Raw genomic sequence first — 72,089 nt, 5'->3', positions numbered from 1 at the left:
TATCTTAATCACCATTTCCAATATTAAAGAAAAAAGAGCAGTGATTTTTTTTTAATTTCATACTCATCTTTAAAGCTTCAGACCGGATGACTCGTTCTGCCGTATTCAAACAGCAGTTCATTCCATACAGAGAAAGACGTGAGCCGTTCACATGTTAACAGAAATAGAGGGCAAGTCTTCAGCCTGTGGACTAGCTGTTGCCAAAGTAGACCCCAGGGGTCGAGGAGGCGTGGCTAAGAAAAACTCTGAGCTGCCTCCTCATTTCATGCTCCTGCTTGCGTGACCGTCAGATCTAGTTATAATAATCATTCAGCTTTTCTGTGAAATGGTAAGAAAAACTTAAAGAACAAAATGGCACAATGGGAACAGGGGAGAGACTGAAATAACCCTTATTTCATTTCTGAAGCTGAATCCATGAAATTCTAGAGACGGAACAAATGAAAAAGAAGCACGCTGACCTGCCGTGGAGGTAACAGCCCTGACGCTGCCGCAGCTGCTTCTATGAAAGTGTTCAGGGCTCCCTGCCGAGAAAATGAACCAATGGTTCTTGGGACCAGTTTTGTGTGCAATACTGCAATCTGCAAAAATCTAAAAATTAGCATGGGCTAAATTCAGAAAAAAGGGGAGAAGGACTAATCACACAAGCACGTAATGGAAAAATTTCACCATCACTGGGCGTGGACACCGTTTTCCGCTCCAAGGAACAGTCACTATGAAAGCACTGTCACAGCTACGCTACTAGAATCAATGGGCCAACCTTCAGAATGTACACTGCAACCAGACCAAGTGTCCGGAGTGAGATTTTTTTTCTGATAAATGTGATCGATTCGGGCGTTCACTGAAGAGTCTGGTGATCAAAAATTGAAGGCGAGCTTGAGGCAGGATCCTGTCTATGTTATTTATTCCATTATCAACCAAATTACATATTCCTCACAAGGGTAGTTTTAAAAGAGAATAACATTAACCATCAGATGCTCACTATCTTGGCTAAAATAATCTGTAAAAGAATACAAATATCCTGTAGAGACAGAAGCAAAGGGCAAAAAGCAAAGGACAACTTTCCATTTATGAGATCCTTTTTTATAAAAAAAAAAGGTCACATGTGAACAATAGTTCATCTTTCCACATTATGTAATTTCTATTCCAAAGTTAGCGAGCCCCAGCTCTGCGATACCAACCCCCATCCCACGGGAAGCTGGTGGGTGGGGCTGACCTGAGCGGCACCACTCACAGGCACAGAGGCGTGGTCTAGAGCACAGGAAGTTCTGGAAACGTACCATACTAGGTAGGGCAAAAGGAGGTCTATAGTCGTGAGTTCACAGCGCACAGTTTACTCTTGTATTATTATTTGTTAATTATTATACGTTTTGCATAGGAACAACTGTAAGCCTGCTTTTGCCCTGCCCTGTATAAACTACCTTTTCTAAAAGGTTGAGCAAGATAAAGGAAAGACAAGCCAGAGAGAGTTCCTTAGGTCCTTAGTGAGTTCAACGCCATGAGAGATACTTGCTCTCCTAAATGAGTAAAGGCATTAGCTCAGTGGCTGTTATCATGAAGACAGAAGAAACTTCAGGAAACCTAACATCAAAGGACATGGAGATTTTTCTTCCCTTAACTCTGTTTCAACATGAAGTCCCCCCCAACCCCACAATAAACCATCAAAATATACATGCCCAAAGTTTCATATTGTAGTATTTATATTTAATCTAGCTATCTATGTTTTGCTCATGGGTTTTACCTTTGATTAAAAGTCCTATAAAGCTAGGACAATATCTATTTGATTAAAGTTGAACCATAGCCCACTCAGTGCCTCTTGAAGATGCACGTCCATAAAACACACTTGACTGTGACTAAAAATATCATCCTGCGAGGTTTATAGGTCAGACTCGACATACCTGTCCTCCCTGTCCTCAGCCCCCAGTCTAATGACCTAGCTCAGGCCTTCCTTCTCCTTAGCACCTATTTCAACAAACGTTAAATAAATAGGTAACTGGATGAATGAACTGGATGAATTGTGTCCCTATTTTCAAATCCCATTCTACCCAAGCGCTTTTTCTTAGACTATTTATTTCTACGTTTAATCTGATATCCTGAAATAACTTTTGCTCCCAGACCAAGGATATAAAACAGAAGTCTCCTGTCTCTCAAAAGATATTCTGGTCTTCTCTGAGATACCTTGTACTTACCATACCTAAGCTTAGACCACCTCAAGCCATCGCAGCACACTTGACTACATGTTTTAATCTGATTTTAGCTGGTAGGAAATCACAAGCCCATACTACAACTTATTTTTCACACCTTCTAGATCTGAAATATAAAAATTTCATGAGCCCATTGCCTGAAATACTACTAATGAAATTTATTAAACTACTTCAACTCTCCTTAAGAAGGACTGACAACAAATGAAGTTGGGTACACCTCTTTTCAATTCTGTGTTTAGCTGTCAGATCTGCTTAGCTTTCTGTGTCTCTTACTCTTACTTGGTACTACACCATCTTGATTAGGTTCTTACATTTCAGTAGGCTATATTAATTTAGAATGTAAAATAGTTGCCACTATATGAAAGATACAGATAAGAGTAAATATATAATTAGCCTCTTTAAGCCAGGAGGACATCAATTGCCATATTTCTAGGGTGACAGAGCAATTAAAGAATTTCAAAGATAAATGGGAAAACCAACGTTAGCCAATAAATGATATTCACTCATTAGCAAATGGTATTAACAAATCGTTCAAAATATTTCTCTTGCTAAATAAGTCATGGGCTATGTTCTTCTCTCATCTCAGTCTAAGACAAGGTGATGAAATCCAGATAAAGAGTTGCACCAAATCACAGTGATTCAGCACACATCTTTAGAAGGTTGCGAATGAGAAAGATAAAGAGAATTAACACCTGATTTACATATTCTGCTAACAAAGTGACAAGGTCTTATGGAACAAACACACAGCTGCAAATTATGTAATTATGTATCTGTATGCAAATTTGCAGGCATCTCATAAATGCTGGAACATTATTTGCAATGCTGATTAAGTGGCTTTTATTGCCGCTGCATAATTTCTACATGTGATTTGATTCCAGATGTCACTGTAGCTTGTGAAACCTTTATTGCCAGGTTTGCTGAGGTAGCACACATTAACACCTCTCATAAAAACTCTATTTATAATTGAATTACTTGCAGTGACTTAGTGATTTTTCATCTTCCTCCTGCCCAACTCTATTACTCATACAATATGTAGACTGAGTTGCAATTCAAAGCTTGGGCCAAAGGAAATTTTTCTGTATCCACATTCCATACAACTGGCTAATATATTTAATCTCATTCACATAAACCAAGTTCAAGTGTCTAATGAGGATGGGAAAGTTCAGATAGTGGACTAAGCCTCTATGGATTGTTGGCAGATGCCATAAGGTTTTATTTTAGCTTTTACAGCTGTAAGAAATCTGTGCTATACGAGGTCTGTCTGGAAAATGTCTGGCCATCGTTAATATAACAAGAATGGTTTGTGTGGCATTCATGTAACCTGGCAGCCAAGAAGGGAGTGGACTGGAATGCGCATGTATGAACAATGACAACTTCACTGTACTAGTCAGTGTGGCTGGTAGATGCCATTGAGTGGGCATGTGTACTGTGTGGCCACCACATTCAAAATGACCCAATGAGTAGAGCAAGAAATCTTCATCAAATTTCACGTTAAGCTTGAACATTCCTCCGCAGAAACTATTCAGATAATTCAGAAGGCTTTGGGGGATGATGCAGTGAGTGCAGCACAAATGGAAGTGGGGCACAAATGCTGCAAAGATGGCGTACAATCTGTTGAAAGTGGTGCCTGTTCTGGGAGGCCTGCAGCAAGCAGAGCACCTGACCATGTTGAACGTGCAGGCTGCAATCAACAAAGATCGGCGACCGACAGTGTGATAACCGGAAGCTGATCTGGGGATTCCAAAAGCTACCGTGTCTGAGATTGTGGCACAGGATCTTGGCATGAAACGTGTCAAGGCAAAATGCATTACGTGGCTTCTGCTACCTGAGCAGAAGGAACATCGTGCTACAATCTCGAATGACTGGATTCAAACTGCTACCGATGAACCAGATTTCCTCAAGGTCCTAACTCTGAAGGGAACCGAGACATCACTGCCCTATGTACAATGTTTCTTGTATCTTTTATCTCCTTCGATAAATGTCTCTATTGTTCATGTTACATGGCTGGATACTTTCTGGACATACCTTCTGTGTTCTAATATCAGTATTTTAATAACCTGAAGAATTCTTATTCCTTTGTAATAATACAAACATTTTTAAAATCATACAGTAGGGAATTGGTGCTATAAATACAAAGGACAATAAGAAAAGTTGTATTCTGAGCACAAACTATGTGCACAGCATTATAGGAGTTTCACAGAAGCATAATACGTGAACTTTCAAATGTTTCATAAATAGTTGGGAAGGGAAAACATAAAAAGATTTACAATATAGGCCCTGGCTGGCGTAGCTCAGTGGATTGAGCGCAGGCTGCGAACCAAAGTGTCGCAGGTTCGATTCCCAGTCAGGGCACATGCCTGGGTTGCAGGCAATGGCCCCCAGCAACCACACACTGGTGTTTCTCTCTTTCTCTCTTTCTCCCTCCCTTCCCTCTCTAAAAAATGGATAAATAAAATCTTTAAAAATAAAAAAAGATTTACAATAGAATACAAGAATATGAAACTTGATGATTCACCTGGAACTGAAACATATAAATGAAACCAGAGATAATCCTCTTGACTGTTTTGATTTAGCAAAAATTTTTGGCCTTTTTCCCTATCAAAATTTCCAGCAGATAATGTCAGAGAGATAAACTGGTATTTGCAACCGCTCCTTTCTCCTTCTTCTAAGAAGAATCAAAGAAATTGTATAAGCAGCCTCTGATGTTTACAAAGCTTTCTTTCAGATGACGGCACTATGAACATCGTACATTCTGAACTGTTGTAAGCAGAACTACCCTACATGGCAAGGTGCTGAGTGGGAACTTTCCTGGCTCTTGGACATGTGGGTGAGGCTCAAAAATAAAACTAAGACACTAACGAACACCCAACTCTACAGAGGAGTGCCTGATAGGAGTGCCTCATTAGGCAGCAGCAGAACCAGCGGTCCTGCGCTCCACTCTCCCCAGACTACAAAAGGAAATGAGCAGGGGTGACCCTTGGAGAGCAGCGTTCTCATTCTCAGTTTGGAGGAAGGGCTGGAGATCAAGGGAGTGTGCACGCATGGGAATGTGAGGCATCAGTCTTGATACTGCACAGCTGGAGAAGTGCAGGGAGAGCGAAGCTCTAGTTGCAAGAGGCATGAGTTTAACTCATGTGTGAGTATGAGCTTCATGCTCTTTCTAAATGAACCTCGATTAAATCTTTATTTCAATGCACAAAAGTGAACAGACACTTGAATATGTTGTGGGGGGTACAGGAGGGCAGATTTAATACAGGTTGTTGGAAAATATTAATGGAAAAACAATCATTTTATTTTATACTCCAATGATATGAGAATAAAGAGCACCGGACCTCCTAATTTTATACCTTCTGTTTTTTTTCTAAACCTACCTCATCTCTGCCTTTCAAATGATCTGTATTCAAGCATAATCCTGGAGCAGCAGTGCCCCAGGATTAGAAACCAAGAGAAAGCTTTGAAAACCAAAAGGCCAGTATACTTTTCTAAATAAAATTATCTTGATATACTTCACATACCATAAAAATGACTCATTTAAATCTCACCGGTTTCTAGTGGAATTGATGCTGATGGCCTGCGTTCATACCAAGATGTCTACACAGGGCATATCCAGATTTTTCTCTGGCCAGTGTTCCACTTCAACTTCGCCATACGTCACTGGAGAGAGAACAGCCTAGTTTTCCTTTGGCACCAGAAGTGAGTGGTTCATGTAACTACGTCCTTGTCCCTGGATCTGGAAGCTCCCTAGTTGGCAGCACTAGAGAAATACAGAATTCAGTGGTCTTCCTACTCTCACGGAGCTGTACAACCATCAGCACCACAATCAGTTTAGAACATTTTTATCACCCACCAAAAGAAAGCCACACCTATCCACAGTCACTATTTTCCCCAATTCCCCACCCTCCACTTAGGGCTCCAGGCTACCTCTAATGTACTTTCTGTTTCTGTGACTTTGCCCATTCTGCACATTTTATATGAGGGAAGTCATACTCTGTGCCTGCTTTCTCTCCCTTAGTATAATCCTTTCAGTGTTCATACTTACTGTAGCATATATCAATATTTTAAGCTTTCATATTGACAAATAATATTCCACTACACATATAGATCACATTTTATTTATTCATCCACCAGTTAATAGATATTAGAGTTATTGCCACTTTCTGACTCTTCTGAATAATGATACTATGACTGTTCATGTACAAATCTTTGTAGGAATATAAGTTTTCATTGCTCTTGGGTATATACCTAGGAAAAGAATTGCTGGATTACATGGTAAGGGTGCTTAGCATTTTGAGAAACTGTTAAACTGCTTCAGAGTGGCTGTACCGTTATGCGTTTCCATTAGCAATGTATGAGGATTTCAATTTCTCCAAATCTTCACCGATATTTATTGTATATTTTTGGCCATAGCCATCCTACTAGGCATGAGGTGATATCTGATTGCAATTTTAATTTGCATTTCTCTAATGACTGAACATCTTTTCATGCACTTATTTGTGATTTGTGCACCTTCTTATGAAAAACATTTACTAAATATTTGCTCATTTTTAATTGAATTACTTGTCCAATTACTAAATTATCAAGTGCCAAATAAATATCCAATTTATATGAACTTTCATTTCTTTCTTTTCTCGTGGAGTCATATCTAAGAAACTACTGCCTAACTCAAAGTAAACTCAAATAAAATTTCCTCCTCTGTTTTCTCCTATAAGCTTCATAGATTTAGCTCTTAAACTGAAGTCTCTGATTTTTTTTCTTTTTTGTATGGTGTACATTAGGGTCCAATTTCATTTGTTTGCATGTGGATATCTAGTTGTTCCTGCATCATTTGTTAAAATGTTTACTCTTTTCCAACCATCTTAAAACCCTTGTCAAAAATCAATTCACCACCAATGTAAAGAAGTATCTCTGTATTCTCTATTGTATCCTATTCTATTCAACTATTTTTTTATGGCAGCACTATCCTATCTTAAATAATGTAGACTGTGTTGAGTTTCAAAATCAGAAAATGTGAGTAATCAAAATTTCTGTCATTTTTTAAAGATTGCTTTGGTTGAGTCTCTTACATATTCACATGAATTTAAAGATCAGTTTCTTGATTTCTACAAAATAGCCAAATGAGATTTTGACAAAGTTTGCCTTGAGCCTGTAGATAAATTTGGGGATTATGTTCATGTAAGTAATATCATTCTTTAACCCATGAATTTGGAACATCTTTCCATTTATTTAGAAAGTCTTTAATTTTTTGCCCTGGCTGGCATAGCTTAGTGGATTGAGCTCGGGCTGGGAACCAAAGTGTCCCAGGTTCGATTCCCAGCCAGGGTACATTCCTGCGTTGCAGGCCATAACCCCCAGCAACCGCACATTGATCTCTCTCTCTCTCTCTCTCTCTTTCTCTCTCCCACTCTCTCCCTTCCCTCCCTAAAAATAAATAAATAAAATATTAAAAAAAAAAGTCTTTAATTTTTTAACAAAAACTTTTTAGTGTTCAGTGTGCAAGCATTGAACCTCTTTATTAAATTTATTACTGAGTATTTTATCCTTTTAATACTAATATAAATGGATTTATGTTCATTATTTCATTTTCAAACTGTTTGTTGCTAGCGTATAGAAATGCAATTTATTTATTTTATCAATAATGTTAGCATGCATTATCACCATACTCATATATTAGGTCTAATAGCTTTTTAGTGGGTTACTTAGGGTTTTCTATATACAAGACCAAGCCATCTATAACTAAGGATAATTTTAATTTTTCCCTTCTAATGTACTGACTCGATCACTTATTTTCTAAATGTTCTGAACTTAATGTTTCTAAAATACCATATTGTTGAATAGAAATGGCAAGAGCAGATACCCTTGTCTTGCCCTGATTTGGGGGGGGGGGAAGCATCCAATCTTTCACTACACACTTGGTGTTAGTTGTGTGTTTTTCATAAATGCCCTTTATCAGGTTGATATGGCTCACTTTTATTCCTAGTTGTTAAGTATTTTTTATTATGAAAGGGTTTTGGCTTTTATCAAAAGTTTCTTTTTCATCTATTGAGATAATCATGAAGGTTTTATCATTTATTCTATTAATATGGTATATTATAATTGATTTTTGAAAATTAAACCAGCCTAGAATTCCTGGGATAAATTGCCTTTGATCACAGTGTAAAGTCCATTTCATATGGTGCTGGCTTTGGTTTCCTGGTAGTTTGTTGAAGTCTTTGCACCTTAATTCAAAAGATCTACCCACCATGAACTGCCTTAATTTTGGTACATTTTAAAGCAAGTTGAAGACTTCAGTAGATTTCACAATGTGTCATTTCAGAAGTCAGAAAAAAAAACTGAACTGGAGATAGATGATCAAATAAATGTAGTACAATGTTTACAATGATAGAGTCTAGCTGGTAGATATATGGAAATTTTACAGATATATTCACTGTATAATTTTCAAGTTATTTTTATATTTTAAAACATTCATAATAACATGTTGATAGACGAAGAAAACAAAAGTGTATAGCTCTCTTTTCTCATGATGTTTTGTCAGTTTTAGTCTTGGGATAATCCTCGTCTTATACAATGAGTCAGGAAGTTCCCTCCTCTTCTTTTTCGTGAAAGAGTTTGTAAAGTTTGGGGTACTAATTCTTTTTTTCTTCTTTTTTTAAATTTAACCTTAACTGTATTTTTTTTCCATTACCACTTAGTTCCCTTATACTCCTCTCCCCTCAGCAATCACCACACCATTGTCCATGCCCACGAGTCCTTTTTCCTTTCATTCCTTTTAAATGTTTTCTAAACTTCATTGAAGCCATCTAGGCCTGAGCTTTTCTTCATGACAACTTTCTAAAGTATTGACTAAACCACTTTACTTGTTACAAATCTATTTATATTTTTCACTGCTTCGTGAGTTAGTTTCAGCAGTTTATGTCTTTCTAGGATTTTTTTTCATTTTTTTCGAAGCTATATAATATGTTGGCATAAAGTTGTTCAGGGTATTCCCTTATAAACATTTGTATATCTCTAAGGTTGCTAGTCATGTTCCCTCTTAGACTTCTGATTTTATGAAGCTGATTCTTTTTTTTCTTGGTCGATATTTCTTTGTGTGGATTCAAGCAACCATCTAAGTATCCTTTCATTTGTCTGAAATGATGCCTGTATTATAGCTTGTCAGACAAGTCTGATTTCAATGGATTCTCTCAGTGTTTGTTTGAAAATGTCTTAAATTCTCCTTCACTTTTTTCTGTTTCTAGAATTAGAAAGAGAGAGGAAAAGAAAGGGGGAGGGAGGAAGAAGGAAAGAGGAGAGAGAGAGAGATGGATTTGCTATTCCACTTATTTATGCACTCACTGGTTGATTCTTCTGTGTGCCCTGACCAGGGACCAAACCCAGAAACTTGGTGAATCAGAATGAGGCTCTAACCAACTAAGCAACCTGGCCAGGGCAATTCACCTTCATTTTTAAAGGATCATTTTGCTGAATACAGTAGTCTTAGTTGGCAGTTGTTTTTGCCTTCAACATTTTGAATATGCCATCCTATTGTTTTCTATTCTCCATGGTTTCTGGTGAGAAGTCAGGTGTTATTCTCATTAAAGCTTCCTTGCACTTGATGAATCACCCTTGATGTTTTTAAATGTTTTCTTTATCTTTGGCTTTCTATAGTTTAACTATGATATGTTTATGTATGGACTTCCTGAGTTTGTCCTACTCAGGGCTAATTAAGTTATTTGAATATACAGATTAATTTTTCATTAAATTTAATAAGTTTCTGTAATTCTTTAAATATTCTTTCTGTTCCATTTGCTTCCTTCTCTTCTTCTGAAATATTCATTATGCCTATTTTGGTATGCGTGATAAAGTTCCACAGGTCTCTGAAGTTCTGTTCATTTTTCTCTATTCTTTTTTCTATCTCTTCCTCAGGCCAGATATTTTCAATTAAGTTATTTTCCAGTTTTTCCTTCTTCTGCTATTTTATATTAGCTGTTGAGCAACTCTAATAAATTTTTCATCTCAATTATTGAGTTTTTCAGCTCAGAATCTCTATCCTTTAAACAATTTATTTATTTATATTCTTTCCCAGTTGACACATATTTGTCATACTTACTTGTAATCCTCTGGACAAGGTTTTCTTTAATTCTTTAAACATATTTATAGTAGCTATATAAAAGCTTCTTCCTCTAAGTCCAACATTATGACTTTTCAGGGACAGTTTCTATTGATTGCTTTTTTCCCTATTTATGGCCTTTCTTTTTTTTAATGGCTGACAGTTACATTGTTTTTGTGTTGAAAACTGGGTATTTTGGCAAATATAATGTGGAAAATATATAAAGCAGAGACCCTTGCCCAGGTTTACTGTTGTTGTTATTTGACTGTTCTTATTGCTGCTGCTGTGTGTTTAGTGACTTTCCAGGACTAATTCTGTACAGCCTGTATTCCCCATAATGTGAGGCACCTGAGGTCTCTGCTGAATGACTTAATTATTTCTCAGAGATTTCCTTGAATGAGTCAGTCTCCCGAGTGTTCAGAAGTCCTACGTGTGTGTGTTGGAACATGCATTCAACATTCAGACAGTTTACAACTATATCTTAGTCTAGACATTCTGCTTATACAGAGCCTCAAGGTCAGCCAGGGGCAAAAGATTTAGCCCCTCTCAGGTCTCCTTGTCATGCACACATCCAGTACCTGCCCGTGGCCTTTCACGCCTCTGAGAATGTAACAGAACCTTACAAATTTCCCTGTGGGCACCTCAGTCCCCAGATATGTTTTAAAGATTTTAACCAGGCTCTTGTTTGTGCCAAGTGGTATCACAGACTTTGCAGCTACAAGCTAAGCAATTTTGCTGATTGTGTTTTCACAAGTTCCTGGAGGATGTCTATTCCCATAGAGGGAACTCGAAGTCAGGTCAAATAATGAGAGAAGCCTGAAAATGAAGCTTTGCAGAGAGATGCTAGGCAGGTCAAATAGTGACAGTCCTTTGGGAATGAAGCTTTTTGAGAAACTCCAAACCCAGAGTGACCCTTCGACTTACTGCCAGGCTGCTGGTTTTCAAGGTGACTGCAAAGCTGGAAAGAAGAGGACAGGATCAGGTTGCAAAGCCACAAAACTTGCAATTCTCACCAAAACTCCAGTGTGTCTTGAGTAAACACAGTCCACATTGCAAGCCTTTGGTTGATTTCTGCATTTCTGAAAAAGTTGGTGTTGACGATTTTTGCCACCATTTTCATTGCTTTTATACAGGGGCAGGTTCATGGGGATCCTCAGTTTATAAGTTTAAAATTTCTGCAACAGTTAATATATATTTAATTTTGGGTATAAACACCTAAATAGTTTTTCTTTAGATTTCTCAGTTCACCAACTGTGACACCATAATTTTGCATGTAAACTGCTTACAAATAGAATCTTCTGAGAGACAGAAAGTAAAGTTTGTAATTTATAAAGCTAATTAAAATGAGGTTTATATTGGAAGGATATTATATTTTCATTGATTAAAATGACACATAATTATATATAATTTTATTCATTGCAAGGAATTTGAATTTACTGATTATTAACAAATATTGGATGAATAATAAACAAAGACTATTTTATCATAAGATAAATGAAAGACAGTGGATTCACTTACTACTGTATAACTGATTATCCACATATTAAGTAAGATTTTTCTGTCTACATTAGACTTATTATCCTTCAGTAATTTTGATGTATTTGCCCCTCACTTTTGCTGCCTATATATATATATGTATATGTGTGTGTGTGTGTGTGTGTGTGTGTGCGTATGTGTGTGTATGTGTATATATATATATATATATATATATATATATATATATATAGCAAGTTCCTGAAATGTCAGCTGGGATTTTTAGGAATTTATATAAATCACACAGAAGAGGGCACGTCCTTCTCTCCCCTTCAATATAATCTTTGTTTCCACTTTCCAAAAGGTTCACTTAGCTCTAAAGTGGTGAAGAAAAATGATGACATACTTAAAGAAGAAAGAAAATAAGTGACAAATATATTGGTGAATTATAAAAATTGATTTAGTCACCAATTTAAAATAAATGGACAAATATCAGGGAAATTGCCCTTTGATATGGGTAGTTGCATCAGCCTTATCATCCCTGGTTTTGGGATCATGCACAAGTAGCAAATAATTCCTTAATACAAGAAATTAATCCTAGGTAAGGACAAAGTAACACTGACCTGGGTGTACTGCTTCTGTCAAAGGCATTGTGGTATGATCGTGAAAGACCCTCACTGTGGGACTCCATGAGTTTGAGCTCAAAAGATTTTTTCGTGAGCATGCTAAATGGATCTTTAATTATTCCATATAGATCTCATTAATAATTTTATTTAAATTTTTCTTAATTCCATAGATATTTTAACCACTTTATGAAGTAAAATTCAACTGGATTTTCACCTTAAAGTATTCATAACTCTTTTAACACTTCAATGCCAATGTCTCAAATACAGCCCTATATAATCAATAAGGATGCAGGAAGGAATCATTTCTTTAGATCCTGAGTCAAATGCTCAAGGCTCAAGTTTACCCAGAGCCACCAGAGCCATAATAAGGTCACTGAAGCTATATCCCATTGGGACCAGGGAATCACCGGGGTATGCGAGCCTCGTGTTCCAATCTCATTTCTACGCAGGTTCTGTATTATTGCTTCTGTAACCACTGTCTGCCTCTTCCCAGTCCTTTCATGATGAGGACACTTTTGGGTGATGTACTAGATATTCACTTGCTTATTGCTCTAAGACTTCCTTGCAGAGTACCGAGTGGACTCCACCGTTCGTGGTTCTGGTCCAGGAGCAGTATCACTTACCGCTCCAACCTTTTCCTTATGCTGTTTCCAAAGTAACTTCCTCACAGTGGTGCTGGATCTGCTGCGTGCCTGCACAGAAAGCTTCAATGACTCCCCACTTCTTGCTGGACCAATCTGGACGCTCCATGATTTTCAATGATTTCACAGTCATGATTGAACCCAAGTAATCCAAACTAATTGCTTCTACTTCATAACTCACATCACCCAAAGCAGACAAACTGCTCTCCCAGTAGCCACCCCCACTCCCCTTAATGTCATTCTTATTTATGGTCCAAAATAGTTTTCCCTTCATTCCCCCATAAGTACTGCTTTTGACATCATTGCTGGTATGACATATGTTTAGAATTTTATCTACCAGTGGTAGATAAATACAGGGACCAAAAACTTCACTGTCCAAACCAGGACACTTTTGAAAGTGAAGAAAGTGCAATTCATGATACATCTGGATAAGAGGCATAAACCAGGACACTCCAGGCATGCTGGGACTGTCACAAGAAAACGGGTCTCATGGTCACCTTATAAGACAATTTATATATAAATATTTAAGAATAATATTGAACTTCTACAAATTAGAAAATCAATGACCACATTATAACATTACTTTCAACTCATATCTAACTGCCAAGTAAAGAAAAAAGCAGCTACAATCTTAACAACTTATAGAAATGTAAACCTGATTTTCAAAAAGGTATTTCTCAGCTGTAGATGATTCCCGTGTTTGGCTCATCCTAGTAAGCTACAGTCTTTAAAATAGATAAAAGAAGTTTAACAATCAGCAATTTCTACATTAATTTGGACATTTTAAAATATAATTGTAAATTAATTAAAAGAATCTTTATAGAAGTGGGAAATCTGCACTACTTTTAGTCTCATCTCATAAAATCTAGCTGCCCAGAGACATTCTTCAAAGTTCATGTCATGATCAGAGGTGAATCGGCCCAATGTTAAAATAAATTTACAGATTCTTAAAGGTTAATTCAATTAAGTAAAACTAATCTAATTCATTTTGTCTGTTTAAGTTTATAAAACACCAATAGAAATTTCTCCCTAATTAGTATGGAGACATCAGGCTTTGTTACCCTAGACGATTCATTAAAAAAGCAATTAGGTGGAGTGACATGAAAGACGCCTACATAGCTCTTTACTTCCAAGCCATTCATACCAGAGAACTGAGAAAACAGAAGGAAAGACCCTGGCTGGTGAGGCTCAGTGGACTGAGCAGCGGCCTGTGAACCGAAGAATCACCAGTTTGATTCCCAGTGAGGGCACATGCCTGGATTTTGGACCAGGTGCCCAGTAGGGGGCGCTCGAAGGGCAACCAACACTGATGTTTCGCTCCCTCTCTTTCTCCATCCCTTCCCCTCTGTCTAAAAATAAATGAATAAAATTCAAAAAAATAGAAGAAGAAGGCGGAAGACGAGGAGGAGTGGGGGGGAGGGGGAGGAGGGGAGGAGGAGGAGGGGACTTCTCCAGGGCCACCCACCAGAGTGTTTCTGTGAAAAGGGCACATTCAGGGGACACAGTGCTCCCCAGCTGGTGACAGACTGCACCAAGGAGAAAGGTTTCGCCTCTTTCAAGGACAACATCCAGAAGAAACCCAGCTCTCAGAGAGAAGGTTTGGCCTCAGTTGTGGCTCCAATAAACCTGCTAGTAAAAACAATACCACCAATAATAACTATTTAACATTTATTAAGTAACTACTACACATCACTCAATGCTCACCCTTCAGGGCTTCTGTTCATGACACCTAATTATCATCTGAATTCTTGCTTTATTACTTCATACGTGGAGACCCTGTGATCAACTGTTTTAACAGGTGAATGGAAACGAGTTACTGAGAACACCTGTTTGCACAGCTATTTAAACGGTGTACGAGATTCCATGCCCTTAGGTTTACTAGTCCCTGTCCGGTAGAGATGTGTTTTATAGGAACTACGACCGTGATGTAGAAGCAGTCTGAGACGCATTACAAAGAGCCTGGGAGCCCCTTTCGTTGTCACGCCGGCCTGTGCCGTGTCTGCGTTTCTCTGTTGAGCTCCGCTCTTACCGGCTTTCATGTTCCAGCAGCGCACCAGTTTTCCCTGTTGTGGGAGAAATGACCAGGTGGGAAACACTGGTAACTCTTCATGAAAAGGAATTTTTGTTAAGGTTCAGCTTTTAAAAGTCAGCGCTTTATGTCCCCTGGCCCATCACACAAGTTCTCGACCTCCCCAGGGAAGAGGCGTGTTTACTGGAGCCTCTTCGCGCGGACCCATCCTTCCTGAGCGCGGCACGGCAGAGACTCCGGCGTGCTCGCACCCGGGCTTCTTCACAAGGGAGCCAGTCCCAAACCCACAGGGCGGGGGCCCCTCTCGCCCCAAGGCACCCACACTCTTCCTTTGTCCCAGGGTGGGCTTACGGCGTGGACGCTGCACTCTATTTCCTTCACCCCGCGCCTGTCTTCTGAACTCAGTGTGCGGCCTTGGACTGCATCAGTCTCAGCTGGGTCCTCTCTCTTCATCAGGAGTGGAAGACGTTAGGAAACAGAAAAGGGAACCGAGATGGCAGTCAGGACAGGGGTCTGCCCCCAAGTCCTTTCTAAATGCACACTAACCCACAAAAAAGGCAAAGCCAAGGCAGTCACAATCAGAGTTGACTTTGCATTGCTACCTTGGGAACAATCAGATTGTTAGAAACTGATTTGCATAACCATTCTTAAACTCTGGAAGCAATGAGTACTGCCAAGTTCTTTAGCCGCCTGAGTGGCACACTATTAGCTGACTGTCCTATGCTCAGGCGTGAAACCCTAGAGATGTGGCGGCCTGAGGAGCAGGCCTGGACCCCTCGCCGAGGAGAGGAGGCCCCACCTATCAGGGCAGGGTGGCAGGAGGGGCCTGGTATTCAGCACACTTGACTCCCTAATGCGCCCCAGGGTGCTGTAGACAGGATTTCTGGAATCCTGACCACTCACGGGAAGAAGACAGGGCACTTGGTAGCTCCACCGGACATTGCTAGGGCAGCCTCCCAGAAGGAGGCGGACGGCGACCCAGGCACTAGCCTGGGCTCAGTGAGACGCCAGCGACCAGGACCAGGAAATTCACACTTCCACATACTTCCATGTCTAACAGCACCAGCGCTTTCTGGCTTCCCCCTGGCACAAAGAGGATAATCCCCAAGTGCCTCATCCCAATAGGCCACACAAGCAAGAGAACCCATACTGGTAAAATTTGTTCTCATAAATACGAAGGCATTCAGATCAGGATCCAGCAGCAACCTCCTGCTAGGATTTAGAAACCTGATGTATGTGTATTACTGCTCTCCCGATTCCCAGTCCTCACTCCCTCTGGCTGCTGGAGGCTGCACCTCCCGAGGGCTCTGTCCCTGAAAGGCTTAGAAATGAAAGCCACACGTTGCTTTTGAGAACAAGTACATTTCTTTGATTAGCATCTTCTGCCGTAATTCACCTCCCTAAGCTCTGAAACTTTCCATCATCCATTCATTACTGAGCATCTATCTACTCAATGCCAGGCATGTGCGAGGAGCGGCTGATAGAAGGAACAAGGGCAGACAGCTCTCTGGGACTGTGCGGTCTAGAGGCAGAAGCACACAACAAACAAAACAGTTACGTGCGACAGTGAGAGCTGTGAATGAAGGACTAGAGCTCTGACATAGAGACAAATACTGGGGCAGGGGATACTCACGCTTTAGGTAGAGTGGTCAGGGGGTGGGACCTCCCTGTGAGTCCCAACTTAAGCTGAGGCCAGAAAGATGAGATGCAACCAGCCATTGCAAGAGGTGGAGGGAGGATGGAGCAATTTGAACTGGGAAAAAGGTTTGGTTCAGAGAGAAAAACAACGTGCATGCATGGTAGAGCTAATGGAGAGCTGGCATTAGACAAAGCTGAGGGAGGGGGCAGGGGGGCCATATCATCGAAGCCATGAGAATCTGGAAGAGAAATTTGTTTTATACAAATTTGTATAAATGTATAGAAATGTGTTGTATAAAAGAAAAACACTGAGGGGTTTCAATGAGAGGAGGAAGGGACAGTATCAGGATAAATATTTGCTAAATGGATGAAGGAATGAATGAGTAGATTCACCTCCTCCCAAACCCACAGCTTCAGATGTGGTCTGTGCCTCGGGCACCCCGTCTTTTTCCCACTCCCTCTTCTCAGTATTGCTGTCTTCATCCTCACTTGGGTAGCATGAAGCCAACCCTTTTCTCTCCCGTGAAACTCACTTCTGTCCACATGCAGACCTCGTTGGGAGAGGAGAGCCATATGCCAACACAGTTACCTTTTGAAAGATATGGAGACACTCAGAACTGCTTCACGTCTGCATTCGATACAAAAGCTATCAAATTTGCAGTTTGCTTCCTCTCTGCTGCTGGTCTCCTCCCTAGCCAGAGTAGTTCTCTACTGGAAGGAAAATCCTCAGGGAACAGACGTGCATCTCCTTTCCTTCAGTTCTGTGTGCAAATATGGTACCTAGCTCTGAAAACCCAGCTGAAGTGTCAAATCTGCCTTTCCGTGGCCCCTCCCCCGTGCTTGCCGCCTCTGGCGATTTCCTCACAGCTCTCTGATCGATTGAAAGAGCAACAAACCTACTCCAAGTAGCTGTCTTTATTGGTAAATAAAATCGAGGCATGCTAGTGGTGGTCTTTATGAGTACTGGATTTCCATAAAAAGAATTGGGGAGGACCAAAAGAAAGGGACTTAAGCCCTTGTATCTTGAAAAAAAAAAAAATACCTTCCCTCTCCAGCAGGGGAAGGGTAGGAATTTATCCAGAGCATGTGTGGTTTTCATAAGATTTTTTTTGACTCAAGTTTGTTTCACAAGATTGACATGGAACTCTCAATGGATCCTAACTTTTGTGCATTTTTAAAGCATCAGAGCTCTGACTGGTCTCTCCGTTGCCCAAGACAGAGCCCCATGGCTTGTCTCGGTCCTTCCTGCAGTCCCTAGTTTGCATAAGTTAAATAGTTAATGGGCTGCTCAAGGGTTGTACGAGGTTCTGCATTTGTTTTTCTTCTCTTCATCCTTTTTTTTTAAATCTCTTCTAGGTGATTCATCAGGCATACCTCTTAAACCAGCTGTGAGAGATTAAGAAGTGTTATTTGCATTCATGGGAAGAATTCTCAGGCCGGGAACAATCTGCCTGTTGAATACATTCATGCAAATAGAACAAATGCTTCAAAGCTGAGCAAAACGAAAGCAACCGGCACAGGGGAGGAGGAAAAAAAACAAAACAAAACAAAACTACCTCTCAGCATGAACCAGGCAGAACTTTGATCATAACTTAACGAGCCTAGATCGCACACGTGTGACAAGGCTCTGGATCCAGGCTTTCTGAAGCTCCGATTAGCGTTCAGGTTGGTACCAGCAACAGTTCCCTATCTCTTTGAATTCCACCTTCTAGCCAAGGACCATCCTGCTTTCAAACATACACGTCCATCTCAAAGCAGACTGCAAGGTGTTAGGGGAGTGCCAAGGGGCAGGAAAAAACTGAACCCGAAGTTAAAAGACCAGGGTTCTGCTTTCAGCTGGACCAACAATCAACATGGTTACTATTAGTGAGATTAAAACCCAAAGCACAATTGCAACAAGACTAATACAGGCCCGCATTCATTAGGAGTTTCATATATGTCAAACAGTACACTAGCTATTTCAAAATACAGGTTTTCCAATTACCCTATGTATCTTTTTAACAAATGAGCCATCTGAGAATTTGAGAGGGTAAGCCATGTGTCCAGAGTATTTTGTATGGGATTTTGAGCAACCCATTAAAATGTCTGGACATTAGTTGGTGGTGGCGGTGGTGCTGACTTTTAATCTAAAATTGCAGGGTTGGAAAAAGTGAATTCTAAGGTTCTTTCTACCTCCACCATTATTTCACTGGACAAGTCCTCTCAACCCTAAAAGATATGTTGTCTCTCGGCAATTTGAGTTCCAGCAACCCAGATCTGCCGACCCACTGCCTTGAGCCTCTATCTATCGCCTGGACAAGAGGAAGGGAAAGGAAAGCAGAACAGTCATGATGCAATAGAAATTCCTTCAAACTACATCTTGTTATACAGCAAATGGCACAGGGTGAGAGCATTCAGCACTGGCTCTTCCCAGCAGGTTCAGTGTAACTTCAGCCAGCTGGTTCTTAACTTTCCACCTAGTTTCTAATTTCTTCACTTTCTAAAGGTGTAGGTTCAGATGATCCTCAGAGTTAGTATACACCCTAATATTTAATACCGAGGAAAACCAAAATGCCAAGTTGTAAAGTGCCGAAATAATTCACAACAGGCTCAGAGCAGGAAAAATTTTCATTCACTTTGACTTTTTCCAGGTTCCTTCCTCTTTGCTTTCCAAGGAAATCTATAAACCACATACGGACATCTTTGTTCTCAAAGCCTCACATTAAAAAATTTTTTTAGAAAGTCATATATGCAGTTTGGAAAATTTTGCTAATCAAATAGAATTATTGAATGATCTTTGAAAGCTAGTATGGTTGTGAGTTTACAAAGGCGAGGATAACGAGGAGCAACCAGCTCTCATCTGAACGTCAGGGGATTGCAGTCACACCTCATTGTACCGCGCACTTCACTTTACTGCACCCTCAGATGCGGCGTGCGTTACAGATTGGAGGTTTGTGGCAACACTGCATCGGGCAAATCTGAACTGGCACCATTTTTGCAACAGCTCTTGCCCACTGCCTGTCCCTGAGTCACATTATGGCAATTCTCCAGCACTTCCCATTTTTCATCATTATTATGTTTGTCATGGTGATCTGTGACCAGTGATGTTTGACGTCACTGCTGCCATTGTTCGGACACTATTAACCATGCCCGTAAAGACACGGACTTAATTGATCAATGTTATGTGTGTTCTGACTGCTCCACCAACCAGCCGTCCCCATCTCTCTCCCCCTCCTCCAGCCTCCCTATTCCCTGGGACATGACAATATTGAAATTAGGTCAATTAATAATGTCACGATGGCCTCTAAGTGTTCGAGTGAAAGAAAGAGTGTCATATTTCTCATTTTAAATAAAAAGTTAGAAATAGTTAAGCCTAGTGAAGTATTTTCTCTGACAACATGGTAAGAAACTAGAAATCAATAACAGGAGGAAATATGGAAAATTTATAATATGTGGAAACTAACATACTCATAAACAAGTAATGAATCCAAGAAGAAATCAAAAGAGAAACAAAAAAAATATTTAGATAAGTGAAAATGAAAACACGACATACAAAAACTTATGAAACATGACAAAAGCAGTTCTATGAGGAAAGTTTATAGCTATGCATATCTATGTGTGTATATATATAATAAAAGATCTCAAAAAACAATCTAATATTAGACTTCAAGGTACTAAGAAAGGAAGAAGAAGCTAAGTCTAAAAATAGTAATTAAAAGAAATAACAATGATTAGAACCAAATAAATGAAATAAAGTACAGAAAAACAAAAACAGATTAACACAACTATTAGTTGTTTCTTTGAAAAGATAAACAAACTTGAAAGCAGAAATTGCTTTGCACTTTTCTGGCCATCTAAAGAAACTATGATTTTGTTGCTTTGACTCTGAAATTGTATATTGCCAGATTCCCCCAGAAGTTTTTCATACATTCAAATCAAAAGAAATATACGTTTTTGGGAAATTTCTCCTGACTTTGGAAGTCAACAAGCTAAATGAAGTAAACTTAATGTCTCTGTTCTGTCTTTTTTCCTCCATTTATCTCTAATGCTACCTCTAATTGTTCCTCTAGATCAAAGACACAGGTAAGTAACTCCAGGTACATAAAAGTAAATGACTGGTCTACTGCTGACCTCATAATGGCAGTCTTTATTTAGGTAGCCTCAACAGCATCAAGTGAAAAATCACTTCTAGTTGAAATTCAATCGCCTCAGACTTTCAAGGTTTAATATGCTTTGTTTTGTATAATAAAGAAAAATGCTGCATCAATAATCATCTTTCTGAGCAGCTTTTTTAGATAAATACACACCTAACATTTCCATTCAAGTTGTACTCATAAAAAATTAAGTTGTTTGGACCTACATAATTAATAAACAGAATTGCTAGGTCTTTCTTTTGGCTTAGCAGCTCTCTGAGAAAAAAAAAAAGCTAACATTTTAAAAGCTTCAGAAACCAAGAAAGTTTGGGGTCTATGTTTTAGAGGAAATAATAGGGGAAATAACATTTGTGACCTTAGGTAGGCCAAAAATTTCTAAACAGGAACAAAAAAACACTGCACATGAAAAATTAATAAAATGAACTGCATGAAAATTAGGAACTTCTATTCACATAAGACACTGAAAGAAGGAAGAGGCTAGCACGGGTTTGAAAAAGATATTCCCAATATGTATCCCTGGGAAAGAACTCATATCTAGAACACACAAAGAACACTTACAAATAAGAAAAACAAACAAATCAATTTTTAAAGGTGCAGCAAACTTCAGTATGTAATGTCTACTTGAACAAATCAGATATTGAAATAATAAATAAGTATGCAAAAGAAGGCATCTTCATTACTCATGAGGGGAATGCAAATTAAAGCTTCAGTGAGATATCACTACACACCGAGCAGAATATCTAAAATGAAAAGGACTCTTAATGCAAAGTATAGCTACAAATGTGGAACAACAGACTCTAATTAGTTCCTGATGGGTAGATACTTGGTTTGACCCTTTTGGAAAACTGTTGGCAATATATACTCAGCTAGCATACACTGCCCGGTGACCCACAGGAATTCCTTTCCTGAATGCATACCCATAAAAAATGCATGCTATGTGCACCAGAAAACATCTATAAAAATGCTTATAGCAGCTTGATTCGTGATAGCCAAAACCAAGTCAACACAAACGTCTGCTGACAGGAGAATGAATAAATCAGTAATTGTATTCTCAAAAGATAGCGTATATAAGAACTAACTACTGTTTCACACAACACAGATGATTCACAGGATTGACGCAGCACAAAAGAAGCCAGGCATTACAGAACATATACTGTATGTTATACCGTATGATTCTGTTTACATGATGTTCAAGATCTGGGGAAACTAACTGATGATTATTGAATTCAGAACAGTAATTACCTTGGAGGGAGAGCTATTGACTGGGAAGCAACCTAACAGTTCTGTATCTTAATCCAGGTGGTGGTCACTTACTTTGCATGTACGTAAAAATCTATGAACTGCCATTTCATGCACTTGTCTGCATGTATATCATACCTCAGTGCGAAAATGATCAGAATTGAGCTTTAAATAACAAAATAAGACAATTTTAAATAAATTAAAACATTACATAATCTTACTAAACTATTAAATGCAAGGAGATTCAACCTAGCACAGTTGGGAGCAGGTGTTTACAGGTAAAAGCTCCATCTTTTTATCGCCCACAATTTGATATCCCTCAATATACAAGTCAGTAAGTACAAGATAGCATTGTAGCTAAAGTACGTGTTCTTCGGTCCTAGCTGCCCACTTATTATCTGTGCAGCCCTGATGAATTACCTAATCCCTCTTTAAAACCAAGATGAATGAATATGTCACCTACCATATGGGCTGGCTAGGAAAATAATTAAAGGGGACACTGTGTGGCTGGCAGAGGGTAAGTCCTAAATAAAAGTTCTATTTTATCATCACCAATATTTCCATTTGTCTTCCACAATTCTCTACTGAGCTTGAATATATTTTTCTAAACATTTAATGCACCTGCAACACTATCATTTGAAGTATGGACACGATTCTACTTTCTCTGATTGAGATAATTTGAAAACAATGAAACCCGCTGGAAGTCGGGAAGAAAAAAAGGAGGTCACGTTGAATGGATAAGGATGAGTGTGAGTAAAGGTATGTGGGATACAGCTTTGATAAAGGGAGGGACATGCTTAAGGACAGTAATCCTCTCCCCTGGAACAGCACACCAGTGTCTGCGTGCGGGAGGTCCTGAAGCCGTGGTGGTGGACAAAAGCAATGCAACCTCATCTATCAGAGAAGTGGGTTAAGAAATAGCTACTCCACCCTTTCAAGGTTATGCATCTCGAGAGTCTGAGTTGTTCTGTTTCTGATGCCAAGACGGTACCAGACAAGTGGAGAAGAGTCATCATCTCGTAGTTAGGAAGTCACTATGGCAATGAACATGTGACTATCTGACTAGAGAGGGAAAATGGGCTCTGAACTTAATGTCTGTATGCAAGCAAAATTAATTTGTCAAATTTCTGAAGCTGCAGAGAGAGTCTAAAAATTTTCTGGTGATTGTCGGATAATAAACGGACGCCAACCATACTGTACCCATTAAATTAAGACATGTCAAATGTTTTTGCAATCACAGTGCTCTTTTGTTGATTTTTATAAACAGAAAAAATATTTGCTTCACTTAAGGCTTTAGTCTTTCAAGGCTATTTTGTGCTCATGATATAAGTTCCTCTGCTGGGAATTCTCTTATTACATAATTATTTCAGAGCAACCCTCAAGAAAGGGGGCATAATACTTTGGCAAAACATTATCTTGAGTCAGTATCTGTAACCCTAAGATTTCTAAGTCCACTTGGGGGTCTACAGCATCTTTAATTCCTCATCATTTGTATTGAAAGAATGGACCTGATTCTCATTCTCTTTGACTACCAATCAGTAAAACTTAATGTTTTCCCCTAGGTTGAACTATTTCATAATGGCCAAAATCCTTAGCAAGTGTGTCTGTCACCCTTAGGAGACATGAACATTTTAAAGAGATGCTTTGTCCATTTTTCAAAGTAGAATTTAATGAGTAGTAATGATGAATACGATCAACTTTTAGCTAAGGGCAGGTAAGGACGGGCTGGTTAAGTTGCCTTTTCAGATTTCCCTTTCCCTGCCCCTCACCCTAGCTGCTTCATATTTGACTATATTTTAGCTGTTAGCATCATACCAGTTAGAACTGACCTCAAAGGCAAATGTAGACAACTTAGAGGGTAAGGGATCTGGAAGACATATGATACCTCCCTCATGAGCCCTAGACTAATAAAAAAAAAGAAAGAAAGAAACGTAAGAGACCAGCTCCTTGGAAAAGAAGGTGAGGAGTCTTTGACATTGCCCAGGGCGGCATGGCCGAGATGAACACGCTTGCTGTTCTGGAACCAGCAACCTGGGCTTGCAGCCCAGCTGTGATAATAGGACTCCGCTGACCTGCGCCTACATCTTGGCTGCATTGCAAGTCTTGAATCTCATTATTATGTTAAGCAGAGGTGTTGGGACTATGAAAGAAAGGCAAGTCTGGAAAAAAGAGACATGACAATATGTTCAAGCCAAACTATAAGCTCAAATGCACAAATACATGTCATCCCACCTGCGATGTGTTACTGCCAGACCTGTCACCCAGTGATCCAGGGAGGAGACGGGGGAGCAGAAGCTTTCACGAGAAACAATACCATGTGGTGTGAAACTGTGTCTGTTGCTGGAAGGCCACATTCTCGTGCAGCATTATTTCCATCCCTTCAGGTGGTGCTTCATGAACTTCAACTTCTACCCGAAAAAACACTGGTTCAGCGAGCAAATAGCATATGGATTTCTGCTCTTTTCCTGTTCAAATCAAGAAAGAAGATAAAGCTGTATTCCTTAGATCTTGAGCTATTTCATACACTGAGAACCATGCCCCACTAAAAATAAGCAAGTATTCTCCTAGGAAGGAGGACCTTGGTCTTATAAATATGCTTGGTAAACTCTCTTGCTATATCAGCGTCCCCAGAAGGCGTCCAACACTCACCAGGAACAGCAGTTGCCTCTGGGAAGTGACAAGAGGAAACCGAAGAACTGGGAAACAGCAGGCAAAGACTTACTTGGTGCACCATCTTGCACCATATGGACATCTTTCCACATGCATGTATGACCTTCTATTAGGCCAGAAACTAAAAATCATCATACCTTACATTTATAGCATGCTTTACAGTTCTAAAAATCTATTTATATCAGTTCTCCCAATTGAGACTCTGGGTTGCATGAGGTTGTACTGTTAGCTCCATCTTACCAATGGGGGCATTTACACCAAAGAGCTTTGGCGATTTTCTGCGAGGCAACACTGGAGGCCAGACTAAAATGCAAGCTCCCAAACCCTAGTTCCATCCTGCTTCCCCTACACCATTTTAATTTCAAGGGAGAGGGGAAATGGGGTGGGGGGGAGCCAAATTCTTTCCTTCACAGGAGGGTGGTCAGAATGAATAGTTTTGGAGAATATGATCGATGAACTAACAAATGCGGTACTACTGAGGCTACTTCAAAATCTAATTCAAATTATTTCAATTATGATACAATACCAAACTTCTTTCCTCATATGTAGTTCATCAAGCATAAATAACAACATACATTTTAATTATCTGGGAACAATTAGGAATAAATTTCTCTGCTATAATTTATAAGCCAAATCAAATTTCTAAAGTGAAGCTGAATCTGTAACCTTTGTAGCAAAATGTCCTTATTATTAGTTAATTTTTTAACAGTTTGAAAATGCGACCTCCAAGTGTCATTTGTTAACAGGTTCTGATATTCTTCTCAATTATTGTCATGCAAAGATAGCAACACTAAATACGACAGATACTGCAAACATAAAAGATAATAACTAATGGCATCTAAGCTCATTTTCCATAGCAAAGAGGGACAACCATGTTCCTAAGCATGAGTGAGGACCCCATGAGCATCCCAAACACATGGACCACACGAGGTCATTAGCCCTTATCAGGCCGAGTGGTAATCTGATTTCCTTCCATTTCTTACCCTGGCCCTTCAGTGTAATCCACATGGCTTATTAACACTGACCGTATGACCCCTGAGAGTAGGGCCCAGGTTCTAGTTTCAGTCCTTGTGTTGGTGTCCTTGCGACAGACTTGAGGTAGAGTCGGGTGCTAAACAGACTTACAACCCCACACCTGGCTCAAAGCAGACCTCAGGGAGAGACTGTGTGGGCATCAGGACAAATCCACCTATGCAACTGGAAAACCACTCGGGACACAAAGCCAGAACAGGAAAGGTCTCAGGTCTACCGCAGATACCTGAACTTGATTTTTTGCAATTACCTTCTACCTTTTAGCAAGCTTCTCCTCTACAGTGAGCTCAGTGTTTCCATCCTGCTGGCGGAACTTCATGCCAGGAGACTCACTGCACTTGGGAAACTCTGAGGGTAGGGCTTTCTCTTTTGTTCAGAGTAATATTCCCAGCGAGCCACATAGGACCTTATACATAGAAAAAATACAATATGTTTGTCTAGAACAAATGATCCCGGTTGAAATTAGTATTTGAAGTGAGAATAAATTTAGAGAGAAAAGTATATATTTGACGTATTTTAAATGGTTGAGGTTACAAAATGGGAATATAAAATTTTACAATTGAATGGGTCTCACAAATGCTTCTTGCATAATATCTAACTTTGTCGTTTTTACAGAGAAGCCAAATCAAAACTGGTCTCCCTCAAAATGTCTTCCCAGATATGAAAACAAATTATTCGATTTTATAGTACTGCTTTCTCCTGCAAACTCCCTGGCTAGCTACTAAATATCGTCCAGTATTGAAGACTGTAGATAAAACTGCTCTGAAATTCACTGAATATTATTTTCAAAAATCATGACTTACAAAAATATCTAGGCTTCCTTTAATTCTTCCTATCAGTAATAATTAATATCCCTGAGAAGTTTCAAAGGAAAACCCTGGTAACACACCAGCGGGGCTTTAAACAACCACAGATCACAAACATAATAAGATAATGAGATATTAAATATTTGGGCACATGTGTATCTTTTTAGCAAATACTGGAGGAGCAGATGTGAACTCAAGTGCTCTCACCGACATCCTGGCACCTAGGAGGGAAGACTCTCCCAAACGTCACCTGGCGAACCCACGGGACTCACCGCACAGAACCAACCAGTCCCTGGACTCCCTTTGGATCCTCCCAGAAAATGCTCCAAACGCAAGCACGTACAATTGCTACTCATTTTGCTCTAGTCATCGGGGGAATGACCTTACAAGGCACTAATGGGCCCTGCTTCCTGAGAATCTCTAGCAGGGCATGTAACATAAGATAAATCATAGCCGGGGATTTCTCCAAGTTTCCTGAGGAGGTGCCCATGACCTTTTCAAGTGTAAAATGATGGATTGAATGGAGAAGGCAATGGTAGGCTTTTGAAAACAAGGCTGGCGAAAATACCAGTGATGGGTCTCTGAAAGTTAGCGGGAACACCTCACGGTGTCCTCGGTCAGGAAGCGAAAGGGAAAGGTTACCTCTGTCTGAAACACAAGAACTTGTTAAGCAAGAAATGGACTTAAAACCAGGCTCACCGCGAGAAAATGTTATGAGGGTCAGTTCTTCATCACCAAGCTAAAAGTCCTCTGTGTTTCTAGAAAGGTGGGTGGCCAGGTGTCTGTGGCATCTCAGGCTGGGGCCTCGGGACTGGCTGCTGAGTGGAGACCAGGTGAGGGGCCCGGAGTCCACGTTGAAGGCGCTGTGCAAAGCCCTTTAAACCACACTCCATGGTGTGAATTTGTGGAGTCACATGCAAATGATGACTTTTAGAATCTATATTTTACCACATATAATGTGCATTTTTCTGCCCAGGTTTTTGAGGGGAAATTAGGGTGTGCATTATACATGGGTAGTACCAATTCCATATCTGTATAAATATTTTTAATTCTTTTATTTATGCTTATGTATTAAAAGTGTAACTCTAGAAAGCAGTAATGATACCTGTCTGTTCAAAAATAAATGCTAAAATTCCTTTATAATACAAAAAAAAAACAAGTATCTAAATATAAATAAATAAAAAATTGGCCCTGGCTGGCGTAGCTCAGTGGATTGAGCTCGGGCTGGGAACCAAAGTGTCCCAGGTTCGATTCCCAGCTAGGGTACATTTCTGGGTTGCAGGCCATAACCCCCAGCAACCGCACATTGATGTTTCTCTCTCTCTCTCTCTGTCTCCCTCCCTTCCCTCTCTAAAAAAAATAAATTAATTAAATCTTAAAAAAATTGAATTAAAAAATTAAAACAAAAGAGTTTTTTCCTGAAAGTTTGGGCCAAAAACATGGGTATGCATTATACACAGAAGCACCTTATACACAGCAAAATACGGTAGCTTGTTTTATGCACACATTACAAATTTCATTACATTCTGGCCCTTAAAGAGTTTTGTACTTTGAAATAAATAATACAAGTTTCTTAGTCATTACCTGACTCCAAATTCACTATCTTATTGTCCAGAGGGCAGTCTGAAAATATGAACTGACTTTATTTCTCTACAGAAAATAAACATTCGCCAAGGAACATCTGCTCTAATTTTTTATTCTTACACAGTTAATATAACTGTTGGTTGCTTATTTTTTTAACTTGCCCACAGGATCCAGTCACGGCTCTCTGCTGCATGCTGATGACCTTGGCTGTGAGCGAGAGCGGACGTTCCACACGGACCCCAGACAGACACTGCGGGCGGGGGCGGGGGCGGGGACTGTGCGGTGCCTCCGCACTGACTCTCTGCTGCGTGAGCCCAGGCATTTCTACTGAAAAGGCCAGTGTGGCTGCTCAGGTGGAATGAGAAGGCCACCCTGAGAAAAGGGTCCTTTCCTCCCGAGGAACCTAGATCCCCACAATAGAAAGCGGCCCAGGGGGTCCGCAGCTCTGACGCTCAGAACAGGGCCCCCACTCTACACTCTGAATGGACAGGAACCTTCAGATCCCTTGGGGTTTGGTCTCCTGCCGGAACACTCACCCTGGACAACCTGCTCACCCTGATTCTCCACCAGGCCACGATGACCCCAAGTCCATTTGCTCAGACTCCATTTGCACCTCTGCCTTCCCTCGCTCTGCTCTGTATCCCAGCGGGGGGAGCGGGGGCGGGGCACGTGCCAGCTGTTTTCCAGGCTCGGCTGCCTCAGAAACGTCTGGCTTCTGACTGGGTTCGGCCAAGAGATCAAAGAGCAGAAGGCAGGGAGAGCAAGGGTGTTCTCCTCCTGTCTACACCTCCTGCAGCATCATTAGCAGCGGCTGAGCATCCTCAATGGTTTCAGAACAAGATGAAAAAAACTAGAATTCTGGGTCTCCTCCTTGGTTGCCAAGGAACCTTCTCCTTTGACATGTGAATGCTCAGTGTATTTGCATTTTTCCAGTCAGCTTTCAAAGATTCAACAACAAGGATTCAACATCAGAAAAAACACAGTGGAGAAATATGACATCCCCTGTCCCTGAGAGCACACTGATGAAGGGAGTGGCCATCGTGACACCACGTCCAGCAGCAGTCCACCCCTCCGGCACACTCGCACTCTCAGAGCTCTCCACACTGCCTGGGACCTTGGCCATGACCACCCAGGGCATCTCCAGAGGGAACAAATCTCCGAGAACCAGGCGCAGGCATGTGCTCTTAACAAGCGCCCAACAATTCTTCTGAACAGGAGAATTTGAGAATGACTTCACACCTCACTGGAGTCGGGAGCAGCAACAAATAAACAAAGGTGGATTTTCTTTTTCTTTCTACTTTCTGCATGCTCCTAGGTAACAACATACTGTCTCGGAAAAAGAAAATTGAAAGGAACGTGCATCTCGGGACAAGGATGGAATAGGTACAGATCCTCTCTTCATTCACTGTCACGGGGAAGGGACCGGGAGTAAAAGGACTCTGATGTGACTGAAGCCGGCCGAAAAGAAGGACATGACTGTTGGGATAATTATAGATGTTCCAAAATTGCATCCATATGCAGAGTTATTACTTAGAAATCACTGAAGAAAAAAAATGTTTTATTTTCTAGGACGTCTTAAGAGAAATGTTAGAAGAAGCTTTTAGTTACTTTTGTTTTCAGCTTCCACAACTGTAAATTGATTGAAATAGTGTTCTACTTGTGGGATACTTTTATTTTAATGACATTCTCCTTTCAACTGTTATAATAAATGTAGCTACTTACAATCAGCATGCCTCAGACTGGATGGAACCATGGCCTATATTATGCTTCAAACAAAATTGGCCTCTGTGAGAAATGTAACTATTTTTGAACACAGTCCACTTAAATCCAAGGTGACGCTGACCAGCAGAGCACGGCATGGAAAACTCCTTTAAAAAGTATCCCCTGCTAGAGTGGTCTGGGTTTCAAAGTGGAAACCTAATTTTCATCTCAACTAGAGTCTTCATAATGTTGGAGTTATCAAAAAAAAAAAAAACTTCTGATCTGATGCTGGACATCTGATAACTGGAATTGGGTTTTCATACTGATTCTGCCACAAAAGGGCTGTGTGAGCCACCTAGTATGCCTGGGCCTCGACTTTCTCATCTTTAAGAGGAGGTCTGACAATTTAAGGGTACTTCCAGCTTGAAAGCAGAGCAGGTCATGCAACCGAGAGGTGGCGCATCAGCCAGACTCCTGCTCAAACTCAGATGCTCTCTTGCACTTCATGGGTCGTAAATGCCAATGCACACAACACGCCGTGTCACTGGCTACGAAATAATTCTAGGTTAGTTTTCATGCTGAATAAACTACTGAACTTCTAGCCCAGTGCCGTGACTACCTGATTAATAAAAAAATTCTAGGGCTCTTAAGAATTATCACTTGTTGGAGGGGTGGCTCTGATGCAGCTAGATCTAAACCGTTCTGCTTTGGAAGTTCACGGAAGAGAAAGGCACTTAGAGCCCTTGTTGGTCCTGGGCCCCAGCTGTCCAGGGGGGGCTTGGAGCTGTTGGGTTCTCAGCTGGAGCTCAGAACAGCTGTTCTGCGGGGACAGCCTCCAGGAGCCAAACCGGGGCCCTGGTGCCGTCCCTTGAGGTCAACGCTACAATTGCTCTACAGTCCTATACTCAATTCAACAATTTTCACACCAACAGAATATAGAATTTTGCCTTTAAATCCATTAGCAGTCCATGTCAATTCAGAAATACCTGTTTAGTGATACGTGTTAACAACATTTAAGCCAATAGCTCTTTTCCCAGACTTCTTTTCCGGAATGTGAAGTGGAGGGATGGGGAGGAGTTGGGGGAGAAAGTATGGAATTCAGTTTTGAGACATCACAATGACATTGAAAGGTGTTCAGGAATCTTAATGGTTTTAAATATCATTTTATTTGTGCTTGGGCTCAATCACTTTTGAAATGTTATTAAAAAAATTGATGCTTAAGTTTATTACTTAGATACTTATAAAAACAGCTGCTTTTCAATAACCAGAAGGACAAGAACAAGGATGAGATCATATCCTTGGTTCACTCAAACTTTGACTTCATTTTCCATTGAATATTTTATTAAGGGAATCCAAAAGTTGAGAAGATTCTGTTCTGCATGTAAACGAAAAGGCACCCAGCAGATGAGAAATTGAAAACCACAAAGCCTGGAAAGAAAAATGAATGCTTTGAAGCATAAATTTTTCCATTAAATTATGCCAATAAACTTAGGACCTTGAAAGTCACTATAGCCAAATATTAAAACGGGGGGGCGGGACGCCTTTTGTTGACTTGCAAACTGGGACTGGAAACTGAATAGAGTAGCAAGATTTTTTAACCCTGCTAGGATAAATAGCTCAATTTATTACCCTTCTGTTAATGCAATACTAATTAGTATGAATTAAATATCAATTTATTAATGTAGACAATACCTTCTCTAATTTTTCAATTTTAAAAAAGCCTGGGCATATTTTGAATTCTGTCTTTTCTAAGCTTTCCGGATGAGTACTTGTTTTTCCACTGGTTGAATAAGAGCACCAAAGATGAATTAAGGCTGTTACGTTAAATCAGAATGAGAGCTCCCAAGATTTAAAAGCCACAGAGTTGCTGAGCTCGAGCCTCTCTATCTCGAACTAGTTTAAATTAGTGACAGTGGGAAAGCATGTATCATGTAAGTTTGGATTGAAGTGCAAGATATGTTATTGCAGCGATATCAGTACACACCTAGTCCTCTCCTAATTCAGGTGACACGCACAGTGAAAAGATGTGAATTTATTGCAGCAATCACTGTCCCCCTCATTTCTTTCCTCCCTGCCGAATGGTCTTTGTTTTCTCTTTGTCTTCCCCTCATTGAATAAAAATGAAGTATTCATAGGATTCAATGGACACGGGATGGATTGACAATAATTAATAGTGAGGGCGTGGATTTGGTAACAATTTACAGGATTTGGAAGTTTTAAAACAACTTTTGTCAGGAATTGACAAAGTAATCATGTAGTGATCTAATTTCACTCTAAATTATAGGAGTTGAAAAGATTAAGATTTCTTCATATATCTTGATTCTATATTTATAACTTACTATTGTCCAATTTCATTTCAAGAAGGAATAAAATAGGAGAGAGTAAATAGAAAGCCAGGTGGAATCAAGAAAGGACCTTAACATTAAATTTGAGGCATAATCCCAGTACTACCTTCAGAAGATTCTTAAATCCAGGTTAGGCTGTACACAGATTAATCTATGTAGGCCCTTCTTCTGAGATTTTACCTGTAATAGAAACATTGATTCCACTGTGACCTCTGTCTCTTTTGGTTTTTAGAACCTTGGAGATCAATAATTAGGAAAACTCGCAAAACCCCACCAAGAGAACAAGCTTGCTCAAGAACCACATACTGCCCTGGCTGGCGTAGCTCAGTGGATTGAGCGCGGGCTGCAAACCAAGGTGTCACAGGTTCGATTCCCAGTCAGGGCACATGCCTGGGTTGCAGGCCATGACCCCCAGCAACCGCACATTGATATCTCTCTCTCTCTCTCTCTCTCTCTCTCTCTCTCTCTTCCTTCCCTCTCTAAAAATAAATAAATAAAATCTTAAAAAAAAAATAAAAGAACCACATACCCAAGGAACTCTCACTGATGTGGCAAAGGAAGAACCTCCTCTGTAGACAGGAGATGAGTTCATTCCAAGTTGTTAATTTCCACCCAGATGCCTAAGGCAGTCTTAACAACAACAACAAAGCCAACAAAATATTTTTGTTCCAATACTTACTAAACTCTTTCACTCCAATCATAACACTCTTCCCACCTCCTGTCATCACCTCCCTGTTCCTCTGCAACGGATGCCAATGCACAGCCCCCCCCTCCCGCCCTGCTCACACTCCTCTCTACACACACACTTGCTTCTTATTCACCCTCTGCCCAGTGTCCTATTCCTGCTCCCTGTGCTCTCTACCTAAAGCCTGCACCTGTGTGCTCCAATCTTCGGCCTCCCCCGGGCCCGTGGCCCTCAAGAAATACTCACACTGAGGTTGTTACCCAGACAGCTGAATGTTCCATAAACAAACACAGACGTTCGCTTTCTAGTAAGGATACAGTACACTGGGAGTGCACATTCATTGGAGAATAGTTTGAGAAGAAAAAGCCATGGAAATTGGTCAGCAGAAATATTCTGATTTTGGAAAATATGTCAGAAAAGGCATGGAATGGAATTTCCAAACCTGCTGGTTAAGGTTTAGGGGTTTTAGCGATGCGTGGACTAAATATTCCTTTCATAACATCAGTATCTGCAGCATCTGAAATACCAGTGATCTCACCTTGCAATCCTTCGTGATCATCACATCCAAAAGAACTTCAAACGCCGCTCGGCTCCGAACTGCATTATCTGCCCAGAAAACCCTGGCGAAGAGCCAGCTTCTGAGGCTGTGGGACACACAGAGTTACCTTTGGTCTGGCCTTGCAGGTTGGGTTTCATCAGTTGCTTTATCACACCTTATCCCATTCGAAATGGAAAAACGTAGCCATGCCAGTAGCTGCCAAGGGACACCAACTAATTCACAAGCACAGTGGCCCACTCCACTTTCTCAAATAACAATGAGAGTAAAATAAATAAAGTAATATGGTTTCCTATCGCTGGGAGCATTATTAATAGTAGTAAAACCTTTTCAGGAAGGAACAAAAAAGAACCCTAAAATGCTTATGGCAGTCTTAACAACAACAACAAAGCCAACAAAACATTTTTGTTCCAATACGCACTAAACTCTTTCACCCTAACGGTAACTGGGAGCATTAGGACCAGCCAGCAATACAATCTGGGCAAAGAGCATACAGTCCAGGCCCTTCGTAAACACTGCACTAAAGGGGAGACAATGCGAGCATTTTTTCTTTGCTCCAAATCTTCTACAACATTTTTTTTATTTTATTGTTTATGCTAGTAGCCACAATCACCCCCCCCACACACACATCTTTTATAATGAACCTTCTAAAATAGTGTTTTTTATTCCAATTTGGTTAACTGAATGAGCAAACGGTTTGTCAGAAGGGGAATTTTTGTTTTCTGCTAGTTATGATATTCCTTCAAATGACACAGTCTTGATTAAAGAGGCCAGGCAACACCATTCGTGCTGAAGGCAGACAATTTAGCTTCAGAACCTAATGGGAATGAGTTCATTCTGCAGTTTTTCCCATTCTCATTACCGTCTTTGTCATAATAGATTCACATCGCAGCATTTTCAGCTCCTATTATCGTTGTAGCCACAAGCATGAAGTATTGGCATTGTAACGCCGAACTAGTCTGACCACAGAACCCTGCGCTGTTGCTCCTGTCCGCGCCGGACGGGGAAAGCACTCACACCTGCTCTCAAAGGCCACTGGTCACCGAGCTGCCAGCAGAGGAGGGCTGGACCCCTAGCCGATCAGATCGGCAGACTGGATTTTCTAAAATCGAAGAGCGTATCATTTTGCCTCTTAGAGCACAAAGAGCTATTTGAATCCCGATCGTGTATTCTGTAACAAATGAGAACAATGGATGTCGGATCCCAGCGCACACTCATAACCGGAACACATCGTAACTTCTGGAAGAACAGCAGCCCGTGGCCCCTGGCCGGGGGGGCTGGTGCCGTCTTCCTCCTCAGAGCTGCAGGCAGCTAACACCACACTGAGTGATCGTAAGGCAACATAAAAAGACCACCCTTTTTTTTTAAACCAGACATATTGTATAATGTACAACTACTTTCTTTCCAGAAAGAAGGTTTCTTTTTATCTTAAAGTTCAAAAATGTGGAACTCCATGCTGGCTTCACTAATTATTAGCCTAGTTCCTCATCCATGAAAGAGAGATAATAGTAGCTGTTTTGCATACTTAACGGGATTTTGGCAAGAATTAAGTTGTTTTATTTAATTCTTGCCCAAATAAAAGTGCCTGCAAACGCTTTGAGAAGTACAAAGTAGTTTTACTGACATGATGTGATCAGCATTAAATCACCTTTAAATGAGGCAAATACTGACGGCTATGTAAAGCCCTATTTTTGGATACTTATAAAATTCGTAACTGGGGCCTCCTGTTTCCAGGCAGAGCGGTGGCATCACCCCAGAGTACACGGAAAGCACACACTGAGCAGAGGGGCGGGCACGCCACGGGCTTTGCGCATGCCTGCGGGTGATTCCAGCTCATTCTTAATCCTTCAGCGCGCCGGCCAGGCAGGCGCCCTTCTTCTACTCTCTGAAAGTTTTCCTTCAAGTCACCTCTTCTTCTCTGACGTGGCTGACAAATGTGCAAGCTAAGGAAGATAATGCAAATCCCGCGGCGTTGTCACTTACCACCCTCGCCCGCGCTGGCACTGAGAACATGAAAAAGGGCCTCTGACATATTGCAACTTAGCGGCAACATTCCAGCTGGGGCGAGAACAGTATTTTTAATCCTCTCTGGAAAGATCAAATTAAATCAGTGGCGAGCCCTGCCTGCTACAGCTCTGAGTCACGGACGGTTTGGATGAGAAGCCTGGAGAAGTCCGCAGCTCCGGACTCTGCAACCCACGTCTTTCTGTAGATATTTGGGGAGGCAATAAGCTGTGCAGCATCAAGATTAGCCTCAAGCCAGTGAAACGGTGTCAGCGGGGAGGGGAGGGGAACAGGCGCACATTTTGCCTGGCATTTAGACTCAGCTAAAAGTCATCACATTTCCCAGGTGAACTTCGAACATGACTCAGTGAGAGGTTTGACTTCCCCTCTCTTGTTGGCAAGGACGCTCATCTGCATATCTCAGTCCACATAGCTCTGTATTTTAGCAGTAAGATATTCAAAGCAGATTCTATTAATCAATAATATTATGATATCGTGACTGTCTCCATTCAAAGTTCCTCTAAATGGCGGCTGAAACTCAAAGGCTGTGGTTTTCAAACTCGAGTGCCTAAGAAACATCTGGAAAGCATAAAATGCAGATTCCAGGCCCCCACCTGCAGCATCTCAAGAATCAGATCTGGAATGAAACCTCAGAAATCGCACCTTCTAACCAGCACCCCATGTGAAACTTACCCTGCATTCGTTCCATCTGAATGTGATTTTTATAATCCATTTAAAATCTTTGAAGAAAAGGAAAAAATGGAAGAAGGAGGTCACCTCAAAATACATCTTGACAACTTTGCAGATACTCTTACTCTGGTTGTAGGAGATTTTATTTTATAGCACAATAATCTATAATACGAGCGCTCTGTTTGAACCACACAAATCCAACAAAGAATAGGTGTGTTCCCAGAAAATTATTCAGCTCCCCCCAAAGTAAGTATCTTTCATAGAGGCTATTTCAAGGGGCTTAGTTTTTATATGTTCAAGTTAGTAGTCTTAGCCTCAGTACTTAGTTTAAGCTTAAGGCTTTACATTTTGCATTTACTTTGATAGTACACAAAATGGAAATATAGAGGGAATGCGACCAAGATGCTCATATATCCATGGCACATTTAATCAGCAGCAAAATATTACTTCAACATTTCTCCAAATATAAAGCTCAAACTTGCCACGGCCACACCCACATTTATTTTCTGATTTTAGAAGTCTAAGACTTCAACTACAAACCTTTCATAATGATAGAATTGCATATAGAAAATTTAATCAGACCAATGACAAGAGTGATCACATATAGTAATCACTCTTTTCAAATCAGTATTTTTTTTGGAAGAAATACTGGATTCTCCAATCCTGGACAACTTACAACCCTGTGTGGTATTGTTTGTTTTGTTTTTGTTCTTTGCACTTGAAATCAGCTTGTATTTCCTCTTGTCCTTAGCAGGGCTGGCTTCGTGGGCTGCCACAGGAAGAGTCATACAGAGCCCGGCGTTTGGTTTAATGTTCAACTGCCACTGCCTTGAAATGCTTAATAATTTTTGAACAAAATGACTTACGTTTTCAGGTTTCACTGGGCCCTGCAAATGATGTGCCTAGCTCTGCTCCTTCATAAGTATTAGGTGTGACTTTCTTACAACACGCATCACAAGCCCTGGCACCCTGCTCTGATGTGCCTGCCCATCTTCCTTTAACACAGTCGTTTACTGCACAGTGGTCCTCCCTCAGGGACCACTTCACCTTCACGGTTTCAGTGACCTCCCGGTCAACCGAGTCAAAAAACATTACACGGAAAATTCTAGAAATAAACAATGCATACATTTTCAGATGTGTGCAATTTTTAATATCATGACGAAAACCTCACACCATCCCGCTCCATCCCGCCCAGGACGTGAATCATCCCTTCGTCCAGAGTACCCTCACGATATACACTCTCTGCCTGTGAGTCACCCCGTGGCCATCTGGGTTATCAGATCCATAGTCAGGTATGTTGAGAGAGGAAGAGAGGGAGGAAAACACCACATTCACATAACTTTTCCTATGGTATATTGTTATAATTGTTCTATCTTATTATTTGTTGTTAATCTTGCACTACACCTCATTTATAAATTAAAGTTTATCACGGGCAGGTATGTGTACGGAAAAACATAGTATATGTAGGGTCTGGGTGTGTTCATGGTTTCGGGCATCTGCTGGAAGTCTTGGAAGGTAACCCCCGTGGATAAGGAGGGAACTACTCTAATAAAATATATTTATTTCCAAGCATTGGATTACAGAAAAGAATAAAGATTCAGTCCCTGTCCACACAAAATTCCAAATCCATTGGAAAAACGAATTATCTCTATGTTAAATGCATAAACTATCCCCCAAAAGTAGTCTTCCTAAATATATCATCATAATCTCCTATTAATGTGTTTATATAATAGCAGAAGCATTGTGCCTATTATTCTAGAAACAAAAGGATTCGGACTACGTCTCAGAATCAGGCAATATCAGGTATTTCACATCATGAGAAACAACAGAATTGTTCACTATTTAGGTGACTGTGGTAAAGTCAGGGAGACACAGCTGGCGTGGCTCACCTTGGCCAAAATACACCCTGAAAGTATTCCTCAATAACACCTGAAGAGGACTCTTAGCACTGTAAATCACTTTCTCTTCTTCCACCTGATTACGAATACTGGTCTCTCCATTGATTACATTCAAGAACTAACGAGACCACTGTCTGACTTTAGTTACACAAACACTTGTGCTAACAATCTCCACACAAGCTTTGGGAGAAAGGGCACAGATGAAATCATTCTGGAATCTGTGACAGTCATGGAGTGCAAGCCAACAACAGTTATGCCTGAAGCTTCATCTCAAACGTAAAAAAATAAAAAGTACTCAACTACATGGTAGCTCTGTACATACTTTAAGAAGCAAAGGCCCCTAAGTGAACCTCCTAGGAGTTTTCTGCCCTAGGAGGTACAGGCCAAAGGACAGTATACACATATTGACAGTGGCTGGGCCCACCCATGTGATACAGCCACACTTCCTTGCCTCCAGCCATGCACTGAATTCTGTGTTTTTCAGCAGAAAGCATTTCCCCAAGAGACGGCGACACATTAACTTCCCAAATACTATAATGCTGTTCTGTTTCCGCCATAGTCAACCTCTGCCTCCAAAACTCTTTCAGAGTAAGTTATTCCCTAGAGCAAAGATTTCCAGATATTTGAGATTTTCCCATTTTATGTGCTAAGACTTCAAGGATGAAAATCTTTTGTAAATTGTACTCTACCGTTCTATATTTATATTTCATACTGTCTTTGATAGAAAGTATTTTAGTCTCGTTGATGACTCCTAAAAGATTTTTACTCTTAGTCAAGTTAAAGTAGATTTGCTTTTGCACCTGAAACAATCAAAACACAGAAGAAACACATCACACAATCATTTTCGGGGCACTGAATCGGCTAACAACGTATAAAAATCTTTGAGGGATGAGAAACAAGCAAGACAAACCCTACAGCTGCTCATCTCCCTGACAGGAGAGAGCTTCCAGGGGGCGATGCAGGGAGGTGAGTGCACACGGGGCTCAGCGGACTCCCTGAGTCGAGGGCGTGGAGCTGACGGTGTAGGGAGAACCAGGTGTCTAAAGTGCTGGTGGAGAGAGACTCAAAGGGAGAGAAGTCCCCTGTATCAGCCAATGGTCTCTGGAGGAACAGAACCAGTAGGAGCTACATACATACAACATACATAGATTTACTATTAAAAAAATGGTTCACATGATAATAGAGGCTGGAAAGTTCCAAGGTCTGCACTGAGCAAGGAGAGCCTGTACTATAGGACAGCCTTGCACTGAGCAAGGTCTGCACTCGAGACCCAGGACAGCCAGTACTATAGTTCCGAGGTAAGTCAAAGGACTGAGAATCAGAGAAACCAGTAATTCCAGTTCCGATGCTGGGAGGCTCAGGAGCCAGGAATAGCTGATGGTGGTAAGGATTCTCTCTTGCTCAGGGGAGGGTCAGCCTTTTTGTTCTAAACAGAACAAAAGTTAACAGAACCAATCAGTTAAACAGGCCTTTAACTGATTGGATAAGGCCCACCACAATATGGGCAATCTGCTTTACTCAGTCTACTGAGTCAAATGCTAATCTCATCCAGGCACGTCCCACTGATGCTCCCAGAATAATGTTTATCCAAATGTCTGGGCACCCCTTGTCCAGCCAAAGTGATTTATAAAATTAACAATCACATCTCCCTAGAGTATTTAGCAGAATACTGATTCACACATTCATGTAAGAAAATAACCAAAAGAATTAGAGGAACAATACCCCACAATCACACAGGGATAAGGACATTGTCTTTTCCTACCAGCCAGGATAGAAAACTCTTAATTCATAAATTATTAGATAAGGGACTCAGAAGGCTCATGCCTCATTATTAAGAGTCAATTAGCCTAAATACTGCTCTGCTGTCACCCAACAAATCTTGAAAGCAAGACCTGACAGTAGTAACTATTTCCAAATAACATAACTATGTCCCAAGACAAAGCTCAAAAGTATAAAAATACAAAAATATTCAATACCCTCAAAGGTAAAATTATAATGTCTGCCATTCAATCAAAATTTACCAGCATGAAAAGAAGCGGAAAAATACGTCTCGTAATGCACAGAGTCAATCAGCTGAAACCAGCCCAGAAGTTACACAGATGGTAGAATCACCAGAAAAGAACATTCACACAGTTAGTATCGCTGATTTCCACATGTTCAAAAGTTGAGATATTTAAAAATCTGAAAATGAACTTTTAGAAATGAAAACTGCAATTTTCTAACATAAAAAATTAGATATTGCAAAAAATATTACTAACCTTGAAAATAGGGCAATAAAAACCATCTACAAGGCACTGAGAAACAAAGATAAAAGGGACAGCCAACCTCTCCCTGGAAACTGCAAGTTAGAAGACAGCAGAGTAAAATCGTTACAGTGCTGAAAGAAAAAAAATTCACCTAAGATTCTCTCTCCAGTGAAAATATCACTTAGAAATGCAGGTAAAATTCAGTTTTGCACACAGACCAAAGCAGAAGTAATTTATTAGCAGCATGGCACGCGACAAGAAAAATCATCGGTGACTGATCAACGCACACTGTCATGACGGAGCGGTCCTCAAGGCCATCGAAGTAATCATCGTACTTTACCCTTCAACCAAACAGCCTCGGGAGGCTGGTTTTGTTCTTGCTTTGTTATGCCTTAGTTCAGGTGCCTAATTTTACTATTTTATCATTTCCAAGCTTTCACCTATCAGTTCCCACATTTATTTATCACGAGCCTTTTCTGTAACAGTTTCTCTTTTCCGTCCTCATTTGCTATTTCTCATCAGTGGACCTAGAAACTGGATAAGAAAATGTATTAGACTTGCAAGGAAATGAGGCTAAACTAGCCTCATAAGCTTTCAGCCGTCCATGTTGTGTGATATACTTAATCATTCAGAAGCTTTTTCCCCCCAGCTACATTTTGGGCAAAAAAATAAGGTATCAATTATTGTAAGGGAAACTACTACATATTGAACGCCCCTATGTGCTAGTCATTATTCTAAACCCTTCACATATATTATTTCCAATCTTTTCCATAGACCGCAGAACCACCAGTATCAGCTTCCAAAGTAGATAAGTGGTGGAATGATCGAGTGCTTCAGAATATCAAGCTTTGGATCCAGATAGTCCCAGTTAAAACTGCAGTTCTCTGCTTCCTAGTGAGCAGGTCACCCGCCTCCCATTCTTTATCTTGGTGATTCCAAAAGCCTGCCTCTGCGTTACCTGCCCTTGGGAGCTGAGTATACAATACAGCACTCAAATTATATGAGAATATACATATAAGAAGTACATACATTTAGAATATATGTAAATATGTGTTTAGAATAATATAAATCTATGCGTTGAGGATATATAAAAGTGTGTGTATATATATATATATATTTAGAATTAACTTAGCTAATGTTCATAAAATAAACAGCACAGCACAAAAATGTACCACGACACATCTAATTCATGTTCCTTATTCTTACTCCACCAGATCGCAAAGTCAAGGAAATACAAAATCTCCAACGCGTCAGTGGCAGACCCTCCGATCTCAGGGATGACTAGATTGATTACCCACCTCTAGTTACCTCCCAGGGACAGCAAGTGCCACACAGTTTCCTTAAGACAAAACAATCAGACAGGAAAATTGGGCCCCATAGCATGATAGATGGCTTACAGTCAGCGTGTCACTCCGAAGCATGCTGTCATAACACCCTGCAGAGACAGGGACTCAGAGATCAACCATAACTCAAGTAACGTGAGCAGCAGTGACACCGTTGAAATAACCGATTTGGGTCCGAGCCTCAAGACTGTGAAGGGTGAACTGCACACTTTTGAAGGAACATTAATTCTCTCGATGTTAATTCAGCGTTTTACTGGCAGCAATCTGTAGGAATGCTATTTCATTTATGCTTTTCAGATCGGTATTGAATTTATAGATGGCTTCTTTTCCAAATGATCAATGAACTCCAAAACCAGAGTCAAAAGAAGAAACCTTTAGTACATGGATAGACCCAACCCCCTCTTGGATTTCTGTTGGACCTCAAATTAATATTGCTCTCATCGCCATCACTGCTGTCCATGAGTAATTCATACTTTGCGGGATTTTTATGGCATCCCATTTCGTGCAGCATCTCTGAACATTAAAAAATAAAGAGCAGTGAATTATCTATGAATACAGGCCAAAGAATTAATCATTTTAAAGCAGAGTGGGAAGATATGTCACGGAAAGAAGGCCTGGGGCCAAGTCAGCACCTGAGGCCCTTTTCTAACACTTCCTGCACGGGCCACTCCATCAATTCTTGCACCGGGTTCTCATCATTCTTCCTGCACCTTTCTTCTTCTCTTGTTCTGCCTTTGTATCTCTCTGCTCCTCTGTCCTCACTTCTTCCTCTTCTTCCCTTTTCTTCCCCCTTTTCTCTTTAGTCCCATTTCTTTGGCTCTTTTCACTTCTGCTCTTTTCCTTCATTCTTTTCATCACCTGTATATGATACAAAACTCAAGCCTAGCTGTTGTTATTCATTGAATTCTATTTCAGAGTTCCACTCTTAAAATCGGAACAAGTGAAAATGTTTACGTCTCAAGAATTGAGCCACTCTCCACAATGGCTCTTTGCCTTAAATCAATGAGCCTTGTATTGGGACCCACAAATCAGAAGCTACATGTCATTCAAGGCCCCCGAGAACCAAGACTCAGCGGGTCTTCGCTGTCGTCATCAACCGGTTTCTGTTCCTGGTCTGCTGACCCATTCCTTCCTCCATCTCTCTGATATCATCTCCTATCTCCCAAAAATCAATTCTTATCTTTGGCCATATTTCCCACCATTTTCTTAATTAAGAAATAGGACATTTTTAAATTTTCTTTTAGAAATGTAAGTTCACTTTTGAATGATCTCTTTTGGTAATAGCCTAAAAGAATGCTTTGCTTTTGTGCTGAGAAGCTGATAATTAATATGAAGGGGGGGAAGATATGGTGCTTAGTAGTTAAAAATGACTTGATTCAATCAAGTATTCTTTAATTACATCAAAAATCCAATAAAGTTTTTGAAAAATGGAGTTGTGTATCATGTAACCATAAAGGGATGTTTTTTGTAGAAATAAGGAAATATCTATGGTCTTTACATAGAAATTGCCAGAGGACAGAAGAGCAAAGTTCAATGGGGATCATGACATGTGATGAGACTTGAACAAAAGAGTGGCTTAAGAGAAGGAGGGAATGAAATACTTAGAAACTCAACCAAAGTGGTAAAAACTAGAAAAAAGTCGGGGATGGGTAAACCACAATAGTCAACTACTGTTAGATCCTTAAGTCAGTCAACGAATACATATAGAAGGTCTAATCTACACCAAATCCTCTGCCAATTGTTAAAGCATGCAGGAGTGTCCAAGTTGTAGTGGGTAGAAAAGAAATTAAAAGTTGAAATGCAATGTAGAGATAAGACCAGGGTGCAGTGGAAACATTTACCATTAGGCACCCATGGGCTCCTGAAGGAGGTGGCATCCATCCAAATTTCAAAGGGGACCAGGAGATGGAGAAGGAGGGTGAAATGTGTTTGCAGCATAAAGGGAACCCAGTTCAATACAGGCAGGCAGGAGAGCACAGACATCTGAAAACATTTAACACGCAGCATCTGCCATCAGGGAATTGGATCCCACAGTCTTCTAAATGCATGAAAATAGGTGAGTTATTTCACTTATCTCCACCTTTTCCATTCTTTCCATCTGTACATGGGCTTATAGTGAAGATAAAATGAGTTATTCAACTCATGCCTGGCACAGACTCTGGCACAGAGTGTGCCGTGTCATAAGTGCCCAGTATAATTGCATTTCATCTAATCTGGTACACCAAATACAGTAAGATACATCATTATTTTAGGCAACACAGGAAAATTAAGAAAAAAACACCACAATTAATATTAAGCTACAATCAATTGTAAGATGCATCCTAATTTCAGAAAAACTACAATATGAGAAAAACTACAAAAATCGTATAGCTTAGAATGCATGAAATACAGTTAGTTTAGCCCCCCAACTCCATCAAGTATACTGAAAGTGAAAAAATCAAAGCTAAGACCATTATCAATTACCAAAATGAATGTGAAAACTTAAAACATGCCAGGAGGATAGCTCTAGTATTATAGTTATCACTTCATGTGTCAATGCATTTGCTTATTTCTTCTTCTCAAGAGTCAATATCATATTAATCAATCACCAAGTAATTAATGCATCATATTGCTATAATACACCCAATGATGTGGTGCCAGCTGCATTCCTTCCCTCCGCAATCCCAGCTGATGCTTTGCAGCCTTTCAGGCAGGCAGCGGGCTCTTGGTCAATATTGTAAGTCCCATGGATCAAAGGAAAGGAACTCTGTCCCAAGAAGCAAGGATAAAAATTGTCCGCTCACAATCCACCCTTATTCGCCCAGTTCAAATCTCAACCCACACTTCTCTCCAGTGAGCATTTCCATCAAGCAAATTATATGCTACTTCTCATCTAGTCTCAGACTAGACAAGTCCTTTTCTCAGAAGGCTTTATTCACCTGGCCCGTCCCCTCTGGTCTCTGAGTGTCCTTTCTTGTTCAGACTGTAAGGTACAATCTAGTGAACTCTGAACCCACACTGTTCAAAAGAAAAACACTCTTCACACCCACAAGTGCTTACAATTCTGTTTAACTCCCTTTACATAAATGAGAGAATGTGCTTTGATTAATAACAATGAAAAATATTAGGCCATTTGCCATTATGTCCTAGGGAAGGAAATTTCTCGGCACGGCATTCACACGGCACTAATATACAGAGAAAATTAAAGCACCTCCGAGAAGGAAAATTGTATGAAATTGCTGGAATCAAAGGTAACACAAAGAAAGCAGAACTATGGGAGGATCATGAAGCAGAATCACCAATAAAAGCCATCCTGGAGTTCAGCAAACAGAAGCACTAGAGCACAGAAAAAGAGAAATGAATCTAGGGGATCCAAGATTGAATCCCATATGGCCAACCTTGAACTGTGTGATCTTGCTAGTTCATTTTACATCTCAAGATCTTTATTTCCTAGGAAACTTGGGATATTGACTTAGATCAGGGGTTCTTAGAATTCATTTGGGGAACCATGAACATAAATGGGGAAAGGCATCTTTATTTTCTCTGAAATCACTAAAATGTATAGCACTTCCTCCAATGATGAGCATACATGGTAAACAACAGTAGTATTAGCAACACTTAGGATTTTGTGCCGATATATAGATATTTTCACATTATAGCACTGTTATTACAGATATCTCAAAACATCTGTGATCACCAGCTCTTCAAATCTACAGCAACCATCAAACTCTCAAGTTTTTCATTATTCAATGCCTTAGGAAAGGCGTGCACACATCGCTGTATCACAACGTTCTTTAAAGTGTTAGGGTAATTATATAGAACGCAATTCGTTTCTTTTATAATGTTACATATGTTAGTGTGTGCTTTTGAAAATGTTCTGAGGCAGGGATTTACCGACGGCCCATACGGTGCCCTGGGCTTGGCGGTATCTAAGGGCTGTTCCCAATGTTGCAGAATTCTAAATCTGCCGGCTCAGAACCAGGGCTGCCTCTCTGGCTGGGACACGTGTGAAGGACAAACAACAGCAGGAAACTGAGGTAACTGCCATACGGGGAGCTGAGGTGGCAATTACAAACAACAGCATTGGCATTTACTGAGAGCAGCTCAGGTCTCGTGGAGTCACTGAGAACTGCTAAGAGGGAACAGAATAAGATGGAGTGACCCAGAACATATCGGCAGGCAACATTTAGCAGGTAACTGTAGCAGGCAGACTGCCCTGGACTACTGAACAGCCCCCCCCAAAAAAAGGTTCAAGTGTGTGGAACTCCCTATACTTGTTGACAATCATTTCCTCATGTGGGCTGTTAGTTGTTAGCAAGCAACAAGTGAAAAGGCACAGGCAGGTTGTGGTTGCACGGGGTACTCTTGGATGGAAGCATATGCATGGGCTTTGATGAGAATTGGAAGAAACTGCATGCTCTCATATGTCAAGTTCATGGTCGTGGTTGGGTGCATAAGATAAAGTTACAACTACATGCTTCCGTGCTTCCTTACTGACACAGCCTACTGAAGCGAGGTATATGAAAAATAAAAGGCTCTCCAGCAAGGAGAAGCAGGAGTAAGCCGGGGCAGCTCCCAGCAGGGAAATTGCAGAGTAGAAAGGGATGAGTAGGTGGTGCCACTTAAACTTTAATGTGCAAAAGAAGCATCAGGGTGTTTGTTAAAAGCGCAGGTTCTAGGGACTCCTGCTAGAGATTTTGAATCACAAAATCTGGAGTGCGATCCTCCAAATTTGTAGGTAGCAGCCACCTGGGGTTTATTACAATGCAGGTGATCTGCAGACCACACCTGGAGGAAAATTAGCTGAGGCTCCGAGCTGAGGAATTTTGAGTAAAAGAAGAGCCAAACCAAAACACTCTCTCTGAGAGCCCATATTCACTCTAATTCCGGCAGAGGGAAAAGAACCATGCACATGGGGAAAAGACCAAAACTAAGCTATGAATAGGGTGGTAAAGAGGCTCACAAGAAGTCCTTTCCCTTCAGAACCAAGTGGCAGATGCAGGCTTAAGGGGAATGGTGAGAGAAGAAGTGATTGGATAGTGGGACAAGCATTAAAAAAAACTGCCCCCCTGTCAGCTAGTTATTTAAAGGTGCAGCCTACTTAAAACGATGTCTGCTTGGGGAGTAGTCAATGGAAGCCTTCTAACAGGGAAAGTTCAGATACACAAACAGAGGCAGCCTGAGGGAAAACAGCTGGATTCAAAGCCAAAGTGAAAATCACGCACCCCTTGTTGATATACTATCTGTGCAACAGCACCTGCAAACAGGTTTACAGAGATGCTCAGATTCTAGGATGACTCGGCATTTCCCTGTGTCTCTGTGAACTCACAGGAGATAGAGAGGTTTCTGCTATTGCATAGCTCCTGTTGACAGGGTACACTACTGGCCCACTGGCCGGGGTACCAGAACAAGCAGCCCAGTAACAGAAGGAGAGCTGGGTTCATCTCAAAGGGATTGCTGTCTCAGCCTGGCCAGGAATTCTCCCAAGAAGCACACTGAGTCCATGATTAATCTTCTCTTCGTGCACCACCCGTGAGAAAGCAGACCTCCCCAGCCAGCAGCCAAGCCCTCACCCGCCACTCCCGTTCAGAGCAGAGAGAACTGCAGAGGAGGAGCCCTGGAAACAAATACGCTGACAAATCAGCCCTTCGTGTGGCTCTTCCAGAACAGGACTTGCACTTGGAACTTAGAGAAAAGAGCAAATAATGGCCCTTCACGTGAAGTAGATCTTAGGGATCACACCTTTGAATTTGAAAGCGATCATTAGAAAATGACAGGGAGCAGGGGAAGTGACAGGATTTAATATTCATTGACGATGTAAGCACCAAGCTCCGAGACAACATCGAATCTGGTAGCACTAACCAACAATCAGGCTAATAGGACGGTCTAGACACATAGAACCACATTATCAGAGCTGGAAGGGTCCTCGGAGATCACCCCACCCAAGGCCCTAATTGTGTGCATAAGAAAACTGAGGCCAAGAGTGAAGTCCCACAAGAGGGACTAGATATTCTTTTCTGCCTCCGGCATCTAACCTCTTTCCAACGTCCCTTGCAGCCTCCCACACAGGGAATCAGGCATGTGTCCTGACAGACCCTTCAGGAATTAAGCTTTTTATTTAAAGTCAGAAAAATGTAGTAGACATACACTCAGTCTACAAACGAATGCGGAAGTTCTTTGTCATTTTTAAACTTTTTTTCTGAGCGTCTAATTCCACTGGATTAGGGAAAAATTAACATCAGTCAATTTACTTCCCTCGCTTTTCTAGAAATGGCTTCTAAGTTCCAGGGAGCCTTGGTGTGGGGGAACCATGTGGTCCTGGATATCATCTGTCCAGCCCAGCGTCGGATGAGTCATGTGGCATCACGTTGGGGAACTCGACCCCCACCCCCGTGTGCTTGTCACCAGGGGTCACACATTTCTGCCCATGTTTCTCCTGCTGGTTCATGGGCCCCTTGAGTACTTGTGTGCCATAGATGGAGACACAGGGCCTGCTCTTACATTTCTGTGCCACCGAAACCACAGGAAACTTTCCCAATCTGTGGATGGCTCTCTCTGCCCAGACTCACTCTGCAGCCGTACCCTTTACGCCACCTCTTCATGGCCCTCCCCGCAGGTAGGTCCTCTCTGCTCTTCAAATACCCACAGAACCTTCTTAGGTTTTGCAGAGAGCTCAGAGCTATGTGGGGAGACAAAATATAAGCCTTCTCTCTCGTTCCAGTGGTAGCCCACTCTACCCAATCCAATGAGACTTTTCTCGTCTTGGCGATGGGGCGGAAGGAATCCCCTCTTTCTCTTTGCTTCCTGGAGTCCTCCGCGTGGTTCCCTAGCACCACAGATATTTAGAAATAAAACCATAAAAAGACCAACTTCCTTATATGTTCCACCCTGTCTTATCCACAGACTCAGATTCAGCAGGGGTGCAGAGGAGAAGGGATGGAAATAAATGCCTAAGTATGTTCACTCCTGCTGTAGTTTATCACCACAGATGAAGGCAATGGAAAATGAGGAGGGAGTAAAAGAGACTCCTAAGAAGGGTATTTGAGATTTATCAAGCTATGAAAATCAAGCTATGAAAATAGCTTGATAAGTGCTATTAAAAATAGCACTTCCCTTTTTTGTAACGATATTGTCTCTAATGATTCAGAGCAAGATTTTAAATGAACATAAAGTTTTTCTTTAAAATCATACCAGTGCTTTATTTCTTCAACTTACTTCCTGCACGTTTATGACCCTTTTCTCCCGTCCGGTGTGCTTTACCTGCAGGCTTAGCCACTCTTGCTGACTCGACCTCCGGGAAGCCACAGGTAAGTGTGAGGCAAATTGGAATGGATCTGTCCAGTCGACAACCCCCTGAGCACAGGAGGTCCTTTTTTAACAAGCGGAGGATCACTTGAATTAACTGCTATTCCACTCAGTGTCCAAGAGAGTTACATTCTCAACAATGAGAACACATTATGAATAAGCTTCTGAATCCTGGAGTTTGTCCCAAAATTAGTAAAAATGAATTTAAATTCTCCATTTGTTGTCATAAAAAATATCAAATGGCTAATCTTGGGGTGGTTTAATATATATTTGCCAATAAGATCATTTATGAAGGAGGGTATTAGGGTTTTCTGATGTTATCTAGTATTGTGCCAATTATTTTAAAATATGATATTCATTTTTGTCGGGAGGTCAACGTGGGCTTTACAGAAGCATATTGAAAGCATGTCTAAAAGACTCACCTTGTGCCTATTATGTATAACAGCCTCTCAGACTGTCAATTGGAAGACCGGACCTCCGTGTTAATTTGAAAATAACAACAAATTTTGAACCAACTCTCCATGTGTCTGGATGAATCCTTTGGACATATATTTAAAAGGCGAACTGTGCATGGTCCATGACTTTTCATTTCCAGGCAAGGGTTTTGTGGTGCTAATCATGAACTCTAGAACCTAATTATGCAGTGCTCAGCTCCAACCCTGCCCCAAGTTGGAGAGGCAGGGTTTCAGGCAAAGTTTACTTCCTGCAGTTCCTAACTGCTTCTGACTATTGGATTTTTATTTATTACAGCAGAGTTATCATGTGCTAGATAATTTCACATTCATGGCTTTTCTAGAGCTCAATCCATCAAGGAGGCCGGTGCCGCATCCTCCCGTGGTTTATCGCGAGTGCCATCAAGGTAAAAGAGACAGGTTCTCTTTCTCCCGCAGTGACTTCGCCACCAAATCGTAATTCATAATGATGCATCTTCGCCGGGTTCCATTTTTAATGTGGTTTCCCTTTTTGGAACGTTTACGTAACAGGAAAGAAAGAGGGCATTCTGTATGAGTTGTGTCCATATCACTCACGTGTTCTCTGTTGGGCAGATGAAACCTGATAGCTGAAAAGTAGTCAGTGGTTTTCAACTCCTGGCCTTGGACATTTCTTTTTCTGAAGCCACACACTTTTTCATTCTCGAAGACAAGAAGAATGAGGAGAAATGTGATGAGAGCTGAAGTCGTGACTTTCACTTTCCTTCTAAGTTTGAAAAGTGAGGTGGCTAATGAGATCGCACATTGATTATGTGGTACACGATCAGTTAGAATCGGGACCATATGGATTAGGGAAGAGCCAGTATCCGTCAGCAGATGAAGCTATTTTCTTTCTATGCCATTCTTCACGATGGGAATACAGTTACTATCCACTTTACTTTAGATTACAGCAACAGATCCTCTCCCTTTCCCTTGAGAATAATGCTTGTTCTTCATACTCCGCCCTACCCCAAACCCCCTCACTTACTTGTAGAGGGCTTACCTATGCAAGGTGAGCACATGATGCAATGAACTCCTTAATGAAACAGTAAAATCCCCAGTTTCATTTCCATGAAAGGTAATGTAGATTCTCCATATAAAGGCATTTTTCAGTAATGGTGGGTATTGGAAAGTAGTGAGCTTCCACAAAAGTTTAAAATTTCTCCTTCAAATGACTTCTTTGCAAATATCAGAAGGCAATATGCTAAGGTGAGAAAGTCAATGGAACAATATCCGCTGTGTGACTTTCAGCGAAGCACTTCATCTCTCCGAGCCTCTGGTGTCTCCTCTGTAAATTAAGGACAATTCTTGTTCTCAATTTTTATGATTCCTTAATTGGTAATTTTCTGATCTTTATTCAATGTTTTTGCAAAGAGCCAACAAAATTGCATTATCCGTTTGGATCTGATGGCTCCTACTTTGATTAATATAAAATGTGTCTGTCAGAATTCCATTCTAAAATCTCTGTCAAATTCATCGGTTCTCTTCTATTTGTACTTTATGAGTCTAGAGTTATACTATTTGAATAATAGGATGACATTTTCCCCAAAACTTTAAAGGTTTAAATAAAATGATAGTTTTGCATCTTCAAGACTTGTAATGGATCAGTCCCTAGAATATTTACATAAATTCAGTGGCTTATTAGTTTGGTGAAGCTTTTAGCATTGCATTAAAAAGTTAATAGCTATTAGCAAGCATTCTGGAGATCAGTTATTATCTACTTCCTCTAAGTTATATTCTTGTTTCCCTCTAACGGTGCCCTAAATTGCTCGTGGAAAGTAATTTGAATCCCAGGGTAAAAATAAACTCAGCATTACTGTTCTACACAAGAAAAAAATTATAATAATAAAGACTAGATGACTTTACGATCATCCAATAGGTCATGGGTTTTTAAAAATAAGCCCAACAGATTAAGCTATAAAGTCCTATTTTAATAGAAAAAGAAAAACCAGATGTAGAACAATCTAACATTTCCAAGCAACTTGAACGTAATAGATCACAAAAATGCAGAAGTTAGTTGTTGTAAAATGGCCCTAAAACATGCTTTGGGCAGGAAAAGGCTTGATGTACATAGTACACACTCAATAAATGTTAACTCTCATAAGCACAGTTATTGTTACAGAGCCTGGGGCTCTGTTTTCCTGCTGGAGAAATGTTTAACATTGACAGATAGTCAATAGTCATAGTTCTTGTTCCTTGTCCATTCTGCCTTAAGAAGAGCTCACTTCTAGAAGAGGGAGGGAATGGGGGGGGGGGGTGGGAGAAGAACTTACTTCTGAGAAAGATATTCCCTTTTCCCACAAACATAAATGAGGTGTAGTACTCTGGATTTTGTGGTTGTATTTGTTGTTTTGTGTTACTTTAATTACTTTTTGTTATCATGTTTTGATATACACACTACCTACCTAATCCCAAAACCAATGTTTTTCAATTTAAAACCAAAAGCAATTGTGTTATACTGAGTTCCATAGTATCCTAATGTGTAATTACATTTCTGTTGCCTTGGCTGGGCTTTCATCCAAAACAGGGGGCCAGAGGGTGGAAGATGCTGTACGAACACCCATTCACTGTAATCAATCTCCGCACAGCATCATGCGTGTGCATGTGCATACATAGATGTGTATGTGTATGTATAGCTATGTCCATGTACAGGTCTATACACACAGGACATACATTCAAATTTTAAAATTATATGTCTAAGAGATGGGACGATCAATTATTTTTATCATCAAAATGCGTTTTCTAAATTTGCTACAAGGAATGTGCGTCACTTCTACAAGCAGTGTAAACAGTGAGCTTTAAGATGAAGCGTGTCTGCTGATGGCTGCACAACAGCGTGAATGGGCAAACTTAGTACCACGGAACTGTACACTTGGAAATGGTGAGGAGAGCAGGTTTACGCTGTGCGTGCTTTACGTCAGTTAAAAAGTGACAGTAATAAGGTATGTCTAATCCATGAAGAAAGCGCAGTGCAGTCACCATTCTAGCACAAGGGTAATTCCAGAAAGACCATTTGCCTCTTCCTCACTTATGACCTCTGGACCCCAAACGGGGCCCCAGAGAAGGCAGTGGTGCTGAAGGCCCGCTTGCCCTGTGGCACCCACGGGGCCATGATCGGGGAAAGCGAGTCTTCCCAGCTTGAGTCTGGCTGCAAGGCCTCTTGGGGGGAGTGTGGACTGGTGAGAGGGGGCAGTGCCTACAAAAAAAAAATTGTTCCTTTGAAAAATTTGGTGGGTGTGTGAAGGTGAGTCACCTAAAGCTATATTACTGAAAATTATTCACTGTTCATATTTGAGTATTCTTTCTACAAATTTGAGGTCATACTGTGCGTATGGTTTTATAGTCTCCTCTCACTGTGACACTTTCAATGTCATTAAATATTCTTCTAAATAGCGATTGTATGGCTGCCTACATAAGTATCAAATGACTTAACAAATACCTTAGGCTTAATTCTTCAGATTATTTCCATTATTTTTCCATTACAAATGGTATTTCCATGAGCATCCTTATGCAAATACCTTTTTCTTCTGTGGACAATGGCATTCTCCCACTTTTTAAAATTAATAAACACTATCTTTTATAGCACCTTTCTGTCCACAGCAAAACTGAGTGGCAAGCACAGAGTCCCTGTCACTCCGAGACCCCACACGTGCACAGCCGCCCCTGCTGTCACCCACCCGCCCGCCCACGGTGGCGCGTTCACGCTGGTCCATGAACCTGCACTCACATACCGTTACCACTCAGGGTTCATAGTTTAGATCAAGGTGCCCGCTTTGAATATTTTTTATACCAAATGTATTTTCTTTAAGATAAATCCCTTGAAGTGGAATTGCTCAAACATAAGATAGGAACATGAGACAAAAACGTACTAATTTATTTTGAGTTTTACTTTACTTAAGCCTGAGACCTTCTCCCAACATGGCGTAGTAATTGGCAGTCAGTCAGACACTGGTTCAAATCCCAGCCCTGCATTCCCCAGCATGATGGCCTTTTGTGCAACTTGTCCCCTAAGCTTCAGTCCTTCACACCGAAAACAGAGATAATAACAACCACTTTGCATGACCGTTGAGAGAACTACAGGAAATCATGTGAATAACCTGTTTAGCATAGTTCCTAGTGTCAATCACTATTCTGCAAGGATTTGTTGAGGCCAAACGTGTAAATCTGAGTCAAAGTTCTAAAAGTCAGGGTCGTTTCCTGACACTTTAGGGAGATATCCACATACAGAGCATCTGCCTCCTCAGAACAGCCACTTTGATCTCGGAGATCATCAATCAGGATTCAGGCTCTCGAGTTCGGTGCCGGTGTGACCAACCTACCTAACTAATCCACAGTGTAATGAATGGGATGATTCAACCCCAGTTCATCCTTACCTCTTCATCCCGGCCAGGATTTGCTGTGCGCAAACACACCTCCTCCCTCCACTGACTCGGAGCTTAGCCACGTGACTTGCTCTGGCCAATGGCACGTGAGCAGATTTAAAGTATACCCTGTCTACCCAGAGGCTCCAAGTGTGTGAGTGGTGAGACTCACCTTCCCGTGCTCCTCTCCTTTGCGCTGCGCTTCCATCTAAGCCCCGGAAATAAAAAAAGCATACGGAACAAAGCTGAAGTCCTCTGCAGCCACGTCACACACCAACCTGGGAGAAATTAATGTTTGTCATTAGAAGCCAATAGATGTGGGGGGCCTCGCTGGCTGATACCCATGGTTGTTTATTTCTACCCACGTGGGCATGTTTGGCTGCAGAATAGAGACATCAAGGGAAAGGAAGGTGCCTCGTGAGGCATCTTAGTTCTCAGACATTTACTAAAAGCAGCACCATAATGACACCACCGCCCCTTCCCCATGATAAAAGCAAGGTACCACCGAGTGTTAGCAAGATAGTATGAGGGACTAGAGCCAAGGCCCCAAACGGACAGGCTGGTCATGGAAATCTGCCTTGTCTCACTTTGGTTATTTCTCTCCCCAGGGGTGATTTACAAGGTGATAAAAGACTTCAAGCTGCAAAAGGTACTTAGGCTGTTAAAAACCAGCTTTTTTATGACCCTTTGTTCTTTATAGCACGTGTTGTTTCATTAATCAAATGCTTATTCTATTAGAAGTCCCCAACCTTTAAGATGGTGGGACATATCATTTTTATTGCCCCCAAGTGGCATTAAATTCCACATGCTCCCCAGCGGGCCACTGGTGTATTATCAGTGTTCAAGCTCTTTGTATCCTCTGCCATCTTTGTTGTGTGTCAATAATTGGAACAGATGCTGAAAAAGTGGGCCAAAGACCTTTTCCTTGCACAGCCATGTATTCTAAGCCTGGGGCCAGTCATCAAGGTCAGGATCAAGCACAAGGGCTTGCACTGTATGCTTCATCTCTTCTGGTCTACGCTTCAGCTGGTCTGTCTTGTCCTCAGCCGGTAAAATCAGATGCTCTCATCCACCTGGCCCAGAGCGGAGCCTTCAAGGTGTTCTCCCCTCAGTCAAAAATGAGTTTTATCCTGGAATCTCTTGCTGTGCATTTTCATGACCAAAGTCACTAATCTGTCATTCTCTACTTTTCATTTTTAGGCTATTCTGAGTCATATATTTGTTCCTACCTATTTACTCACAATTTCTAATCATTATATAACAACCACCTGAAATCATTTTTTAGAAATACATGAAATATGTATTAGATAGGTATATAGAAAGACAAACTGATAGAGCATAGATCAACCAATACGAATAATATTTTCACTAAATTTTAATTTATAAGTACATCAGAGCCTTTAGATGTTTTCGACAAATGCAAACCTGTCTTATTATTACCTTGACTATAAAAGTCAAAATTAGAAGATTTTCTAAAGAAATGGCAGACTCTCAACTATTAGAACAGTATTTGTTAATAAACAGACCTTACTGAGAGGAAGGGAGGAAGGGAGAGAGGGAGGGAGGGAGGGAGGGAGGGAGGGAGGGAGGGAGGAAGGAAGGAAGGAAGGAAGGGAGGGAGGGAGGGAGGGAGGGAGGGAGTAAGGGCTGCTAATCTACATGAGAAAACAGAAACTGGGAACAGAAGAACAACATTGAGAACCCCAGCACCCCTCCCGGGGGAAGGGCACCCCACTTCTGATCAGAGCCTTGACAGGACTGCATCTCTCTGAAGGTGCTTAGCCAGGTCAGTGTCTTAGTATCTTTTGTTTCTTCCTCTGTACCTTTAAGCAGGCTCAGATCTCCCGTGTTAGAAAAAAATGCTTATTTGGTGATATTCTTCCTTATATTCCCCCTTTCCCTTTACAAGAAAACTTTCACTGTTTGCAAATCTGACCTTGCCCCACATGCTCTAAAAGTAGCTTCTCAAAGCTGGCAAGGAGTCATGAGTCCCAAATCTAGGTGCTTCCTTCTATCCCCCTCCTTCGACCTCTCTTTAAAATTGACGTGAATAGTACATTCATTCTTAAAACTTTGCTCTAATAATTATTCCACATCCCTCCTATAAGGCCATCCCTGTGCCGTCTGCCTCACTAGCTCTGCCTCCTCCCTTCGCCATCTAGCTGTGGCATGAAGCCACACTCGGCCATCTCTCTGTCCTCTTCCCCTTTGAGCACTCACTGAACTCATGTTAAACATGAGCATAATCTCAGAGTATCTGTCCCAAAGCCAGACCTCATGCCTACACTTCATCGCCTGCAATGGGTTTCCCCTGGGGTGAATATATACCCCTGCTTCACCTCTAACCCCAATTCCCCAAACGTTTACTGAGTGTCTCTTAGGATCATACCAAGGCCTCTCCTTCTCTATTCTGTCAACTCTTAATCCAATCCTGTCGCCGTAGCTGCTTCCCTGAGCCCAACCTTCCCCGACTCTCCTCTACCGTAAAGACAGGTTGTTTCCAAAGGGACTATGGGCTTAGAATCAACTGTGGCACCTACAACATGTTTCATTGTAAAGCATGCCCCAGCTCCCCATACATACATATTCTTGTTTATTGGGTCTTAGGTGGGGCCTCCAAATTTACATTAAGCGCACACACAGGTTGTGTCTGTTTCCTAGGGCGGCTGTAATAAAGAATCACAAACTGGGGAGTTCACCCCAAGACTTGACGGTCTCCCAGTTCTGGAGACCAGAGGTCTGAAATGAGGGGTTGACTGAGCCATGCTCCTTCAGAAAGATGCTGGAGAAAGGTCTGTCCAGCCCTCCCTCCCGGCCCCTGGTAGTCACAGGCATTCCTTGGCTCTTAGATGATCGTCTTCTCCCTGTGTCTTCCCATCATCTTCCCTCGGGGCGTGTGTGTGCCTCTGTATCCAAATTCCCCTTCCTATGAAGACACCAGTCCTATTAAGGGCCCCCTCCTAATGACCTTATCTTAACCTGATTACATCTGTAAAGACCCTATTTCCAAATAAGGTCATATTCTGAGCCACTGGACACTGAGACTTCAGTGCATTTTTTTAGGGGGTAAGCAGTTCGATGCATAGCACGAGTCCTTATCACGGTAGAAACTTGTGAACCACTGACAGACGTCAAGGGCCAGCAAATTACATCACAGGTGGCACACACAAGGTCCTCTGGCCAAATCCAGCTCTCTACCTTGTTTTATCTGGCCCTGCACCTCGTTTCTACCCAGCAGCAGCACTGAGCCCCTTGCCCCTAGTTCAGGGGTAGTTACATGTATACAGTCCTAAAATTACATTCGGCCCTTTCAAGGCAACCACGAGGCTGATATGCCCTGCCCCCACCATGAAAATGAGTTCAACACCCCTAAATTACATCCTATAGGACAAATCTCCTGCCTATTTTCAGAAATGAAGTTTCATGGGGACACAGCCACACTTATTTGGTTATGTTTGACTTTGATGCTACAGCAACAGAGTTAAATATTTGGGACTGAGTCTTTATGGTCTGCAAAGCTTAAAATAATTACAGAAAAAGTTTGCAGGTCCCTGCTTCATACTGCTGTTACCTACTGGGGGCGAGTAATGCTGATTGATAGAAGAGGAGAGGATGTTATGTGGCATCCCAATATGGAACCAAATAATATCTAATCATACAGTGAGAAATGTAGTCCCTTTTTAATTTTCTTTCCATTGCTATGGTTCCATGAAGGAGATTTGCTTTGCTAAGAATCTTTATTGCTTTTTTAATGCTTGTTTATCTGTGTTTATAACAGAGAGCAAGCAGACCTCAGACTTGGAAACTTGGGCAGAAAATAGCATCGACCTAGAATTTGACATTTTTTTCCTTGTATTTATTTTTTTTACATTTATTTCAACTATTGACAAGTGGTATTTGTTTCTCATGTACAGCAAGTATGTAATTTCCTTATAAAACAGATCATTTAGGAGTAGCCAAAGAACTTACACGCATGACCCATGGACATGAACAATGGTAGGGAGTTGCCTGAGGGAGTGGGGGGTGCTGGGTGGAGGGGAGCAAAGGGGGGAAACCAAGACAACTGTAATAGCATAATCAATAAAATATCATTTAAAAAAAGAATTAAAATAGACCATTTAAATAGAAAAGTCATTTGAAGAAAAACGTGAAGTAATATGGAGTAAAACTGGCATTCAAACACAGGAGAAAAAAACCGCAAAAGCATCCGCTAAGGACTGAAGTTTCAGAGACACGGCCCCGTGTAATGCCGTGCTCCCCCGCTCCAGCCCTCCAGGCGGCTCCCTCTTCACCCTGCGATGCAAGGCCGTTCGCTCTCTGTTCTTGCCTGACGCCCGCAATGTCAGGCAACCACCGCCTGCACTAGACGCAGACCACCCATAAGCCATGCCCTCTGGCCTCTCCTCCACCCACCGATCGCATCTTTGCCTTTGCATCTGTTGGTCAACTCAAACACTGTTCCAACTTTTAACACTATTTTTTGTCATCCCTTGTTTTCTGCTGTTTCTTTCAGGACCAAGTTCGAGCCCTACTTATTAGGAGATAGTTGTCACCAATGGTGAGACTACCTCCCAGACCTCCAAATGCACTGCGCTCTCTGATACAAACCATCTTTTCATTCATTACCTGGATACAGAGCCCCTCCTGAGCCCCGAGCCTTGTCCCGGACACCAGGAAGACGGTAGTAAACACAACAGACTCGAGCCTTGCCCTCCCTGCGCTTACAGTCCTTGGAGAAGCAGCAAACAAATCTCAGCACAGAAATAATTTTAGGACTGTGTAAATGAAACTACTCCTTAACTGTCAAGGAGCTGAAATTACATTCGGCCCTTTGAAGGCAACCGCGAGGCTGATGTGGCCCCCGGTGAAAATGAGTGTAACACCCCTGGCCTCAAACATAGTCTGCCCTAAATACACCTTTGTGGAATTTGCGTGTGAAGCTACAGATGGGTTAATAGGAGCTGAATCTATTCTAGCAAAGAATGATGCTGAACACCCAGGATGCTGGCCACCGGTCAGGAGAACTGGGTTCGGGCCCAAGTCTGTCACAAAGTAACTGTGTTACTGTGGGCAAACCTGCGCACTTCCAGGGTCTGAGGTTCAAGTTCCGATGTTCTGTGTTGTCCACTCCATGCCTCTCCCACTGAGCACCAGGGCTTCCACTGATGCTGCGGCAGATGGGTGCTGAGAACAAATGGCCTATCAATCCCCTTTGACAATGTGCCCCTTCACTGCTGTAGAACAAAAGTAATGGTTACCAAACATCACGCACCTGCCAACACGTTATTAGATATACAGAAGATGGATTTTCTCCTTTCTGACTAGTGTTTCTGCTCATTATTTTGGCCAATGAGCAATTTCTAAGGGTGAGTGACTGTGATTAATTGCCAAATGGTTTTAATCTATTATCTAATGCCATTCTGCCACTCCTAATGGAAAGGGGAGAAATGAATAAATCTGTCACTAATCTAAACCCAGCATAAATAATCATTAATTTTTTTATAAAAAGCTAAGTTCGCTGACTCTATGGAGAGTATGAGCAGGAAAAGAGAACACGACTCTAACAGCAAACAGACGGCATTCTCCTTTCCGTGATTATGTACACTTTTGAAGTTTTCAAGAAACTACAAAACTCTCATGCTTTCAATTATTTTCCCAGCTAACAGAGGCAGACACCAAATGTATTTTTTTTCTTTAGAACTGATTGCTCTACCATTCCAGTTCATGTGTCTGAGCTGGAAATTCACCTCGGTGAAGAAAGAGAAATAAACTTCAGCCACCTCTTGGCTTGGCACCCTCAGAAATATTTGACTAAATTTAAATCATCATTTGGCTAGGTCCCTTCTCCCACTTTTTTCTTCGGAGAAAAACAGGGAAAGGGAACTCAAAGAGATGGATCCAATTAAACCAACTTTGCCTTTTCTTTTTCTGTTGGGAACATTTACTACACTGGTAAATATTAAGTACACATGGATTTTTTTTCCTTTTGTTTCTTCTCCTTTATCTTCTTGGCTGTATCTTTTCTGCTGAAACTGAGGGAACATCGCAGACAGAGATGAGGCCTGTTTACTATTCTTGTCCAAAGCACTCTAAATTGGGCATATGATCTGTAGCATTTTTTCTGAAACTGGAAAGGAAAGAATAATACTATAATTCGAAATATGTAAAAAATTCAAAGTGGTTATTAAGATAAAAATCTCAATTAGGTTCATTTATGCATTCATTCAAAAATTATTTATAGAGTGCCTCCTATGCCCCAGTACTTGTCTAGGGATCCCACATATGGTGTTGAGAAGAAAGACAAGATCCTTGTTTCCATCAAGCACCATATACACTGCCAGGAGAAGAGAGACAATAAACAGTAAGCAAACACATAATCACGATGATTTCAGGTGGTGGAGGGAGAAAATACAAAAGGTCATGTGATCGAGTGGCTGCCAACTTAGCAAAGGCAGCTGGGAAACCCTCTCTTACCAGAGACACTGGAGTGGAGAGTGGAATGAAAGAGTCAACCACGCATACAGCTGGGTGGCCTGGGGGCAAAGACCCAGAATCCCAGGCCCCAGAGAAAATCCAAGACCCCAGAGTGGGAAGAACTTGGTGTATTTATAGGAAGTGCATTAAAAGATGATGCTGTTTGCTTCCACACGTCACTGGTTTAGGTATATAGCACTTCTGCATCCCTTAAGATTTCCTAACATCCCCATTGCACAGGCGTTGAAACTGATAGCCAGAGAGATGTCACTTTCCCAAGTCACTGGGGAAATCAATGACGGATTGAGAGTGGGACAACTTATTCCAAACGTATGCCACGTTGTCTGTCAAAATGACACTTCAGGTGTGCACTGTATAGAGCTACCGGACCCAGACGCAGCCCGTGGAACAAGTCTGACTGTGTTTTATCTAGCCGATATTTTGGTCCAGAACCCTGTGACTACTGAACCATGTGGCCTGTCTGCTTCCTTCCATTGCACGAGCTCAAACAACAGTCTGACTCTGCCACTCTCTGCACACTGGCCTACCCAGGCATGGTGGTAAAAAGCAGGCCCCGCTGGCTGAGGAAGACTTCAAATGCCAAGGCCTTTTTCACAGGCACACTCCAGCCTTCCTTGATTATGCTTGTGGTTATTAACATAGTCAAAGTGGTTTAAACCATTAGGCCAAGAAAAAGTAGCATGCAAAATATTTTTAATTGAAATTATGCACTGAAACCCCTGGAACTCTGACACAGGGACATAAGCAACATCTCCGATGCAAGCCCATCATAAGAAGAGTGCATGTCCGGTCTGCCATGGTCGCAGCTCATCGGCCCTGGCCGGTTCGCTGGCGCTGACCTACAGCACCTCCCTCCTGCGGATTCCAGACTCACCCCACCAACACTTTTTCTGCCTACACCTTCCTCCAGGGGTGCTGATGATTAATTCATGTGACAAACAGTGTATGTCTTATGCACGCATGTTGCCACAATAGCAAACTTAAGTGCACTGTCAAATGGGACATGGCTATGGTGGGAGATGGTGCTATAAAAAGGGTCTTTGTTTAATTATGGTAAATGCTTGGCAGGAAAACACATCAGGACCCATGAAGACACAGAAGGGGTGGGGGGCCACTGCTGCATGCCATCTCACCTTTACGTCATCACATGTGGCAGTCTGACACCGCCCTCTCGCCCTCCCTGTAATCCACTCTTGTTGAGCCAAACTGCCCCGAAATAGTAGCCATGGTGGTCCTCAGGGATGCTGCCGTATTCCATACAGTGTTTGTTTCGATGGCTTTTCATCTTTCATTCTTTGCACAGATTTCCCATGTATATCATGTTTGTTTCTAACAAAACAAATAATCAAGATGAATTAAAAAACTGTCCTCAAAAAATGTCCACTTTTAGATTTTAGATTTTCATCTCTGAATAATCTTTTGCAGGTGACTTCCTTTTAAAAGCCATCCTAGTTATTGTTTTACCTGACTTAATGGTTTATGAGTCCACCAATTACAGAAAAAGGTAAGCATTTAGTGTTTCTAAAGTGAAAATATATATTAACAATCACAATGGACCCAAATAAGCGACTATTTTATTCAGTACACATATAATCAGAAAACATCATCTCTGTGGTTTTTACCCTGTATTTTAGTGTCTCTGAGCCCTAGGGGAAAAAAGTGTTACATTTGGAGTCTACCAGGAATTGTATATCCCCAGAAAGGCATTCTTATCAGTGGTGTGACTAAACCTTCGTATCTACAGGGACGCTTGGAGCGATGGGACAGAACTAGCATCCTAAGAGCTCCCTCTACGCTCCGCACTGACACTACGCTTTAGGGGGTATGACTTGACTGATAGTGTTTTCCTAAAATATATGTAGATTCTTCTGGAGGGAACTGAAAATGCCACTTGGAAGTCTCAGTTAAGCAACACATGAGACAAACACATGCCGAGACTTCTGTTTAATTCAGCATTCAGTGCCTGGGTTCTGCAGCATACAGGGGTCTCTGCGCCCCTGGCCCGAGAGTCTCTGCAAGGCAGGAAGCTGACCTCTGCCTCCGTGCGCTCCCCACCCCGCATGGCGTCTGGCCCACAGAAGGTCTCACTACATGAAACACTAACAATTAATATTTTGCATTATGACCCCAAAGCTCTCTGTTTACTTAAAGTAGTTTTAAATGGTGAAGTTCCAAACAATTCAAAGGAATAAAAAGTTACCTTTTTATTTAAAAAGAAAGGTCCTATCAAGAAAAAGGGTACTTGTGCTGGTGTATAAGTTGCTCCTGCAGAGGTCCTCACTGTGTGTGTGTGTGTGCAGGATGTGCGTGTGCATGTGCGTGTGTTGGGATGGAGGTCCACAGTGGCACAGAAATGCCCCAGGGGGGGCTTCTCAAAGTGCACACTCTCAGACCCAGGCTCAGTCTTACTGACCCAGATCTCAAGAGAGTGGGGATGGGAGGGCTGACACAGGGATGCTTTTTAAAAGCTTCCTCCTGACTTGGCCCTCTCCCCTGCCTCCTTCCCCCAGGCACCAGCCCTCCCGAGCCTCTCTGTGATCCACTCTTCTAAGGTATGTAACCCCTAGCACATTTGGATTATCAGTAGAGGGGTGGACAAAATAGCTATGGTACATTTAGACCGTGGAATAACTACTTGACCATAAAAAAGAAGAAAATTTTACCATTTGCAACAGCATGGATGGACCTGGAGAACATTATGCTAAGTGAAATAAGCCCATCAGAGAAAGACAAATACCATGTGATTTCACTCGTATGTGGGAATGTAAGGAACAAACTAAACTAACAGCAAAATAGAGACAGACCCGTAGGTAGAGAGCAGACTGACTGCTCGGGGTTGGGGGGCGGGGGGTGCCAATCGGGGGTGGGTGGAGGGATCTAGCAAAAAAGAAAAAGAACTCATGCACACAGACAACAGTGAGGAGACTGTGAGGGGGAGGGGTGGTGAAGATGGAAGAGGGTATGGATGGATAAATGGTCATGGAAAAAATACAACAAAATTTAAAAAAACAAAAATAATTTTAAAAGAAATTGCAAAAAAAAAAAAAAACAAATAAAATGTGAAGGAAGCTAGGAAGCAGTCCTGAGTTAACAGGAATGCCCAGAAGGGAGAAGGCTTCATTCAGTCTTTGCAATTCGGGCACCCTGCTCATTAGGTAAAGCACCCGCAAGGGAACAATGGGAAGCTGGACTAGGCTCTCCCCTCTGATTTGCAGTTGGTGCTTTAAGAGAGGGCTTCCTGCACGGATGTAGGGAACAGTCCCCTGATTCATTAGCAATAATGGAATGAGTGACACTTAATTAAAGACGGAGATAAGTTTAAACAAAAGGGGATTAAACTTAGATTCACTTATTATCCTCGCCATTGTTAGTCCTATCGAACTCTGTTATCGGTGGGATGGGACAAAAAAGAATTGGTGATTGTGCAGAATGCGAATCAATTAACAAATTTACCATCTGTCTGCTCTGTGCAAGCATTGCTCTGTGTAAGATGTAAAGAAAGACAAGAACACACTCAGAAAGATGGAGAGAGAAAGATGAGACACACAGAGACAGAGGCTGAGAGAACATGAGACCAAGATTCTACTTTTTTCTTCCTTTATTATGGACCTTTGTTTTTTTCTCTAAATTGAACTGGAACTCCTCCCCCAAACATAGAGTCTATATGGAACTTTTTTGCTGCCCTAAAATCGGTAAGGTCTCTGGGGAGAGTTTGCAAAGTATTAGCTTTTACCCAATTAAAATGTTCTGCATGCAGTGCAGCAGAAGGGTTCCCTATCCGCTTAAGCCAAGACCCCCTTTTTCAAAATCTCATACCCCATTTGTTACCTTGAAATGAAATCCTTAAATAATATAATCCACCTTAACACATAGCTTATTAAAAATGTTTAAATGCATCGCCCTTTAAATTAATTAAAAATCAAGTGTTGGTAGTATGGCAGTGAACATAGGTGTTTTCCAAATTTAAAAATAATAATAATAATGTAATGCCATATTAGTAACATAGAGAGGACATGAAAGCAAATAAAGAGTAAAGAGCATTTTAGGGATAATTAGTATATACTTAATTTTCCTGATTCTGCTCTTTTTCATATAAAATGGGTAATTTTTAGGTTAGCTCATCTTAAAATGTTGACCAGATTATCTGTTAAAATAAATACTTGCACGTAATTGTAACTGTAGGAAGTGGTTACAGAGGAGGATCCGATGAGCAGTTTCTCTACCAGTGATTCTTCACCTTTGCTGGGACACGGTCTCCCTTGATCATCCACTAGACCTTCCGCCACCAAAAGTGCACCTGCACACAGACATCCCCGATGGTCCATGGCCCTGGGAATCATCTGCGACCCAGAGGAAGATCCCTCTGGTCACCCAATGGCAGAAAGGTCAGCAGCATTTTCAAATGCAAACAGACTCACTGTCTTCCTGGAGAAGCCGGTTGTCTCGTCATTAAACTCCATAGTTTTTCAGGTATTTCAGCTCATCTATAAAGGCTTAAATTATGTTTTCACAATGTTTCTATACTGGTAAAATGTTCAGAAATGAACCATTCAATGTCCATATTTCAAAAAATTATTATAAAAATGTGATATTTTAATGAGCCAAGATATAGTCATTCCTCCTCATCATGGTTCTCTTTCTGCAACATTTGAGTTGAAACAGATTTCTTTTTGTATATTTTTTCTCAAGTGTGAGAACTTTAAATATGTTAGTCAATCCCAGATGCTACCAGGTCATGCCACTAAACCGCTCTGCAGGTGGAAAAAGGCTCTGACCATTCACGGCTGCCTTCACTCTCCCGTTACCATCCACCCAACTGGTCATACACCCTTAATTTTATCTCATTTCACTTCATTGTTTTATTACCGTATGTTTTTAACTAGCACTTACATGGGGCTATCATGTGCCAGGCACGATTTCCATCACTTTACCAATACTAACTCACCTAATTCTTCCTAACAATGTATCAGATGATTGTAATACTGACCTTTATTTGCAGTGAAGCAGTGGAGAGACACGGAGAGGTACGGAGAGGTTAAATAAGTTGCCCAAGGTCACAGAGGTAGTTACTGCTAAAGCTGTGATTGGACATCAATTAGTCTGGCTCCAGCGTCAGTCATTAAAATCAATTATGTTACACTTTTTTGTTTTGTTTTGTGTGTGTGTGTGTTTTCACGTACTACCTGTGTGGCCCCAAAATATTGACTAGGAAATAGATTCTGGTCGTTTGTTGTTAAACGCAGGAAATGCCATCCTGCTCTATAGTTCATGTTGGACCCAAACACGAAACCACCTTTCTGCCTAACAGGACTTAAAATGCCAAATTCAATCATCCCAGAGCAGAAAATGCTCACAGTGACTAAGAAAATGCTAATACCGAGGAGAATACAGACCCAAAGGCCTTAATTGAGTTAGAGGTATGGAAAATTGTAGAATCAAAAACTTGTACAACATTTGCAAGCAGATCTGAAAAAAAAGTCCTCTGGAATTAGCTGACTAAAAAAGACTTAAGACTTTAAAACACTGCTTTAAATACATACATAAGCAGTAGACCTTCTATTGAGGCTTGACTGGTTTTCTCCAGTGTTGTAAACAAACAAAAAAATATCAACAACGTATTCCTACCGTTCTTTCTTGGAAAGGACTTAGAAAGCATGTCAGGAGAGTGGGATCCTCATGCAGCACTACAGACATGGATGCAGCAGGTTCTGAGCACTAAGACACCTGTGCATGCTTGGAACTTCAATGTTGGATGTAAGCAAGCCTGAGATAGTAGAGATTCATAGGCGGCAGGAAGAAGAGGTTATAGAAGAATTATTTTCCCGGTAATAACCCACAAATTCTCCCTTTTCTTCCTTCAATCCCCATTCAACAATGCCCTGTCATTATCATAAAGTCACCTCAAGATCAAAAATAATGGAAATTGAATGTCTGGATTTATTTGTTTTTCAATGGCAGCTTCCTGATTACCAATCTCCTACACAACCTTCCCCTCCATCCCCCATAAAAAAAATCATAAAATCCACAAAGAGAGCAAATAAAACCATACATAACCGATGCCTTTGACCTAAGACACCAATCACTATGACCTAATGCCAGACGAGGCCCCAGTGCCCGCCCAGCGCTGCCACCTTCATAACAAAAGAACAGAACAAAGTGCTGGGCTTAGACAAAGCACGGACAACGTCACCCTCAGAAGGAGGAAGTCCGATATAAAGTGCCAAAAGTACAGCTATGTCACAGCATTAGCGACAGCAGAGGAGCTTGCAAATTTGCGGGACCAAAAGTGGAGTCTAGCGTGGCATCGAGCAGGAAGGTCAGATGCACAGAGAAGCAGTGGCACCCTTCAGCAATGAGGCCGTGGAAGGAAGGAAGAGTGGCAAGGAAAATGAGTATCCTGCAGCCGCAAAAGAGAAAGAAGAAACGCCGAACCCTCCCCATCCCTTTACAATTGCTCGTTAAGCAAACTGCACAGGGGAGGGCAGAGTGACATAAGAGAGCACATCACAGTAAAACTCCTATATGCAAAGAAAAGAAAAAAACAGCCACATCCATATAACACTATTGTAAAAAATACAAGAGGCAAATTAAACCATTTCTGCTGTCTTCCCATCAAAAACACACATATACAAAACTAAATAAAACTAATACAAAACTCTACAGTGAATTAAATATCCTCAAACGAGCATTTGGGGATTTAAAAAAGCAATTGCAGTACAAAACCAAGGACAGAAAAGAACCCAAATGTTGGGAACCGCCCTGACTGGTATCAGAGGCTGAAACCCCCGCCTAGCTAAGGCTAAGGGAACGCCCTTGGAACCGTAAGCCAGCAAGGAGACAAAAGCTTATCTCCCTGGCAGGCATGCTGCTTCTGCTGCTGAACCCCAAAAAGCTTGGTCAGTTAGCCAAAGACGGGTAAGATTCCCCACGGGGGGAACGACCTAAGCCAGGCACGATCACTTTGGGAGGCCCCCCCAAAAGAAGGACTTGGGGGGCTGCAGCAAAAGGGGGTGATGGACCCTCGCTCCTCGGCTTTGACAAAGTCTGAGTTCTCAGCGTCCGGGAGAAAATCTCCTTATCTCTTGGTTACCTAGTTCCCTTGCTCCACCTAAACCTAAAACAATGACAGGGTGGTGCAGCTCGGTACTGAGAAGTGCGGATTCCCCAGGGTGATCAGGCCTAAGAAAGAACATGTAAATTACTGTGAAACCTTCTTTGTTTAGAATGCTCTCAGTTGAATGAGAAGGGTCTTAAGAGGAAGTTAGTTTGTTCCTCAGTCTTACAGCTCTTTGACCCCCAACTCAATAGACGGGCAGAGTTCTTTGTTTTCTATAGTTCCTTACTTCCCCTAATGAGTATTGTACTTTACCTGAGTTATTGTGTAGCATGAGCCCAATAAAAGCAGGTATAGATGGTAAATCAGCACGCTCCCCACTAGGGGGGGTGGCCATTTTGTCCCTACTTCCCCACAGAAACTAGTCTGTCTCTGTGCATGTGTGTTTTTTCTCGCGTGTGTTTCAGCGAGCCATCCACAGCGTTCCATGGTCACTGCTGGCTGGTGACCCACGCGCAACAGCTGGCGCCCAACGTGGGGAGACCACTTGGAACCAGCGGCTACGAGCCGTCGCTGTGGACAACGCATCAACTTGCCAACGACCCCGAACTCTTTCTCGGGCATGTCGTAGGATGTGTTGAATTTTCAGGGAAGTAGGTCTCCGTCCCTACTTCCCCACAGAAAGTAGTTTGTCTCTGTGCATGTGTTGTTTTTTCTCGCGTGTGTTTCGGCGAGCCATGCACAGCGTTCCGTGGTCACTGCTGGCCGGTGACCCACGCGCAACACCCAAAAATGAATAGATTTTGTATATTTGTGTTTAATTTTGTTGGTTAAACTCAGGACAAAAATAGAAGGAGGCATCAGGATGGAAAATTGATCAAGCAAATACCAAAATATACTATAAATCTCCTAAATTTAGTGTGAAACCGGTGTATGAGAAAACCACTGGGATGAATAGAGTCAAGAAATAGACCCAACTACTAAGAAAACCTAATATTCTATAACAGTGGTACTTAAGTCATTTGAGCAAAATGGTCTTTTTACTAAATGGCACTGGGGCATTTGAACAGTCATTTAGAAAAGGATGCAGGTAGATCAGCTCCTCACACCATACACAATAATAAATGTGTCAGACTTCAAAATGTAACTAATGAAATTATACAAGCACCAAAAATTTCAACCTCTTTTTATTATGGTAAAATACATATAAAATTAACCATTAAGTAAATGTACAATTCCATAGCATTAAGTACATTCATGATATTGGGCAACCAATCAGCACAGTCTGGTTCTAGAATGTAACTTGGGGGTAAATTACTTCTTTTCATCTGTATAATGAGACTACTCACAGCTTCCTTGCAGGATACTGTGAGAATTACATAAAATAACTTGCATAAAGCCCATGGACACACACATGAAAGACTTCCAGCAAGTCTTGATTCCCTTCACCACTATGTACCCACCCCAGGTCAGGCAAATTTCCCTGGTTTTGTGGGTAAAAAAGGGAAATACATACACAGTGTGGCTTGACAGAGTGAAGCCAGGTGCTAGTAAGTTTACGTTACCTAGAAGATTCTACAGTTTAACGCTCACTTTGCAATTGCTGTAAATGGGTATATGGGAAGTGCATAGCCTAGAGTTGAAGGGCCACCTCTACACCAAATTCAGCAAATAAATGAGATTAATTATTCACAGACAATTCAGGTCATAAATAATGCCTTTAAGGAGTGGTGAATGGAGAAACAATTATGGATACAGGTTGTACTGCACAGAAACAGATTAAAGTTGGGGTGGTCATATCACATCAACAATTTTTTAAAAAATAACATAGAAATACAACCTCTGAGGCTACAAAAAAGATCCCTGGACAGAAAAGAGATAGCCTTAGAACAGTATTTGTGGAGCCGGGGCCGGCCGGTGGCAGCGCTGCCCACCCAGGGCTGCGGACGGAAAAGGCAGACGGAGTAAGATCTGCCAGCACTGGGAGAAGACAGACTCCCCGGGAAACACAGCGATTCACCACTGCACTGCTCACAGATAGTACGTTCTGGACTAAATATGTTCTGGACTTCATATTATTTCCATCCCCCCGCCAGTCACCCCCAATTAGAAAGATAGTTTTGAGCTGCTTTGTAGATGATGGTGAGCCAAGATAAACATATGTATTGTGCAGACACATTTGCACTAATAGAAACACATTTGCACAGTAAGTATTTTTACTAGTTTGTTTTTTGGACCAGTTTTAGGTCCACAGTAAAACTGAGAAGATGGTACAGAGATATCCTATACATCCCTGCGCAGCCTCCCCCATTTTCAACACCCCCACCAGAATGGGACATCTGCTACAATTACTGAACCGCCATTGGCACATCAGAGTCACCTGAAGTCCACAGTTAACATGAGAGTTTACTGTTGGTTGGCACAGTGCATTCTATGGATTTGGACAAACGTATAATGATACACACTCACCATTATTTCATCAGGACCATTTTTTAAAATATTTTATTTATTTATTTATTTTAGAGAGGGAAGCGGGGGTGGGGGGGAGAGATTGAGAGAGAGAGAGAGAGAGAGAGAGAGAAACATCAATGTGCGGTTGCTGGGGGCTATGGCCTGCAACACAGGTATGTGCCCTGACTGGGAATCAAACCTGCAACACTTTGGTTTGCAGCCCGTACTCAGTCCACTGAGCTACACCAGCCAGGGCTAGGACTATTTTGACTTACCTAAAAACCCCCTGTGCTCCGCCTACTGACCCCTCTATCCCACCTCCTCTAGCACTACTGGTCTTTTCACTGCCTCCAGAGTTTTGTCTCTTCTAGAATGCCACGTAGTGGGAATCGAACAATATGTAGCCTTCCAGATTGGCTTCTTTCACTTAGAAATAGGCATTCAAGGTTCCACGGTATCTTTTCATTCCTTGATAGTTTACTTCCTTTTAGTGCTGAACAGTATCCCATTGTGTGGAAGTGCCACAGTTTATTCACTCACCCACCGAAGGAGATCTTGGTCGCTTCCACGTTTTGAGAATTATGAGGAAGACTGCTATAAACAACTTGCAGGTTTTTGTGTGAACATAAGTTTCCAACTCCCTTGGGTAAATACCAAGGAGCACAATGCCTGGACCACATGGTAAGAGTATATTTAGTTTTGTGAGCAGCCACCAAACTGTCTTCCAAAGTGACTGTATGATTTTGCATTCCTGCCAGCAGTGAATGAGAGTTCCCCTTCCTCGTCTCCTCACCAACATTTGGTGTTGTCAGTGTTCAGATTGTGGCCATTCTAACAGGTGTTTAATGGTATCCCATTGTTGTTTTAGTTTGCATTCCTGATGACATCAGATGTGGAGCATCTTTTCACATGCTGCCATCTGGATATCTTCTCTGGTGACCTGTCCGTTAAAGCCTTTGGCACATTTTGTAAATTCTGTTGTGGGTCTTTTTTATCTTATTTTTGAGTTTCAAGAGTTCTTTGTATATTTTAGATAAATGTCCTTTTTATTAAATGCGTCTTTTGGAAATATTTTTCCCAGCCTGTGGCTTGTCTTCTCATTCTCTTGAGATTATCTTTTATAGGGCAGAAGCATTTCATTTTAATGACATCTAACTTATCAATTACGTTTTTCACAAATCATGTCTTTGCTATTGTACCTAAAATTCATCATCGCACTCAATGTCATCTAGGTCTTCTCAGTTATGTCCAAGGAGTTTTCTATTTTTGCATTTTACGTTTAGGTCTATGTTCCATTTTGAGTTAATTTTTGTGAAGGGCCTAGATTCACTTTTTTCATGTGGATGTCCTCTTGTTCCAGCACCTCGTTGAAAAGACTATCTTTGCTCCTTTGTTAAAGATCAATTGACGATATTTATATGAGTCTGTTTCCGGGTCCTCCATTCTGTTTCATTGATCTGTTTGTCTATTCTTTCACCAATAACATACTGTCTTGATCACTGTAGCTTCACAGTAAATCTTTAGGTTACAACCTAAAGAGTCTACAGAGTATCTAGATATAGACATATCATCCAGCTTTGTTCTTTTCCTTCAATATTGTGCTGCCTATTCTGATGCATATGTATGTTTTACTAAGGTACTCTAGGCATACCTTGGAGAAATTGTGGGTTCAGTTCCAGACCACCACAATAAAGCAAATATTGCAATCAAGTGAGTCATAAATTTTTTGGTTCCCAGTGTATATAAAAGTTACGTTTACTCTTTACTATAGTCTATTAAATGTGTAATAGCACTAAGTCTAAAAAGCAATGTACATGCCTTTATTAAAAAAAAATTTTTGCTAAAAATTGCCAACCATCATCTGAGCCTATTGAAAAATTGGTGCCTATATACTTGCTCTATACAGGGTTGCCACACACTTTCAATTTGTGTTTTTTTAAAAAAGTAATACCTGCAAATCTCAATGAAGCGAAGCACAATAAAATAAGGTGTGCCTGTATTTCTTTCTCTTAGCTCTCCAGCGTTCATGTTGCAGGACTTAGAAATATAGGGAGGCATTACAAACATAAAGAAAGTGTGCAGGAACTTATCTTGCATGTCCCAGCAATTCTTTTGTAAATGTAAACTTGTTGTAGAGTGTAACAGTCATCTAGAGAAGTATACAAATTGCAACAGCTTAATGAACTTGGATAAGGCAAACATATCCATCTACCCAGCACCTGGATCAAAAGCAGAGAACCCGAGAAGGTACTCTGAGGCCCCCATGGCCACTATTCCCACTAGGGGTAACTACGATCCTGACTCTCAAAAATCATAGGTTAGTTTTGCTATTTTTATAACCTAAAAGT

Source organism: Phyllostomus hastatus, unplaced genomic scaffold (assembly GCF_019186645.2).
Source record: "Phyllostomus hastatus isolate PE091 unplaced genomic scaffold, TTU_PhHast_1.1 phas_scaffold_46, whole genome shotgun sequence".
Lineage (NCBI taxonomy): Eukaryota > Metazoa > Chordata > Mammalia > Chiroptera > Phyllostomidae > Phyllostomus > Phyllostomus hastatus.
The sequence above is the reverse complement of the archived record's forward strand: the minus strand, read 5'-3'. Positions refer to the sequence as shown.